The 57,888-nt window shown below is 35.8% G+C and overlaps 3 protein-coding genes across 4 annotated transcripts in view; 2 read left to right on the top strand and 1 right to left on the bottom strand.

Moving 5' to 3' along the window:
- Positions 1 to 328: 328 nt before the first annotated feature.
- On the bottom strand, positions 329 to 1,952 carry LOC112511461 (UDP-glycosyltransferase 89B2). Its single transcript, XM_025117085.1, has one exon. The coding sequence runs from the start codon at positions 1,783 to 1,785 to the stop codon at positions 382 to 384; it is 1,404 nt and encodes a 467-aa protein (XP_024972853.1). The 5' UTR covers positions 1,786 to 1,952; the 3' UTR covers positions 329 to 381.
- Positions 1,953 to 10,975: 9,023 nt separating this feature from the next.
- On the top strand, positions 10,976 to 40,212 carry LOC112511352 (vacuolar protein sorting-associated protein 52 A). Of its 2 annotated transcripts, none has more exons than XM_025116947.1 (22): positions 10,976 to 11,054; positions 11,287 to 11,387; positions 13,165 to 13,236; positions 13,363 to 13,457; positions 22,382 to 22,439; positions 23,463 to 23,558; positions 24,365 to 24,466; positions 24,636 to 24,719; positions 25,391 to 25,471; positions 28,281 to 28,424; positions 30,049 to 30,140; positions 30,477 to 30,558; positions 34,043 to 34,225; positions 34,372 to 34,487; positions 34,596 to 34,654; positions 35,012 to 35,112; positions 38,307 to 38,357; positions 38,445 to 38,624; positions 38,707 to 38,841; positions 39,011 to 39,085; positions 39,243 to 39,300; positions 39,506 to 40,212. In XM_025116947.1, the coding sequence occupies exons 3-22, from the start codon at positions 13,210 to 13,212 to the stop codon at positions 39,808 to 39,810; spliced, it is 2,124 nt and encodes a 707-aa protein (XP_024972715.1). In that variant the 5' UTR covers positions 10,976 to 11,054; positions 11,287 to 11,387; positions 13,165 to 13,209; the 3' UTR covers positions 39,811 to 40,212. The 2 variants fall into 2 exon arrangements, with proteins under 2 accessions (XP_024972715.1, XP_024972716.1); XM_025116948.1 differs by having other exon boundaries at positions 13,136 to 13,236.
- A 13,733-nt stretch (positions 40,213 to 53,945) lies between these two features.
- The window catches only part of LOC112511261 (transcription factor BIM1-like), a 7,113-nt gene continuing 3,170 nt past the window's right edge, over positions 53,946 to 57,888 (top strand). The window contains exons 1-6 of the mRNA XM_025116805.1: positions 53,946 to 54,101; positions 54,258 to 54,329; positions 55,993 to 56,367; positions 56,469 to 56,583; positions 56,671 to 56,804; positions 56,896 to 57,004. Of these exons, the coding sequence (XP_024972573.1) occupies positions 54,065 to 54,101; positions 54,258 to 54,329; positions 55,993 to 56,367; positions 56,469 to 56,583; positions 56,671 to 56,804; positions 56,896 to 57,004 (842 nt within the window). The 5' untranslated portion in view covers positions 53,946 to 54,064. The remainder of the gene's footprint in view (positions 54,102 to 54,257; positions 54,330 to 55,992; positions 56,368 to 56,468; positions 56,584 to 56,670; positions 56,805 to 56,895; positions 57,005 to 57,888) is intronic.

Genomic DNA, 57,888 nt, shown 5'->3' with positions numbered 1-57,888 from the left:
AGAACTCAATGATTATCCTAATTATATTTTAGATTTTTTATATTTAAAATGAGATGTTTATCCTGTATTTGATTGTGTTTATCTGCAGTTAGTTACATGAATTCAGATATGGGATGAAATCGGATAGGGATGAACGGATTTAAGAGTTTTTAAGAGTTTTAAGAGTTTTAGCCAAATGTATTATAAGATAGTATAGATATATATATATATATATATATATATATATGTATATATATATATATTTAATTTTAATACTAAGTATGTGATAAAAAATGTGTCACTCCTTACTTCAAATTTATATAATAACCTTTTTCTTATTATATTTTAAACACAACCAAACAAAATGCACAGAACTTTCTAGACTTTTGATAATTGGTCCTCTTATTCTTCCACAAGTGACAAATTGGCCACCAATCTATTCAATTCTTTCAGGGAACTCCCATTTTCTCCCATTGCTTCCTTCGCTGCCCTACCAAACTCCCTTGCTCGCTCTCTCTCAACTCGTGTCTCCTCACTCACTGATTTTCTGAACAACTCGGCCAACTCACCCGACTCAGGAACAGTCTCCGCTCCCTCGCATGCTTTCATTCCCACGTTTAACTCATGCAACAGCGTCGCATTCGAGTACTGGTCGGCGCTCATTGGCCACGTCAGCATCAGAACCTCGGCCACCACCGCTTCCATGATCGAGTTCCATCCACAGTGAGTCAAGAACGCACCCACCGACTCATGACTCAGTATAGCAACTTGCGGAGCCCACCCTCTAACCACAAGCCCCCTTCCAGCCACACGATCTTCGAACCCGGATGGGATCCTACCGTATTTTCCTGCCACGTGTCCCACGGTGGGTTCCTTCACTGACCAGACGAATTTGATTTGGCTTCTCTCTAACCCCAGTGCGACCATCTCCATCTGCTCGTTGGTCAACACAGCTTGACTCCCGAAACAGACATACACCACCGACTGAGGTGGACACGTGTCGAGCCATGGTAGGACCTCATTGGAACTGGGCCCACCTCTTTCGATGGTTTTATCACCGGGAGGGAGTAAAGGTCCGACGGCAAACACACGATCATGGCCGATTTCCTGTTTTAGGTGGTCGATGTAAACTCGTTCCAACTCAGTGAACGAGTTGATAACAACACCCCAACTCACCATATTGGCGAATAACCCATCTTTGATAAACTCCGTAGTTGGGTCTCCTTCTTTGTAGGTTCGATAAAGAGGAGACAATTGCCACCAAGGGTATTTTGGGGAATTCGGGATTTTAGGGAACGATATCTCCTCATTTTCGTTTTCTGGATCATTCCTTTTGGGTAGGTAGCGCCACAAGGAATATATGACGGAAAGAGCGAAAGCACCCGACGGCGAGAACATGTACCGGCGGATGCCGAGGTGGCAGGCAAGGTGATGGGTCCAGCCCAAAAACATATCGGAGATGATAGCGACCGGCGGAGTAGGGTGGTTGTTGAACCAATCTAGGAGGGGGTCGTGTAAATCGCCTAAGGCCTTCATCATGGCCTGAAAGCCATCGGCAGGGAGATCTTTGACATTCTCGACGCCGTGAGGGATGGAGGGGTGAGGTGGTAGAGGGAGGAGGAGAGCGGTGATGGTGGTTGGATGGGCGGAGAGGAGATTGGATATGGTGGGAAGGTTGTTGGGAGTGACGAGTATGGTGATGAATAGACCACGGATGGCTAGTTGGTGGGTGAGATCAAGAAGTGATAGCATGTGGCCCTGAGCAGGGTAAGGGAAGACGAGAATGTGTGAGCCGGCGATCGCCATTTTTGGTCGTCTCGGCGGTGGTATTTGTGTGGTTGTGGTTGAGGTTGAGGTATTTAATGGGACCTCGCGGAGGCGTTACATATGAGGTCTAAAATCATGCTTTTTGTACCCACTTCAATTTAAACTTCTTTGTCAAATAATTTAATTTAAGATTTGGTTTCCAGCGATATGAAATGGATTAAGGGAATCATTTCAATTTCAAGATTGATTTGTTGAATTGTTTAGATTTAAAATCTTTAGTTTTAGGGGTGTTTGGGATTGCTTATAAAAATAATTTATTGACTTATTCTGATATGGTATCGATAATAAGCACTCTTGAGTGTTTGGATAAACAACTTATACCGGTGTCTAACCGGTAATAAAAAGTTTTTAAAAAAAGTTAAACTATTCTAACTTATAACAAGTTGATAAACACTCTTGTAGATAAGCAATCCCAAACACCCCCTTTAATTGAAACTTCATAAATATATCATTTTAAAATCCTTAGGTTCCGTTTAGTTTGAAGGAATTGAATGAAATGGATTTGGGGATTTGCATTTCAAATTTATTTTAATCTCATGTTCAGTTTGCTGGATTGTCCGAATTTAAAATCTTTAGATTTAATGTAGGATTTTGAAATTCTTAGGAAGCGCTCGGAATTTCGTAGGATTATATGTAGTAAGGTTTTTAAAAATCTTAAAAACATTTGTTTTATAATAATTGATTAATAAAAATGTAATTCAATTGTTTTTATAAATATTTTAATTTTTTCTATAAAATTATTTATAAATAATGAAATCCAATTATATTTCTAATCCTACAAACCAAACACACCAATGATTTTAAATCATTCCAATTCAAATCCCTCCATGAAATCCAAGTGATTCAAAAACAATCTTATAAATCAAACAGACCCTTAAAAAATGCTTGAGATTTCACGAGATTTCGTAGAATTATATGAAATAAGGTTTTAGAAAATGTTAAAAACATTTGTTTGTTAATAATCAATTAATAAGAATATAAAAAAATTGTTTTTATAATTCTTTATATTTTTTTTTATAAAATAATAGAATCCAATTTCACTTCAAATCCTATAAACCAAACACATCAATGATTTCAAATACATTCCAATCCTAATCCATCTAAATCCAAATCCCTCCATGAAATCCAAATCTCTTCATGAACAATCCTACAAACCAAACGGACCCTTAAATTATAATCAAGATAAACTAGATTTTTGGTTCTGTAGTTTGTCAAAAATTACGATTTTGTCACGGTTTTTTGATTATTGATAAACTCGGTATTTTTCATACGGAACTCATCTCCAAAAACACTAATGTGAGTGCGTATTTTATGGCTCATGCACGGTTGAGGGTAGTGCCCGATAACGGAGTCGAACTTTACGCCAAAATAAAAACCTGGTACGAAAAAATATGACGAAAGAAAGAATACAATGGATTAGTTTCTTTGCAATATATAGACTTTTCCTTTTAGTCTAATATTCTTTCAGATTTGTAAATCAATGATGAGAGTTAGAAAAAGAAAGATGATATATAGTCTGTTGCCTCATTAAAACCTTACACCAAAGAACAAAACCAACGGGAAAAATAAAACCTTGGGTGAAGGAAAGAACACACCATACCAATATTACATATATAGTAGACTCCCATTTTTTCTACTACCCCCTGGTTCGTGCATAATCAAGAGAGTTTAGAAAGTCAATGCATAGCCATATTTTCTACATGTTTCCCAAATATGGTTTTAGGTAATGATTTGGTAAGCAAATATGTCATATTTTTCTGTCATCATACTTGATTCACTTGAATCTAGAGGATAGTTTGTTATTGTTGATTGTATATAAACTTAAACTAGAATATGCTTTGTGTTATCTCCTTTGATGTTTCTTATTTTCATTTCTTTGATATACGATGTATTATTTCCATATATGCAGGTAGGGTATTGGATGAACTCAAAACCCTAGTTCCTCTAATATGTGTAATGATAGTCCTTAACCATGTACATTATTGAATAGTCTCGTGTAGAGTAATATTCTTGGAATAGTACGAAGAGGCAACTACAAGGGTTTGTTTGGTTTACTTCCAAGAAATATGCATATTTCTCTATGGTAATTCCTTATCCAGTTTGGAAATGACCTTTGTATGAGTCAGGTAGATAGTTAGTATTAGCAAAGACATACCAAGACATTATTGGATTTTTTATATTAGGGTTGGTACTTTTGCCGTTCACTATCTAAGTAGGTAATTAAGTGTCATTATCAGTTCCAATTTTCTCTCTATAAGAAAGTATAAGCTCACGTCAATGGTTCCAAAAGATTAATTTGATATAATTCCAATGACGATGCGTTGGTGCTAAGCTAAATCTAGCTAACAAATTCATTGAGAGATACAATATACATTCAATTGTATTCTGCTAATTATAATAATGTGCATATTGTACTTAGATAGGGAATTGCAGCACTCAACACCTCTATGTCATAATCCTTTAGACGAAATGGATCTTTCCTTATATCCAACACTTTGACCGATCAAGGGAGTGCTAGCCGAATGCATTTTGTCCATATAAAATCACCTGATTATTTTCTGGACATATGTAGATCGATGGAATAATATTCCACAAACTCGTTGTCCTAACTTAAATAGCTAGGCAAAACCAAGTTTTTCCAAGATCTTTCATCTCATATTTAGATTTCAAATAGCTTGTGGTTTCTCTTATTTCATCAAGAGTGCCTATTATGTTCATACATCGACATATAGAGCTATGATTGAAAGTCTAGAACTCGTTTTCTTTATAAATACTCAAAGGCACAGTTCATCATTCTTATATCTCTTCCCAATCAAGTATTCACTTAGGCGGTTATACCACGTCCGCCTAGATTGCTTTGATCTATAAAGTGAACATTTCAATTTTACTGCAAACTCACTCCGTGGTTTAGAGTTACTTGATTTGATAATGTAATGCCATTAAGCACTTTTATATATCTCTGAATATAAATCCCCATAGATATATGTAATAACCACATCCGTGAGCTGCATTTCCAATCCTTTGGAAACTACTAAATTAATTAATTAGCAGAACATTAAAACGTCCATCACAAGAGAGTAAGTCTTCTCGTGGTCAATCTAGGGCTCTGTGAGAAACCTTGTGCCAAAGTGAAGCCTTATACATTATCACTTAATTATTCTTATTATGCTTTTTGACAAATGATTTATCTATGTCATACAAGCTTTATACTTTGTGGATTAACACTACCTGACCAAATACCTGTTCATTTGTCAAGTAGTATAATTTTTCCTGGATTGTTTCTTTTCATTTAGGCCATATTTGTTCTTTGTTGACATTTTTCAACTGAGCATGTGTCGATTTCATTGTGTTCATCATCTTATGAGCAACAGTATATACGATATATCATCAATGAGTATGTATGATTTGTCCATCGACTCATATGCACTCTCATAATTCATTTGAGAATTTTTGATCTTTGGAATCAACATTGACTTCGAAGCATCCTCCGGTAATGATTCATAAACATAGTTCTACTGACAGACAATCTTATGAGAGGTTTATGCATTAATGATAAATGGTTGTGTTTTACCCTTGTCTTCATATAGATAAGTACCTATTGAATCAAGTAGCTTCCCCATTTCCTTTTGGGAGCCACGACCTCAATTACACCTCCACCATGGGTGATTGTAACGCACTTTCTAGCTGTGTTGTGCCCTTATTTGGAGACTTTTAACCGTGAGGGTATATTTGCAGTTGGTATATGTGATCTTGTCACTCTTTGAATAACATTAAATGTATCAGGTATCGAGTCTGATTTGTTTGACTTCAACTTTACATTGTGAAGTTTGATGATCAAAATGAGACATAATGAGAGTATTTTATGACACTTCCTGCCGTTCCCATGGGAAATTTTTTTTTCCTATCTCCCCCTAACGACGAAAAGACTGTCTCATCAAAGTGACAATCGACAAATCTAGCGGTAAAGACACCACCCATCAAGGGTTCTAATTAGAGGATAATTGTCGTTTTACTCATGCCCAACTAATATATAATCGTCTTTAAGGACCCATTTTGGTGCGCTGTAGGGGTGCAATTGACACATATACTACACAAGCAGGCATACGTAAATGTAAAGTATCAGGACTATATCTAGTTACCAACTGATACGCATGAGATTGGTTGGTTATTAATGAGGCTGAACACGTATAAATAAGGCTGCATGCAATATTTTCATAACCCCATGTAGACGTAGGTAAATTGATGCGCATAACCAATGCCTTAGATACCATCTATATTCTTTTGATGATAACTTCTATGAAACCATTTTATATATGCATATGGGTATATGAAACTCTATATTGATCCCAATACATAAGCAATAATCATCAAATCATTATGATGTAAATTCTCCAGAATTCCAAGTCATGTAGATTTTGTGAGATAATAAGGGTGGTTAGCCCTTAAACGTATCGCTAGTGCTAGGAGTGCAACATTTCATGTGGATAATAATATGATATGCGTTTATCGTGTCGAAACCAGAACCATAAAATAATTTAATGGCTCGCATTCTTGATGATTATGTCCATAAATTTCACCTTATATTCATTGTAAGAATGAAATATTTTTGTATTATATCCTTAGCTTTTAGGATGGTCTCGTTATTGTCTTGGCTAAAGATCATGATTTACAAAAGTTGTATGTATTCGAGAGAGCATATTATGATGTTATATTGCTTCTTGTGTTGTAGAAGTCAACAGTTGAAATTTTGTTAATTATCTCATTTTACATTTCACACGAAAGAAAATGTGTCGATGTGTATTTTGCAACACATAGATCATTATGTCATCACCATGGTGTCCCACATCTCAATGGCAACGGGCCGGGTTCGGGCCGGTTTTTAGAGTCCCCGTCCCCGAAACCGATAACCATAACCATCCCCGTAACCRTCCCGATCCCCGTCGGGGATCTTATCGGGGATTCCCATCGGGTCCCCGCGGTTTCCCCGATCCCCGTTGGTAACCCGTTAAGAGCAAAAATAACCGTTACCCATTGGTTTTACCCGAACCCGAACCAGAACCCGAACCCGAATCTGGAAAAACACATATTATCAAACCAAAAATTGGAATAAAAATTAAAAACATCTCCAAACCGAGCAGAAAAACACACATATTGAGTACATGATCAACCAAAAAACGTCTTAAATTACAATCCCAAAGTAAACTAGAGTTTAGACATAATCCAACTAGATTACTATTTACCAACTTCAAACCGAGAACTCCCAAACGGCCAAACTCGTCAACCCAAGCTTTCACTTTCCTTAGAAATACGAAATACCTTCAATCGCAGCAGGAGAGAGCAAGAGAGCGCCGGCGATACAGCGCCGGCGGGAGGAGGGCGGTTGTCCGCTGTCGTGACTCGGCTGTGCGACGGTGCGGCGGTGAGGCGGTGACTGGTGTCGTGCGGGACAGCGGGATTCGGCTCAATCGGGACTCGGGAGGAGGGCGGAGGCGGACTGCGGTCTTGAGGAGGCTGGCTGCTGGAGTGAGGAGAGGAGTCAGGTTAGGCTGGCGTAAGGACTACTGGACTAAGGGGATTACAACTTAGAAGGAGTTAGGAGAAGTCTCAAGGGTTGTTGGGTGGTCCATTAATAAGTTGGGCCTAATTTTGGTTTGGACTTTTAACTTTGGACTATCATTTATCAAATATAATTTATAAATTATATATATATTATATATACTATCGGGCCGGTCCGGGTCGGTGAGTACCGTCCCCGTCCCCGTCCCCGTCCCCGATATAATCCCCGATATAATCCCCGATCCCCGTCCCATACCCGTTAAGAGGTCCCCGAACCCGACCCGAAATGTTCGGTTTTTGTTTTCACCGTCGGTTTCGGGTTTTTTTGCCATCCCTAGTCCCACATGGTCATAATGAAACATATATGTGTCATTGTCCAAAAGTTCTTTATTGACAACAAAATATGATTCAATGACCTAAATAATCCACTAGTTTAACACATTTATTTCTCTAATATATGTTCCTTCCATATCATTAGAGTTAATGTACATATACCCATTTCCATTTCCATTTTCATAATATTAATTTATAATTGATACGAATATCTTAACAAGGTTCCTATTAATATAGTGTTGTACTGACTATTAATCTTGTACTAACAAGAAAGAGACAATTCATCGTCTAAATATTTGGTTGGAAGATTTATAGATATTTTATTCAATGAATGATAGTTCATTTCTTAGAATTGTGTGGGAGGTCCCACAAAAAAACTCAAGTTCTCCTTGATACATTTCTATGCGGAACGGAGAATATTGACTTTTGTATTTATTTTGATGTACTTCTTTACACCTATAATGGTTATACATGTTTATATATGCAATTAAAACTATTTGATACTTGACATAATTTTAAGTAATCATACTCAATCGACTTTAAGAAAATGGTCTAATTTAACAAGATCTAATAAAAAGTTGGGAAAAAAATATAAGGGATGGTTTAAATAACTAAAATCCAATGGTCTCATATCAATATCAATGTTGTTTTCAACTTGTTCCCTTTCTAAAGGAGCGATAATTAATGTATTTTTTTTCATTGATTATCTAATATTAACTGGACAGTAGTTGCATCTCTGCTCCAATGATTGAAAAACCTTTTTAAACTATTGCCATGACCCTGACCCATTCCATGGTCTCGTCCACATGGTATATAGATGTCACGTTTAAAAAATTGTCTGTAACTCACTATCCTTTGGAGTTGTTTTCACCTTTAACACTTCATTATTGACCTTGAGAGTTTTTTTAGTCCTAACATGTTTAGCGTTGTTATTCGAATGAACCTTGTTATATCTCTCAACCATTTGCAGTAGATTGATGAGCTTGTCTAAAGGTTATATTCCAATTTATATTAGTTCATTAACATTTACTGATTTATGAAAGGTGAAAATAACGTTATACATCATGCCATCTTGTGAGTTACTTGTCACAGAGATTGAGATGCTTTTTGAGACAACATTTCTTTATTGAAAATCCGTTACTTTCTTGTAGTCGAGTAAGTGGGTTTCATTCCACCGCATAATTAGTTTGGAAAATACATGTTTATGAATGTTCTTGATTATCCCTTTCAGGACGCTCCACAATCTTGGGAGATTCTAGTTAATGATATTACATATGAAGGTTGTGACTGATGTGTAGTTTCAAAAATTTCAAGGTATTTACTTATACCTTAACAATTGATTTTTAGGGTCAATAGATTTTGATGGGTTTTAGGTATATCATTGTGCCTTCCCGACAAAAGTAGTATTTTCATTGGATATTCATCTATGGTACTCAAGTTCTTTTGAGTTTAGGACATCGAATCTCAGATGATTTGTTTCAACCATTTACATAAATAAGGGACAATATATGAACGTTTTTTGTTCGTATGAAGAAAAATTATGATGCACGTGAAATTTCATTATCATAACAATATCGTATTTTTGTATGTTTAAGTTTTATTGACAATACTTCATCAATATTTCAATTTGCTAAAGAAATTACTCAATCTCTTGGATTTCCAAGCAGTAGGAGAATCACAAGGATTTCTTAAGTCCCTACAAATCTTATGGCTATTTACACCCATTTGACAAAATCCTTTCGATATTTTGTGATTTATTTAATTTTGAAGATAACATTACTAATTATAGAGTTTTTAGCATGAGGTCGAAAAGAATAAGAGTTTGGCATATGAAACTAACTTTAATGTTTTAATACATTAATAATATATTAAGAGATTTTACCATCCGACAAATAAATACTAGTTTCGACATAAAGTTGAATTCAACCTTTTAACATCTTAATAGTATTTTTGGAGCTTTTGACAAGAGACCAAAATGTACGAGGGTTGGAAATGTAATTTCCAAAATTAATTAACAAATTAGAAATTATAATATAATAAACATCTGAATAAGATATGAGTAAATCAATTAAAAAACTAATCAATGATTAATTTAATAAAATAATCAGATACTCAGATAATCTCATTCAAATATGATTATCCATCCATAATTTTAAATCTACGTATCAAATACATTAGTGTAAACATAATAATAGATGTAATTTTGAAGAACAAGAAATCTTCATTAAAAATATACATATCTCTATCGTTACTAAGGTGCCGTTTACCAAACGCTTACCCGAGTAAGCACTTACCAAGTCACTTTACTTTATCGGATGAATATGACAATCACTAAGAAACTTACCCGGTAAGAGCGAAAGCAATAATCGAGAGTCTTACCCGGTAAGTGAGGATGATGACTCTTAACATGGTTAGAACTTACCGGGATAAATTGTTGCATACGATACGTTTTAGTGAATAAAATCTTACCCGGTAAGTAAGCGATAGCGTTGAATTTTATCGATAAGTGCTTATCGGGTACGTGTTTAGGTAAACGGCCCCTAAGAAAAAAAAATTACGTGCTGATAACATGTTATATAATAACTGAAAAAAAATATAAGTTTACGTGCTGATAACATATAAGTTTACGTGTTTAGGTAAACGGCCCCTTAAAATTACGTGTTTAGCTAAAAGGCTGGTGGCCAACTACAATCGAAACGATAACATATAAGTTTACGTGCTGATAACATGTTATATAATAACTGAAAAAAACAACAATAAAATAGAGAGAAAGAATATGTAATTCTCATAATCATAAGCCATTTTTATAGGGATGAGTTTCAAGTAAATAACTACAAGATATTTCACTTCTAATTTAACTCCTTCTCTTTATTATCATATTCTGTAAACAATGACATACTTATCCTACAACAGTTTTTAAAGTAGTTGTTTAGGGGGGTGTTTGGGATTGCTTATTTGAAACAACTTATGTTTTTCTATAAAAGTCCTTATCAGTTTATTATAAGTTAGAATGCTTTAACTTTTTCAAAAACTTCTTATTACCGGTTTGGTACCGATATAAGGTGTTTATCCAAACACTCAAAAATGCTTATTACCGATGAAATACCAAAATAAGTCAATAAGTTGTTTTTATAAGCAATCCCAAACACCCATTATTGTAATTTAAATATTCTAGATTTTAAAGTAAAAATATAAATTATTTTACTGTTAACGTGTTCATCATGTACTAGCTGCCTATTTACCAAATCACGGATGTAACCGAGATCTGACCGAGCCAGCACCAAATCCATGCTCTCGGCCATCTTCACGCCACCACGCCCTCCACTTCACGCAGTCACGCAAATCTCACGCTCGATAAGGTATGATAAGTTCTTGCGATCTCTGAATTGATTTCCAGTTTGCTTTTAAATCAACATAAGGGGTTTGTGGGTTGAAGGTATTCGTTTCTGAATTGATTTCTGGTTGTCTTTTAAATCAATTTTCTTTGTGGGTTCAAGGGTTTTCATTTTAAAGGGTTTTGATCAAAGTACCGAATGTGTTTGTCAATTTTCATTTTAAATCAATTTTCTTTGATTTATTAATCTGTGTTAGCAATTTGTGAGCGATCGAGAACCCTCTCCAGCCACCGCTCAATCCAGTTTTGTCCAAGTTCAATGGCTACACAACACTAATAAAAGACACTACCAAAAACGGTATGTTACCTCCTCTGACAATCTGTGAACTATGGTTGCTATTCCTTCATTCTATGAAAATTACCGTAGCTTAGTCAACAATAGTTTATGAATTTTGATGCTAATGTTAAAGGCGAACCCAAGTGATGCTCCTCCCATCTCATGAAAACTGTAGATCATTTTTCTTTCTGCAAAATTTGAAGCTAAAGTTATCTATTTGCCAGTCAACATCATTACAAAATAAATATTGTTAGCTTGTCATGGACTGATGTGTAGATCATTGATACTTTGTGTTGAATTCTTGCTGATCTTCATCCACAAGCACAACCATTTCATCATGCTTTGGCAGTTGAACATCACCAAATTTCTTGGGAAACCCCTGTTATATGTAGCCCAAATAAGACCTACCCATTGCTTAAAAAACGAATACATCTTGATCACAGAGAAATGAACTTACCCACCAAATGATGCAGTTTTATGCAATGCCACCATACACTCTGTGATCGTTAAGAAAAATAACACAATTCGCAGCGCCAATTGTCCTAGGATTTAGCTAGCAATCAATTGTTACAGCGATGAACACACGATCAGGAGATTCATCTAGAAATGTTAATTAAACCAACTTGTCATCTAGGTTTTCTCTTCCACCAAGCAATCAAAGGTAAATTGAAAAGAAGTTAACCACAAGGGTGGTGCCTGATTGGTTTGAGCTTGGCTCCAAAGGTCAAAAGTACCTGGAGGTCCCAGGTTCAAATCCAAGGAGGAATAAAAGTCCCCTTGTGGCCACGGAGGTTCAAATGCGGTGACTCCAGGCTATCTGTAAAGCAGGTGGTCGCCCTGGGATTAGTCGGTTCGCATAGCGGATTGGATATCCAGGTTAATAAAAAAATAAGAAGAAAAAAAGACGCCATAAATCGAAGAACCAAGAAGAGATGAAGAAATGAACCATATGAAGCAGTTGAGCAGCGATTAAGAACAATCTGTGAAGGAGGTGCTATAAAACATTGTTTAAACAAACTTACGAAACGTCTCCGTCCTTGTTTTACAGCACCTCCTTGGCTCTTTCATGGATCTGTTTTTCATTGCTGCTCAACTGCTTCATCTGGTTCATTTCTTCATCTCTTCTAGGTTCGTCAATTTATGGCATCTTTTTCTTCTTCTTCTTTTCAATTTACCTTTGATTGCTTGGTGGAAGCGAGTACCTAGATGACAAATTGATTTAACTAACATTTCTAGATGTATCTCCTGATCGTGTGTTCTGTGCTCTCACAATTGATTGCTAGCTAAATTTTAGGACAATTGACGCTGCAAATTGTGTTGTATTTTTTCTTAACGATCACAGAGTGCATGATGGCGTTGCTTAAAACTGCATCATTTGTGTGTTAGATCAGATTGAATAAGCTCTTGCTTAGATTGATTGAGATGTTCATGATTTTGCTTCCTAAGAAACAAGTTGACAGAACAAGAGCATAATGTTGAAGTTTGTAAACTAGTCAGAATCTAGATAGAACAAGAGCATAATGGGATTCTGGTGATTTAGAAGTGGAAACTTATTGATGCTGTTACAAAATAGTAATGTTAATTCAAATGCTGCTTTGTAAAAAATACCAAGTTGAGGGGGCAAACTTCTAGTTTATTCACATAGCAAGGTTTGTAAACTAGTCATAAGCTGTTAGCTTCTGAATTCACCCTTGCATTTCTTCTTTGCAATGATAACTTCACCATACCTTGTCTTTTGTGTTTACATTTGGTGGCTTATAATCATGTAGGTTAATCAACTTAGCTTTGCTTTGTTTAGTTACATACACAAGCTGGCTGGTAATTGCTGTATTGACCAAATAAAATGGCGGAGGTAGCATCAAACGAACAGGTAGAGTGTTACTCACCTCATTCATGTATAAAAAATTGGGAGTTGTTTTTTGGCTCAACCTTTTTGGTTCACCTATTCTCACTTGCTCTCTACATGTGACGTGTGTGGATTTGTTGCGGTTCACAGCGTAAAGCTGAAGGTGAAACCACAGATGCTGGTAAATCTGTGTTTAATTTGGGAGCTGTTGTTGGTGATTTAACTGTTGAAGAGGATGCGAGCAGGTGCACTTCTTTACCCTTGGCCCAAAGTTAAGATGATATAGTTGTGCTGTCTGATTCTAGTTTTTAGTTTTATGTTTATTGACTTCACACATTGTTCTTTTTGCAATTACATTCGGAACGGATTCCGGTATGCAAAACACGTATTCACCAATAGTCAAATACAGAGCTGTATGGCTGTACATATCTAGCATATAGTTATTTCTTGAGTATGGCCAATTGTTATTTACTGGGAAGGAGTTTATAATTAAGTTATGAATGCCTGACCCAAGCGTGGTTGAGCTGATATTTGGATTCTTAGCTACAAGCTTGAGCATAAATCAGATAAAACTGAGCTTTGAAAGTGATGTTAGAATTTGTAGTTCACAAGCCTGTTCAATAATGAGCTCATAAGTGATCTGAAAACAGATAGAACGAATATTTAATTCCTCTTGGCTTTTCTAATTGAATTTGTATATACATATATAGGCACACATAAATACATACATACATATACAAACAATATACATATACATGCATACATATGTGTATCTACATACACACCTATAAACCAAACCAAACCAAACCAAACAAACCCAGTGAATCCCGCATAGAGTACGGTATGGGGAAGGTAGGGTGTAATAGACCTTACTTCTATCCCGAGGAGTAGCGAGACTATTATCATGAAGATCCATGACTTGTGTTAAGGTGTAGAGAATTGGATTTTGCGAGAAAAATTTGGTTCCGAAAGTTTGAGAAGAAGTGTTAGAAATCTGGCTTTGAGTGCTGGCATATATCAATGAATAAAAAATTGGATAAAACCTTTGGATCGTGTGAAAAACACTTCCCAAAATTAGTGTTTTGACTCTATAATTGCCTGGGGTTACACTAAATCTACTACGAGATGGTCCAAAATCGCACTATAGTTTTTAGGCTAGAAAACAAGAGTAAAGATACATAGGCTATGTTATGTTCATATCTTAGAGTCGAGACCGAAAACCTCTTTTACAGGCATATGTTAACCGGCAGTTACCAGCTGTTACAAGGCAGTTACGGCAGGACTCACTGATTAGCATCAGTAAGAGCACTCATTGATCAACTCCAGTAAGTGTATCCACGGATCGCATTGGTGAGAACATGCACTAATCAGCTTCAGTGAGTGCATCCACTGATCAGCTTCAGTGAGTGCATCCACTGATCAGCTTCAGTGAGTGCATCCACTGATCAGCTTCAGTGAGAGCAGTAGATCGCTAATAAGCTTAAGTGACTGAAATAGACACTGATAATGTCAGCTTCTGATGTCCCTTGACTCCGCAAGGGCCGCTACCCCCTTGAACCCTGCATTTGTTGGTTCTCACTTTAAGTTAGCTTATACGCGTATGCACGCCACGCCTTCTAACCCATATTATAGCTTAACCAAAACCCGCCCAGTCTCTTCTAAATCTCAATTACATCAAATGGCTGATGACACTAAATCACCAACAAATGAAAGAGAGGAAAGGGATAAAAATGGATCAAAAAGGGTTAGGAAAGTCGAAGAAGAAGTAACAAGAAAGAGTAATAAAGAGCATAAAGGACAATGAAGGCATATGTGAAGGTACAAAACTACTAAACTAACTGATTACGAAGTAGTCCCTCCCTCAACCTACGACTCTGGTACCTAGTTGACCATCCTAGCACTCGGATACTTACCTTGCGAGACTCTAACCCTCCCCTAACCCACATCTATCTCTCCACCCCTCCCCTTGCCCCATTAACCACAATTCCTTGCACACAATCTGGCGCGTAATCCTGCATCTTCATGAACTCCTATTTGAGATCATGTTTTGCAAAATGTCTAAAGCTGCCATGTCCAATTAAGTTGCTCGTCTCATGTCTTTCTCGGCCTGCCCCTCCTTCCTACACCCTTGACCATGACGCTCTCCATCATCCTCATTGGTGAACGTGCCCTAACCACTGCAGTCTTCCCTCAATCACTTTATTCGTGATAGACACTACTGCCAATTCTGCTCAAAGACCTCGTTTGATATCACATCTAGCATGGCCTGACCACAGGTCTATTTGAGCATCCTCATTTCAGCCACCTCCATCTTTCTCTCATATTCCTTCTTTGTCGCCTTAAACTTCTTGTCATGCTAAATGTGTAGATGAATAGATGATTCATGCTATATATATACACTTACATACACGCACGCACACACACACACATATGGCCTGTACATATATCAAGATTCAAGGATGAAATTAAGAGAATGTAGATGAAGATCATGAAGAACCGGCCAGATTCTATTATTGGAAAGAGAAAATTACAAACTCTGAAATCACCTTAAACGACTCTCATTGAAATGATTAGAATGATCAACTTAGAATCTAAGCCCCATGTCACCTATTTATAGGAGACATTTACAAGTAAAGCCCATTACCCTTAGCCCAAATACAAAGATAATACAATACAATACAATGGTAATTGTCTTTATAAAACTTTCTAAAACTTAGGACTATTTTGGTCCTAACAATCTCCCCCAAAAGTTTTATAAAGCAAGCATCTCTTGAAACTTCAAGTCTTCTCCCCCTGCTTTCTTTAAGAAAACTTTGGTGTGCCTGACATTGATAAGATCTTCAAGCTCCCCACTGAAGATAGCTCTTATTCCTTAAGTTTCAACCTTGGTTTAAAAATGCGCGCATTATGCGCTCTGATGCGCTGGACAGAACGCATCAAAGAGGCTGATGCGATGCGATTCCATGATGCGAACGCATCACCTATGCATCACACGATGCGTGCATCACTTAGGCATCAGCGCATCATGTATGTTGCGTTTTGGGCTCCCTTTTTCAGTGTTTAGTTGGGCTTTTTAGTTGGGCTTTTTTTAGATGGGCTTCTTAGTTATGTAAAATAGAACCTGGGTGACTGTTAGCGATAGAACGTGGACTGACTGTTAGCGATTAGCGAGTAGCGAAGCGACCTAATCGATAGAACTTAGAAGCCGACAGCAGTACTGCAGTAGTCGATACTCGATAGTCAATACCAGCAGTTCTCGATAGTCATACCAGCAGCAACAACAGTATTCGATACTCGATAGTCATACCAGCAGCAGCAGCGATACTCGATAGTCATACCAGCAGCAGCAGCAGTAGTCGATAGTCATACCAGCAGCAGCAGCAGTAGTCGACCAGCTTACAGAATGTCGGAATCAGAACGTATTGCGAGTTCAAATTCAAACACTTCATCAGGTGACCCGGTAGAAAATATGGAACTCAAGATCCTAAATGTAGGAATAATTTCACTTGCCACTTTTGTGGTAAAGTAGTCAAGGGTGGTGTATATCGTTTAAAATGGCATTTTATTGGAGGTCTATCGGCTGTTACTAGTTGTCCAAATTGTCCAGAACATGTAAAAGAAGAAATAAAGTCTTATATGCAGAAAAAAGAAGTAGCGGAGGTGGAGAATATAATGAACTCAAGTTACTTGCATTCGGATGATTATGATCTGGTGAAGAGGACGATGACTGTATTGAAATAGAAGGTGGTAGTAGTAAGGTTCCCACACGGAAAAGACCGAGACAAAAAGGTCCCCTAGATAGGTTCTTCACTCCTAATCCTGAAGACGTGATCAAAGGTAAAAAAGATGGAAAAGGAGGGATACAACAAACCATAAATGCGGTGGTTCGAAAGGAGTTAAGGGATAAAGCTTGTACGCAAATAGCAAGGTGGTTTTATGATGCCGGCATTCCTTTTAATGCCACTACTTATGATAGCTTTAGTGTAATGATTGAAGCTATTGGCCAATTTGGGCCCGGAATGAAACCACCAAGCATGTATGAGCTAAGAGTCCCTTTACTCAACCAAGAAGTAAACACCGTTGAAGAAGAAGTAAAGGAACATAAAAAGGAATGGGCCCAAAAAGGTTGCTCTATTTTATCGGATGGATGGCGTGATTCGGTTGTCCAAAAAGACATAATTAACTTCATGGTGAACTCTCCAAGGGGTTCTGTATTTGTGAAGTCTATGGATGTTTCCGATGTCTCTAAAGATGCAAATTTGTTGTTTGGGATTCTTGATAAAATGGTGGATGATGTTGGAGAAGAAAATGTAGTCCAAGTGATCACCGATAATGCATCTGCGTACGTTAAAGCGGGTATGAGTTACTATTTTAGTCTATTCCTAATTATAATTTATATATTAATAATATTATATATGTAATAATAATACTATGTATTTTGTCACCTAATATTTTTATTTTAAACTTTAAACTTTAAACTTAAAGGGAAGATGCTAGAAGCTACGAGAAAGCATCTTTATTGGACTCCATGTGCTGCCCATTACATAGATCTTATGTTAGAGGATATCGGGAAACAAATTCCTCAGGTGAAAAGTTGTTTGAAGAAGGCAATGTTCGCCAATGGATACATATACAACTTTGTTGGTCTAGTGAACTTGATGCGGAAGTTCACGAATCAAAGGAACTTGCATAGGCCCACAATCACAAGACTTGCTACATCTTTTATCACTCTTCTTCAATTTCACAAACAGAAGAATAACTTGAGAAAGATGGTTATTTCTCAAGAATGGATGGATAGCAAATGGTCAAGTGAACCAAAGGGAAAGATGTTGCACTCCTACATCTTACAAGAGACGTTTTGGAGAAATATTGTGTATGCTCTCAAGTTGACGGGCCCTCTTGTTAGTGTTCTTAGGTTAGTTGACGGGGAAAGAAAGCCGGCCATGGGTTATATTTATGAAGCTATGGATAGGGCTAAGGAGGCTATTGCTAAAAGCTTTCCCAATCAAGAGGACCTTTACAAGAAAGCATTTGAAATAATTGATAATCGGTGGGAATGTCAACTCCATCGACCATTGCATGCCGCGGGCCATTACCTAAACCCGTCTACCTTTTATGACAATGCACAAAGGGTTGTAAGTTGTGAAGAAGTCATGGAAGGTTTACATTCTTGCATTGAAAGATTGGCTCCAAATCCTTAAATAGAAGACCTAATGTTAAGAGAATTAAGCAAGTATCAAAATGCAGAAGGACTATTTGGTAGAAATGCGGCTATTAGGCAAAGGAAGGCAATGGCACCAGGTAATCATCTTAAATTGAAAATATATTTTTATACTTAGTTACTTACACACTATGGATATTTTACTTTTTAAATATTTGTTCCTTATAGCGGAGTGGTGGACAACATTTGGATCTTCATCTCCCAACTTGCAAAAGTTTGCTATACGAGTTCTTAGTCTTACTTGTAGTGCTACAAGTTGCGAGAGAAATTGGGGTGTGTTTCAACATGTAAGTGTCGTACATGACATTATAAATTCGGTATCTGATTTTAAATATATCAACTAATATCCAATTAAACTTTTGACAGCTTCACACCAAGAAGCGGAATAGATTAGCACAAGAAAGATTGAATGACATGGTCTATGTGAAATTCAATCGTGCCTTGCAACGTAGATATAAGGAGGGAAGTAGTGATCCTATCATCCGAGAAGGCATAGATGAAAGTAATGAGTGGTTGATGGGGAGGATGGACAATGATGATGAAAATGATGATTTGGTATTTATTGATGATGATCTTACGTGGGATGACGTAGGTAGAGCTTCTGGGGCGTATGAGACTCCTCAGTTCACTAGAGCATCAAGAGGGAGCCGGAGAGTAAACGATGATGGGTCGGGTCCATCAAGAGCTAGAAGTGCTAGAGGAAAAGAACATTCTCTTCAGGATGAAGATGATGAAGTTGAGGTGGAAGCAGATATTGCAGGATTTGATAATGATGAGGGAGATGAACCCATGTTAGGGTTTGATGATGCTGATCTTGGGGAGTATTAGTTGGTCACTTGGTTGGTCATTTAGTTTAGGGATTAGGACTATTAGACATTTACTTGTGTAATTGTGTTCTTCATGGTAGTAGTTTGTGTGTTATGTACTTCTGTTATTCTGATTAACGAATTTTTTAAGATTCTAATGCCACTTTTTTAACTACTTTATGTTATAAATGAAGTATTTTGATAGGTAAGTATTTTTAAGGTAGAAATTGATATGTAGAATTAATTTATATAATATTTTTTGAATACCGGGCGCATCACGTGCGTGATGCGAGCGCATCAGCATCACGCATCGGCTTCCGGGACCCTTAACGCATCGGACCGCATCGCGCTTTTTAAAACCAAGGTTTCAACTCTAAGATAAAATTCAACGCGAGTTCTGCACCACCATTTGCACAAAGCAGTTAAAACTGCAGACGACTCAACACAACATTGACCGCAAAATCATCGCCAATCCGTTAGCTATAGATTCATCCAACTATGGATAGATAAATGTGCGAAACTCGTGACATTCCAGTGCAAACAGTCTTATGACAAAGAATCTTTCAATGAACCATGAGTTGAATAGACATTCAGCCCTTGACCTTGGTAAGCTCACAATGGGGTAGTCAACATTTGCTTGAAGTACCAAAGCAAACACCTTTGACTTTATAGAATTGGAGAGAAGAATCAACAATAAGCATGTAGTTTCAAGAACAACAAGTCAAACCAGATAGATAAGCCAATTTCATTAACCTTTTAGAAAACTGATTCACCAGAATCAGATCCAAAATTCCTAGGCAGAAGAATGATTATGAGCACTTAGAACTCTTAGATCAGAACCATAACATTAGAACAATGATTGTAGACTATCAAACCTCTAATTGATCAGGTTAGAGGAATGACTGAGAACACAATCTAATAATTTCCAGAACCTCCAAAACATTGATTGCAAACCTTCAAGACCTTTGATTGATCAGGTCAAAAGAAATGAGTGAAGGCCCTCAATGGTCTTGCCTCTTGTGGAAAAACTCCAAAGTAACGATTGCAGATACTCAAACTGTAGCTAGTCCAATCAAATACTGAAACCAATCAAACTGTTCTGAAATCTTTTCAAATCCGGCTTTAAAACTTTAAACTCAAATTGGTTGACCAAAAAGTCAAACTTTGACTTTAAAAGTCAATGTTGACCAAAATTGCTGTAAGATGCTCTTAAGGGCAGAATTGATAAAACATCACCGTAATCATTAAGCATAAGGAGAATAGGGCAAAGATATCCATTAAGCACACTGGTTAAGCACATAGAGTCAAAATGAAAACAAGTACTTATTTGATGAGCGATGAGCATAGGTAAGACTGCTCATCACCCATGCCTTAGGCGGAGAGGCACTAGAACCATCCTATCGCTCACTCCTTGAGCGATGAGTAATATTATAGCTCATACCTTGGGTGATGAACGAGAATATCGTTCATGACTTGAGTGGATACATCAACTTCCAAAAATCATATTTCAACTTCATCGCACAAAATAGGAGTCATCGCTTGAAGCCTTGAGCGATGAGAAGGCTCTCCGGACAACACTTCATCACACAAATGATAACAAGGGTGTGAGAAGGTCATCGCCCACCAAGACACTTCATCGCTTGGTGTTTTGGGCGATGAGGGCTCTTATCGCTCACCACATTGAGCGGATACTAACTATGAAGCTCATGACTTGGACGATGAGCTTGGTCTCCAGACAAGCTTTGAGCAATGAGCACACTTTATTGCTCAAAACTAGTAAAAATTTCATCCAAGTCCTTAGGTTATCGCTCAAAACCAAGTTACCAATAAACATAATCTGTCCCATGAAAGCTTTATCGCTCAATACTTCACATCTTTATTGGGCGATGAGCACCACTTCATCGCTCAATGAATATCGTCAACAGGCGATGAGGAAAGACTTTCACCAGATTAAGCACAATTCAACTATGGATCATCAAAAAACACCAAAATTGATGATTCAATAAGATTCGAATTCACCTAAATGCTATTCCTTTAGCATTAATATGATTAAAAACAATAAGAACAAGGTGAATTATGATCTGTTAATCTCAAAATGTCGAACAGGAAGAAGATGAAGGTTCTGAGTACTGTTCCATGCAAAAACAGAATCAAAACTCGAATTTGCTGCTGAATCGCATGATCATATAGAAAAAGTTGATTCGATTCTGCTCTGATACCAAATGTGAGTCCCAAATCAAACAGCAAATCAAGATTCAAGGATGAAATTAAGAGAATGTAGATGAAGATCATGAAGAACCGGCCAAATTCTATTATTGGAAAGTAGAAAATTACAAACTCTCAAATCACCTTATACGACTCTCATTGAAATGACTAGAAATTTAGAATGATCAACTTAGAATCTAAGCCCCATGTCACCTATTTATAGGAGACATTTACAAGTAAAGCCCATTGCTCTTAGCCCAAGTACAAAGATAATACAATACAATACAATGGCAATTGTCTTTATAAAACTTTCTAAAACTTATGACTATTTTGGTCCTAACAATATACATAGACAAACAAATATGGCTGTGTGTGGGTGTGTATATGTCCATGCATGCATGTGAGCATACTGATGCATATATCATATATTTTTGTTTTTGTAATTTTTTATACTAAATTAAATCCTAACCTATTTGAGCAACCGTAAAACTGAGTTCCGAACAAGCATCTCAGACCTTGGGGTGAGGGAGGAAGGGTTGATTGAGCAGAGCTCAGATTTCAATCCGAGCGAAAATATCTTGCTGTAGTTTGATTCAAGTAGATACTATGAATTTCGAGCTCGAGCATGAGCTGGCTGGTTAACATTGCAACCACAATTTTAAAATATACATGATAAATGGGCAAATGCACTAAACTTGTGCACTTATGTAGCTTTACATGGTTATAGTGAAGTGCACTTGCCTATGTGATAAGATCTGACTATGGCTATTATCTTGATGCATTTTCAAGTATATGCACATTTGATAAATTCACGGCGCTTCTAATTACCGAATGCAATTCTCTGTATATTGTCTTTGCATATTTGTACTACAAAATCGGATAAATGATACTTTCAGATCCCACTCTTCTTTCTGAATCAATGGTTGGTTTATTTCAGCAATGATATATCGTTGGAAGGACTACAACAAGAGCTTGAAGAATGCAAAACTGATGAGGTACCTATAATCATCTGGTTGCTTCTTCAAGTTGCTTGTTCGATAATTGTTTTACGTATATTTTTTCATGTACACTTGCGATCTTAGTCGTCATGGCTAGACCTGTATATTTGTGCAGTGGAGGTTATAACCGGCCCATGTATTTCTATTATATTGGTGTTTTGGACTTGTCATTTTCTGGGAACTTCTACTGCCGACGCTATAATCGTATATCTATGTAGTGCTGACTATGATGGCAACTGAAATGTGTATGAGCATGACATATATGAAATGAGAGTATATCTAGATACATGAAATAGAACAATAGAGAACAGTGAATGGTAGTGTGTTTTTGAAGTTGCTGATTGATGCATTGGACTAATATAGTAATATCTCCTTTTCTGGTTAGTACTTAATGCTGGAATTCTATTGGCTTAGAATCATGCAACAATACTATATAAAAGGAGATGAATATGCAATACTACAACAAAACGAGTCTTACTCAAGAGGGGGACAAATATTAAATGAAAAAAAATTGAGAAAAGCAACTAAAATGAACTAGGCAACAATAGAAAACCAATCTCTTGAGATCGCTCCTTAGAAAAACGTCGCACAATCGTGCTAACTCATACAATCCTCATGGTTCCTAAAAGTATCTTAGTTATTTTGAGCTATTGAACTTGGGTTTGTTGTTCACCATGCTCATGCTGACTCATTTCTTAGAAATATGATCAGACAATCTATTAGCAACAAAAGCAGCCTCAGGTTGCAAGCTTGCTGATAATAAATAAGATACTACTGAAAATTCAGGAGGCATGCATAAATTTCCATGGGCACTGGTTGCTGTTCTACAGTTACACAAATTATGAGCAACATCATTTTATTCGATAAGACATAATTCCCTATCCCCATCAGTCTTTTCCTTTATCCTATATATCAATGCATTACTGTCTGTATGATCTACAATTTCATTCTATTTGCTTGTTATGAAGACACTATGTGGACATATCCTTGCCTAACGTGGTTGTTACTTGTTTGCACTAGGTTGTTGCAAACATATTATCGAAAGGTGTGAAACTGCGGGAGTATACTAAGGGAGTTGAAAACAATTTACGGCAAGTGGAATTGGACTCTATTCAGGTAGGTGGCCGAGTTACATCTGTTTATTTAATTTTGTTCAATCTATATTCTTTAATTTTTGCGGTCTGCACCTCTTGTCGATTGACAATTTTAGCCACTTTCCTTTTTTCCCCTTTTAGTCCTTCTAGAATAAACTTGGAGTACTCTTGGGCTTGGCACATGCTGGGCTAAAATATTTGAATTCACATCATTTTCCTCCAATTTTTCCACAAAAGCTATAGAAACCAAAATTAAAAGCTGAAAAATCGGAAATTTGCAAAAGGCAGGATTCAAACCCACACCATTTCAAACAAGAAACTTTAATCCTGGAACTTAGACCAACTCAGCCACACAAGTTTCTGTCATAAGTTTAGTTTTAAGAAATATAGTGGCACACAATGAAATATTACGGTGGGACCCTTGAGAAAGGTAATTTATTTTTCATTATGACAGAACCATGAAGCGGTGGCATGGGCCACCATATGCTCCCACATAGGTCTGCACCTGGTTCTTCCCATTGACTTCATTTTGAGATTTCTTCTAAGATTTTCTTCTCCTGGAAATAATTGATTATATTTTTCTCAAAAAGTAAACATTTGGCTTTTTAATGGTGTTTGTATCAAAATATGTTAGATACTTATCTTGTTTGTTGACATGATGTGACTCTTTCATTTTTTTATGGATTTTTTCTGCTATTTATTTGGAGGACAACTAGAGATTTCCCCCCTTTCCTATTGAAATCCAACTGTATGTTTTGTTGTGCATTTATGGTGCCATATATGCATAACGATATTCATCAACATAACTCCTCAAATTCATATCAACAGGAGTACATAACAGAGAGTGATAATCTAGTGTCACTGCATGATCAAATTCGTGATTGTGATGTCATTCTTTCACAAATGGAAACTCTACTCGGTGGATTTCAGGTAGTCGATCATATCAAATTAGTGTATTGTTTTTTTCATTGCATTAATATCTCAAGACAACAATAGACCCAAGGGGTGCCAATTTCTTAAGCTAGGCTCATCGAAATTATCATTGACGTTCTGTATTACATTCTTTAAACTATTTACATTATTATATATATTGTTGTAGGTTGAGATTGGTTCTATTAGTTCAGACATAAAAATTCTTCAGGAGAAGTCTTTGGATATGGGGCTGAAGCTGAAGAATCGCAAGGTATTGTCCTTATGATGTTGTACACTTATGTTACAAAGGTATAATGTTTGCTAAGTTACAAAGTTGCCTTGTCTTTTTTGAAACCTCACTTAATAGGATCAAATTGTTACCAAATTCCAACTCCTCTGCCAATAAGACTTGATTGTTTGGCATCATGAGCCTCGAAGATGGCTTCGAGCTGATAATTACCGAGTGTGGGCCTCCAGCCAGCGTCCTTGTTCCAAAGAGGATTGTGATTGGTTGTTGCTGTAACTCCAAAATGTTTGTTTCAATAGTGGTTGGATCTTGTGTCCTTTTGTGTCTGTGGATTCCCCTCAAATCTTCATTGTTATTTCTTAGTTATCCACTTCCCTTAGTTTTGGCTGGTTATTATTTTGTTCTCTTCATTGCCTCTACCCCAGAAGCAGTATATTATTCTTTGCTCTTTTGCCAATGGAAATGTTGCAAGTGGAGGTGGTCTTAAGTTAGATACTGTTGCACTATTATCTATCTATCTATCTATATGTATATGTGTGTGTATTGACTTCCTTTCTTCCCTTTTGCTTATCTACTTGTCATAAGTGCAGAATAGGTATCCTATCTTTTAGAGCATATCTCTCAAATGCAACTTTCGATCTATATCAATTTGAAGATACTCTCAGCTGATTTACACTTTGTGGCATTTCTCACAGGTTGCAGAATCAAAATTAGCAAAGTTTGTTGAAGACATAATTGTACCGCCGAGAATGATAGACGTAATTGTTGATGGAGAGGTAGTTAGTTTTGGGCTTCTACTCATTAGCATTGCTGCGTTTTTTTAATCTTATCTTTACTGTCTCCCTTTTTCTTACTAAATATTTCAAGATTTTTTATTGTTTGTTCTAACAGTAGGATAGGACAAAAAGAAACAGATGTAGGCTACTTGCTTAGTTGAACATGTGAAAAACCTAGCAATTGCCTATGGTGGATAAAGAATACTTAGCATTTTGGCATTTTTGATGGGTAAAAACATGGACTATAGCTGTCCTTTGGACGTATATTATGTTGGAAAGTCTTGCAAATGTTGGAAATCCAGGGCATCAATATTGTCCGGGAATGAAGATTTTCCAGAAATGATGTTTTCAATGCTTTTTATCTATTTCTTGTATCTATGATTGACCTGTAGAGCAAAGATTATCTGGCTTAAGAAATTTTGGCAAAGCATTTATGTATGAATTAGTGGCAGAATCTGGTAATGTATAGATGTCAGTGGAGCTGAATCATCTTAATGATACCTCAATATGTAAATTTTAACCTTAACTAGGGCTGTGTAGTGGGACAAGACCGTACAGCAACGGCAAAACCGCACCGCAACGGCAAAATTGCACCATATTCTACCGGTTCGTACTGGTTCAGAACTGGTTGAGTCCCAAACGGGATCGTCAACCACACTTGAATTTTGTGGTTTAGTGATTCAAGCCCAGTTTGTTACCTAAACGATTTTGTTTTATTAGAGTAGAAACAAAATTACATTGGACCTGTCCAGACCGGTCCAATACCAAACAGGACGTGTACCAAACCAAACATGACTGAGATCCAGTTTTTTGCCATAATTAGAACCTAGTATCGGACTAAGTATACCAGTTCCAGCTCAATATTAGTTGTACTGTTTAGTACCAAGTTCTGCTCACTCTTAAAACCTTGGTAAGAAGTTATTAGGAGAAGCTCAAGATTAAGAATGACAATCAATATGACCTGGATGCTACAATCTTCCCTGCTCAAATTTCTTATGTTCTTATTGAGCCAGACAAGAGTCACAAAAACAAACCTTTGTAACCTCCGAGAACCATCATTACAATGAGGAGTCTGGATGCAAGGACCTACTGGACTGATCCAGTCGGAATCCCCCCCCCCCCCAAATCTTTATTTTGCTAATTATGACACCCTTCTTTGTTTCTTAACCAGTGCATTCGTTCAAGAAGGAAAAAACTCCAAAAACAGGAAGAACTACCAAAGAAATAAACATAAAGAGAGCATATAAAGGACTGACCTTAGTCAATATACCATACAAACCTACGGATTGCCCAAAAGAAGGCTGGAACCACAACTACCTGTACTTCCCTAATTGTAACCATAATTACTTCAATAAACAACTAGGCTGATTCTTTCACTTGAAAGACTCTTGACCTGCTCAAAACCATGTCTCAGTGTATACACTCGGTGGAAAAAGTGGAAGTGAACAAGTAGCAATGAGAAACCAGCATCAATGCATGAAGTGAAATATACAGCTATGGACTGAAAAACAAGATTTATTGCACGGAAATGTCTGCGCTTTAGCAAGCCAACAATCACAAAAAGCAATAGTTATTGTACATCATGTGTACAAGTCTCACTCGTCTTCGTAAAGCCTTGCCTTACTTGGCCAACGCCTCTACATGATTACTGTTATGTTCCTCTTTAGTTCAATCTCAAGGTTTTGGTGGATAATGATTACTTCGTTGTTTAGCAATGCCACAATCTTTCGTCCTCTATGTATGCATCTATATGTGTATCTGTCTATCTATTTATGAATAAAAGACCGTCTTTGTAATTATGAGGATTATATAGCAAGATGCTAGCCTAAGGACACCTGTAATTATGAGGATTATATACCTCACTCCTAATATTGGATAATGCAATGCTGAGTTGCTACATCAACCATTTTTCAACCACCACACTGACCACAAGAGTCCCAGGCACATGGTTGTATAATATGTATATATACAAACTTTGAGCCACACATGTTTTGGCCAAAAAGATGCCATTGGCAATCTGTTTAGATCATAGCATCATGGAGAGAAAGATGTCAGTGTATGCATGCAGGTTGTTGTAGAATCCTCTGACTTGCTAACCCAACACCAAGATTCTTCTGTCATCCACCTTAGGTGATTCCATCTTAGAGAAATGGGAGCGTGAATATGTTGTGTACGTGTATCTGCTTTCGCGTGTGTGGCGCTGAGAGATAGATGACAAGTGGTGCTATTGTGTATTGATCGTGGGCTAAAGATTTTAGTTGGTTAGATGTGAATTGTTTTATGGTTTGGTTTGAGATGTTTTTCTATTGATGCCTGAAAAATGTTCTTTTAAAGATTTATTGGTTTTACACTTCTGATCGAGCTGGAAGTGCGTTCTGATAATGTCATTAGGATGACCAGAAGCGTTTGTTAGTTAACGAACATTCTTCTTGTCAAATTGTCTAATGAAATTGACCTTTCCAATCAGCTGTTGAGTTTTCATTAAATAAATGAGAAATTTAATCTAGTTCGATGTTTTGAGATTGTCGGTGACATAGGGTTCATATATTTGTTGGAAACATATTAATTGTGTTTTGTGGTGCTCTAGCGTTACACATCAGAATGACAATATATCAATGTTTTGTGAAAAACTCATTTCTTTTTTAGGAAATTAATAATACCAAATAGTTCTTGTATGTGTTTCATTTGCACCAGCTCTTCCGATGTAGATTATTTTGTTAATTATGCATTTTCTGCGGATATTATATCATTTACTATACTTCTTATACATCCTGCCTGCTATTCATATTGCTTTCAAATATTCTCTTAGGTAAATGATGAATACATGAGGACTCTTGAAATCCTGAGTAAGAAGCTGAAGTTTGTTGAAGTAGATTCCATGGTTAAAACATCAAATGCTCTAAAAGATGTTCAACCTGAGTTAGAAAAACTTAGACAGAAAGCAACTTCAAAGGTAAGTAGACTGATTTGTCCATTCCTTTTTGTTGGTTGTGCTGCTGCAAATTCAGTTGGTTCATTCTCCTGGTTTATAGTTGACCACTATAAAACATCAAGGCTTTGTAGCATTTTGATTTTATCTTTGGGTTACTACAATGTAGAATCTTATTGCTGAATATGTGGAACCCCTTGATTCTCTCTAAAAGAACCCTTGTAGAGAGGAGAAATTCTCTCTATACATATACAGGTGGGTTTGGTTCATGGCTAGCCAATGTGGACTCCAACATGCCCCCTCAAACACAGGGTAGGCTAGATTGTGTGCCGAGTATGTCGAGTCCCCAGAGGTGCTAGATGCGGCTCTGATACCATCTTATAGTATGTGGAATCCCTTGATTCTTTCTCAAAAAGAGCGCTATAGAGAGTGGGAGAATCGTACATATATACTTGTGGGTTACACCTTGACTGCCATTTCCTTAGAGAAAAGATTCACTCTGGAGTCGTAAGAACTTCCTTTGTCAACTCTAAAGATCAACTTGCTGATATCTTTATTGAATCTCTATGGGCTCCTTGGATGACTTACATATGATGTATATGCTCCAACTTGAGGGGGAGTGTGGAGATTATGTAAATCCCATGGATCAAGGGATCAATTTACTTAAATCCAGATTATTGCTTCTTGTAATATATGCATTGAATGCCTATTGACTTTAGAGCCTTATGCATAATGAATGATTAAGGGAAATACTTTCAGTTTCATAAAATGTAGTTCATTACTTGTTTTGATTATGACTGCTGTGGGTGATCAGTGAAAAATAAGCATGCGTGACATAAGTGGTTGCTGTCGAATGAATCTACTATAGTTTCTAGCAATATACTAAGTAAACGAAAATCGTAAACAGAGTAGAAGAAAGAGTTGCTTGATTTAGGATATCTGCTATCTTAATTGTGTTTGGGTTTCTTTCATTTATTCTAGGATATTATCAACTAAATTTGATTCATCAAAATGTCGAAGAGAAAGACTATGGTTCAGGGAAAAATAACATATTCCTAAGGAAAGATGTGTGCTGGAATTAATTATTGATGAACTCTAGTTATTCATAGCTTCACCAAGGAGCATGAGGATTTTATGCATAGTAATGTGATTCCTAGTTTACGAATCTGGTCCTCACCGTCAGTTAGATGCGAGTTTATTATTTTCCATGGCCATGCTATCTAGCAAGCTTGATTTTGCCCTCGGATTTCTTGGATTGATTTGCAATGGACTCTGTTTTCAGAGAAACATTGCATCATTGTTTTTTTCCTAGCAGAAGTGATAATTTCTTATCTCATAAGAATACTATAGGTTTCATTAAGCATGGTGATGAATATGTAATTCTTGCTGTATACTGCAGATTCAGAGTTGATTTACAGTAAAGTGTGGGTAGATAATTGGATTACTAGCTTCTTCAGTAAATCGACAATGCCCAATTATGATAAACCCTTTTGCTGTTGATTTTATGAAACAAGACATGTCTGAAGTGCCACCTAACTAATGTTGAATGTACATCTGGTTTTCTTTACCATTATTCCTTTTTTTGTGTATTTCCTGAACTCACTTTTGTTTCCTGTATATTTGTTTTCAAATTCTTTCCACTATGTAGGTATTTGAATTCATGATTCAGAAGCTTTATGCATTGAGGAAACCTAAAACAAATATCCAGATTCTTCAGCAGAGCATCTTGTTAAAATATAAGTGAGTTTCCTGTTAAAATATAAATGTGTTTAGTATGGTATGTCCGGTAATAATGGAACCTTAAAATGAATATCAATGCCTTCTGTACTATTTCACTGAGACTGGAAAGTTGGAATGAAATGACAGATTATTCACCTGTAGCAACTATTATATCAATAAGTATGCTTACTTGAGAACATCAAGAAATTTCTTTGACTGAAGTATCATAGGCAGCCATCTTGATGCTTCATATTGAGCTGGCTTTTTTATTTTTCCATTTTTACTTAAGTTAGCTCTCATCTGATCAATTTTTTTTAGCATTAGCTCATACGTTATTAAATGATCATGCTCATGCAGGTATGTTATTTCCTTTCTCAAGGAGCATGGGAAGGAGATTTATACTGAAGTTCGGGCAGCATATACTGATACGATGAACAAGGTAGACAAATATAACTCATTCTAATTCAGCAGACATCGGTTATTATGTTGTTTTAACTTTAGTCAAGTTTTACACCTTGTTCTAAGGGTTTAGAGGGAAATGAGATGACTCAAAAACACATTGATTTTCTAGCAATTTACAACCATGTCTCTAGAGTAGTGTGTGATGTGTTTTAGGGGGAAGGAGGTCGTGTGCCAAATGGCCATATGCAGAAATAAGACATTCTAGTGCATCATTATATCAATCTGCTGGGTGATCACTAAGGTATGCTTTTTCATGAAGTGATCTTGGAATCCTTCCTGCTGTAATTGTTCTTATAATGACAGTTTTCATATATAAAAGTTCTTTCTATTGCTTCGGTTAAGCTGTCTACCTCTAGCTAGTACTGATGTACTACGTTCACCAGGAATTCCTCAAATGTAATTTAAAATAACGAGATACGTCTCAATGTACTAGAACTGAATTCGTACATAGTGTGCTTGCTCTTGAAGATCTCGCCGAATCCAATAACTCTTGAAAGTATTTGAAGTAATACTGTACCATTGAAGTTGATCTTCATTCATACTTCATGCTTGATATGACAACATGGTTATCTTACAAGTGTTGCATGTGCTCTAGATTTTGTAAAACTCTGTTTGTGTATGCCTACATATGTGTGGCATATAGTGGTGTCTAGTGGCATGTTCAAGTTTGTATCAGGAACTTACCCATCTTTTGTTTTTTCTGTGGACTCTTATTTTTATAGAATATTAATGCATACCCCTTAGATCAGAAATCAATTTATATGAATGCTATGTTTACAAAAATTATGATATGCTTTACTCCCAAATTGTCATTAACCTCGAATTAATTGTAGAAACTAGAAAATCAAAACCTTGGAAACAGCCTCCCTACCCCTAAGGGTAGAGGAAAGGTCTGTGTTTCTCCTACCCCCAGACCCTACCTTTGCCTGGGATTTACTGGGCGTTGGTTTGATTTAGAAAATCAGAACTCAAATTTAAAATTTGTAAGCACTGGATTTGAGAACAATAATCATATTTGAAATAATATTTTTGTTAGAGGTCGAATCCAAATTTAAATTTAGCACTTATATTCGACCTTCACTCTTTAAACTACTTGACTGAACTTGCCAGACCAAATTGACCTAGTAAGAATATAATGGGTTGTTGCGAGTTTTAGATCTTTTTTTTTATTACTGAGTGAGCCTAAAAGCGCTTATTCAACCAACCAATTGTGCTTGTGCTGGGAAAACTAATGTGTGTTTAAGAGAAATACTTGAGATGTCCAGGGAGACCACCAGGGAGATGGTTGCAAGGCCAGAATCTCAAGTGTTTGGGAGAGTTGGAGTAAGCTAGCGATATAAGCAAAGCAGAGGCGAAAAGAGTTGTGTATGAAGTAGACTAGTTATTTGATGGACTTTTTCTATTAAGAGTTAGTAATGAGTATAGATGGACAGGTACATCATCGTATTTCATCATAAAAGAGAATGGACCCCAGTCTACATGTCACATCATCAAACAGAATTGACAAAAGATCTGTTACCTCCATAAGAGGCATCATGTCTAGATTCCACGAAACACAGTGGTGTACTGCTTTTTTTGTTAGTTTTAACCAAGAACTCTAGGGTTTCTCTTTCCCATAGATGAAACTCTCTGTAAGCTCCAGCTGTACCTTTGACCTCACAATAGTTCACAATTGCAACTATTTTGCTCTCTTTTTCCTTAGATGTCCAACTTGAGGATGCTAAATTTTCAGAAGCCAAGGTAGGTGCAAATCAATCATATCATATTATCACCATGGAGAAGATAAATAACACATGCCACTATTGTATCTCTGAAGTTATCCACTATCAGAGCTTTGCTCGATCTTTTCCTAGGCATGTTTCCTAGCTGAGATATGATGTTAATCGAGTTGTACGAATGCCTTGTCCCTTGTTGAAGAAGTTATACACTGCCAGCTTTTTCCATTAGTTGCCTTCCCAAGCTATGCTACACTTCTGACAATTTGTATGGCAGCTTGCCTGAAAGTCATGGTCAGAATAATCTATCAACACAATGTCTGTTTCAGGAAATGAAATTACAACTAGAAATAAGAACATTTCAAATATTTGAAGTAAAGTTTAAAATTTGAAGTCAATTTTTGCATTGTGAAGATGCGAAAGATGGGCGCATACTAATGTTGGATCAAGAGTCAAAAGCAATTAAATAAAAAGCGAACCACCACTAAAAATATATTTTTATAACATTAAATTCTCGGGTTTTGCATGTATCCTTTGGTCTACTAGCTCGACCTGTAGGTTATTATTGGTACTTCAAAATTCCTCCAGGTTCCCATGATTTTTGGGTACAGCTATGAGTACCTGCGGGTAGGAGGTAACATGTACCTTTTGCGAGGTCCAGTTTTGAACAACCATATCAGAATGGCAGACCTTAGGGTTTAAGATGAGCAGCACATGAACATGTTCATGAATAGGCTAATCTGATCAGATCTATCAACAGGTGTACGACAACACAAGCAAATAGGTGCATGAGCAGCTAAGATTCGTGAATATGCACACGAACAGACACGTGACCTGGAGATTATTCTACAATTTCACTTAAGAATAAGTCAATTGGAATGTTTTCCTAGTGAAATTTGACTTGTTTAGGCATTTCGATGATTTCATTCGCTAAAACCTAGATGGTATTCAACAATGCACGACTTTTCTTGGCATGCATCCTTAGGATCATTCTTATCAAAATATGTCTCAAACATTTGCAAAGAAAAAAATTATAGAAAATAGTAACTAAATGGACCCAGATGCACAAAAGATAACACATCACTAGTTTTGGACAAGTGATTAACATGCATGTAAACTTGTTACAGGTGGTACAGTACTGATTCAAAAAACAAATTTCTGGGGGTTACTCCACACGTCCACTTATTGAATGACACCTGCTTCTACCCTTGAAACCATCATCTTTGTGGTCATTCCAGAACCTAGCATCTCTACTATATATACAAATTCATGCAACAGTGCATAGGCTCTTTCTTCTGTCTTGCAATCTTCCATTATCTCTTTTTCCTCTCACATACCCACTTTCACAATCTCCAAAATTATCTTGCATTACAAGCCCACAAATTCTGTTATTGTTCACATGTCTCAAGTGATTTGAGTACTAGGTAATCTGTAAATTTGTGCTGTGGGGCGACTCATTTCCTCACTTTTGTTTTTCTATTTTTTGAATGGCTCTCTCTCTCTCTCTCTCTCTCTCTCGTGTATCTTTTGCCTTGGCCACTATTATCATACTTTATCTTGAAAGGGGGAGGTTTTGTATTATGTGTTTTTCAGCATGCAGGGAGTTTGTGATTTGTATTTAAAAGGTATATGGACGCTCAGTTTCTTAATATCTTAAATTGTCTTGAGTAGTTCTACCATATCCAGTGTAAAATGAGGTCATTATGTGGCTTCTTTTGACTTGAAAGCAATATTTTATGCTGGCAGGTCTTAAGTGCTCATTTCCGTGCTTATATCCAAGCTTTGGAGAAATTACAACTAGATATAGCGGGTCCAACTGATCTGATTGGTGTTGACACCAGAAGCACAAGCCTTTTTTCAAGAGGAAGGGAACCTTTGAAAAACCGGTCTGCTATCTTTGCTCTCGGGGAGAGGATAAACATTCTCAAGGTCTTATATTGCTACCTAAGAAATAGTATATCTGCAGCATATTAAATATTTGAGGGAGCATTTCCTTTGTCCAAGTAATTTCAAGTTATTGTTGTCTGTTTTCCTACCTCCTTGCATTTAAATCATGTTACTTCCTATTGGTTTAGGAAATTGACGAGCCTTCATTAATCCCACATATTGCTGAAGCAAGCTCAAAAAAATATCCTTATGAAGTCCTCTTCAGGAGCTTGCACAAGTTGCTTATGGATACTGCTACTTCAGAGTACTGTATATTTGTTTTCAACTCTCTCTCTCTCTCATGCACACACACACACAAATACAGTAATGTCTTTTGCACCCTGAACATGTCTATTAACTTTATGTTGTACAGATATGTCTTCTGTGGTGATTTCTTTGGAGAAGAATCTGTATTTTATGAAATATTTTCAGGTATAATGCTCATGCTTTAGCTCTCAATTCTGTTCAAACCTAGTCGAACGTAACTGAAATTTTAACACGTGTTCACATCAGCTGGCCTGGGTGAAGCTCAATCTGTAGGATATAGTGCTATGTGCGTAGCAGCAACCAATTTGCTGGTTTTTAGCCTGACATGATCTCTTGTACAAGGATCCAATTGTTTCTTTGATATTGAACCTCTAAAATGTATTGACTATCTTTTCTGTTTGGTGAAAAACAAGATATTTGACTATCTTGATATTGTGTTTTTAAATATATAATCATCAGTAACTGTATATCGTGGATGCTTACTCAATTTCGTATATTTTTTATATATTAAATTTTTGTCAGGGCCATTTGCTGTGATGGATGAGCACTTCAGTACGGTTCTCCCAAATTCCTTTGATGCAATTGGTATAATGCTTATGATCCGCATCACACACCAGCACCAGGTAATGGCTACGTTTATAACGATAATCCTCTTCGTTTGAGTTATAATAACTTCTTCCCAGATATTTTTCCCGTCATATAATGAATACATTTCATTGAAAGTTATTAAGTCCCACTGTTTGTTTTGCCTTTCAACTGGCAGTGTGTTCCAAGGGGGCATGGGTATTAATTTGTATCTTAGATAAATAGACAAAATAAACTATTGAAACTTGAGATACTTATTTTGAAACCCGTATGACCATAGGTTGGGATAGAATATCTTTTTATGCTAGAAGCATAATAACTTGGAATCAACTCAAAAGTGCATTTTATATGCATTTCATCTATAAAACACATTTCTTACGCTTACTCTTACTACATTCTTCATAATGATAGCAGAATTTTCATACTCTTACATGTAGAAAGCGATGATTTACATTTCTGTTCTTGGTATTTGGATTTGAAGATAGTAAAGCAATTAGGAAAATTTTCCAAGAGCACCTGAAATCTTTTAATATCTATATTTATGCCTGCTGTATAGAAAACAACCATGTATGGGAGGTGTAGTGAACCTAGTGCTGGTCCAAACCACATTCTACATGGAGACCACATACTTTTAAATGTCTCTGAATATTTAACTACGTATTATTGATGCAGCCAAGATGCCTACAATGCATTTAATGAGTTTGATTGGGCAATAGAATTAAGAAATTTGTTCTTGATAGTTCTACACTGGTAAATTTGAGATTTAACTAGAGAACTATGTAAGCTGATCTCTACCAAAAAGTCGTCGGACAGGCATCTTACATAGAGATTGGAAGCCAGACTCCATGTATGTAGTTTTGTATACCGTTAGGATATATCTTCATTGGGCGTTATTACTGTTTATTTTGCTATCAATGATTTAATATCATATATATTACTGGGATGCGTTATAGTACTACTTTTATCCAATAATAGTTGCAACACTAACTTGTGATGTATATTAAGAAAGTAAAGGACTTGTTTAGTATATCCCACACTGCCATTAATTTAAAGCATTGTCTAATTACTAGCAGGAAAGAGTGACAAGTTTGATGCCGTAACTTTGATGACAAATATATATGGTAGAGGTAGACTGTGCAAGAATGTGAAGTACAATAAATGTAACAATTACAAAATCACGAACTTTACCTTAGGTCAATCTCTGCAAAAGAACAATTTGTTATTCTTACTAAAGATTTAAGCAAGAAAACATAGTTGGTATATTGATGAATTAATTAGTTACAAAAATTGAAGCCAAAGGGAAAAAAGTTCTTATTTTTATGATAAGAGGAATTACTGTCTTCGAACTATCTCTTTACAAATCTCTCTTTTCGCCCATTAGTTATAACTTGCATGATTGGGCTACAACCACACACTCTATTAAAAACTGAAAGTATGTTATTTTACCCATACTCCATGAGGTTATCAACTTTTGTCATAGCACCCAAGTATTATGCTTTACATCATTAGTTGGGACAATGAAGAGAGCATCTTGGAGATAAAACTGAACAGAAAGAAAATCACTATTTGACTATAATCATAATTATCTTGAACCCTGTTGTCATGGTTGAAGTAAAAAATATTGGTCAATGGCAAAGTATCACCCCGAAGGGGTCTGTGAAACGGATATGATACTCAACCTTACCAAAGGAGATTCGTTGGTGTGTGATTAGGAAAATATTTTGGTGATTTTTTGTTACACTTACTAAACTGAACTTAAAATAAAAACCACAAAAAGATGATTGTCAAATAAACGGGGAAAATAAGTGCCGAATCCTCAGGTTGGAGATGGGGAACTAAAATGTCTAGGATCAAGAGGATTTCATGTTTCCATTGATCCTGAAGGCCAAATGATGCAAACTATTGATGCAATAAGCTCCTAGTTACGTTGTATTGATTCATTGGAGGAATCCTATTATGAGTGAGGATCAAATCAAAGAGTGATTAAAAAAATTCAATTGGGAAGCAAATCCATGAGAATTTAATGTTATTTTCGATTTAGGAAAAAGAACAAGTCTGTCCTAGTTGAAATCGAGAAAGCATCTCATCGAAAACCAGCTACTTATGAGATCTTTTACAATTGTGGTAACCCTTGAATTACTTCAAATCTCATTTAAGTTCATATAGTCCTGAAATGCACCAAACGACCAAATAAAAATAACAAATGCAACATAATAAACAACTAGTAAGATCCAACTTAGGGTCTTTTTGTAAGCAGCTTAATGAGCTTAATGGGACTTACAACTTATTCGGTGAGCTAAACATGACTGCTTGGTAGTGGTTTAATGATATAGAAAGACGAAAGTGGCTTATTCGGTAAAGCTTATAGCAGGAGCTTTATAAGTTTTTTCTAAACCTGCCCCTCCTAATCAAAAACACGCAGCTTCCATCTATGAAAAACCCTTTCAAATAAAAATCTTCCCCGTCTATACGAACAGATTAATCCACACAAACAACTTTATCCATACAGGACTTGATGGAAAACCAACCAAACAGCCCCTTCGTAGACTAATCAACCATTCCTGTGCATCCACATCAAACGAAAGGAGTACAAGGATTAATATGTTTAGTAAATTTGAAGAATTCATAGAAGAGAGAAAACCTACACTTAGTACAGGACATGCTGGAATAAGTTTTACTTATTCTTGGGCGGAGGGAGTATAAACTATTTGGTAGTGTAATAGTCTTTCTATGTACAATGCTCCTCTTACATTGTCTACTGGATAATAGTTGTAGTTTGTCTTGGGCCTTGAAGAAAGAGCATGTTGCTAGGGAAGTAACTTCACTTGGTTCTATTCCTTCACTCTTCATACACATTGCACATGAAACCAAGCTTGTGTTAATTATATGATCATACCTTTTGAAGACAGTAGAGTTTGGTATACTGATTAGGAATTGCAAAAAAGCTGTGTCAAGCATGACAGTTGAGCAACTGAGCTTGTTCTTGCAGGCAATAAAAGATTGCAATGTAACTACATGCCATTCCGAAACTGTTTATTTGTCTAGAAGCACTTGATGGAATACAACCTCAATTTCATAAACTAATTTTCTGACTAATAATCAGCATGTCTCTTTCATAAAAGATTGTGCTTGTATATATACATTGATACCAGATTTCTGCTACATCTATCTTTCTTTGATGATAAATTACTTATATCCTATATAATGGAGCTGTTTTCCGAACTCTTTTCAGCTCATAATGTCTAGGCGTCGGATTCCATGTCTTGATTCTTATTTAGACAAGGTATGTGTATACGTTGTTGGTTGGGGGTAACGTGGTTCCTTCTGCTATATATGTTTATGCTGAATTAGTATATATGATTCTTGTTAGGTGAATATTTCATTGTGGCCACGTTTCAAGATGATCTTTGACATGCACATCCACAGTCTGCGGAATGCCAATGTGAAGTCATTGTGGGAGGATGATGTGCACCCACACTATGTCATGAGGCGCTATGCTGAGTTTACAGCTTCACTTATTCAACTTAATGTTGACTATGGAGATGGCCAGGTTTGACTTATAAGAAGCTTTTGCATTTCACAAACGAATATTATGTAAGCAGACATGCATTAATTAATGTTTTCTCCTCCAGCTTGACCTGAATATGGAAAGACTGAAAATGGCTGTTGATGACTTGCTTATTAAGCTCGCCAAAACATTCACAAGACCGAAACTGCAGACAGTATTTCTTATTAATAACTACGACATGATAATTGCAGTTTTGAAGGTATGGTCCTTGTCGTAAAATTTTCTTACTTAATGTTCTTGGGGTGGGTTTAAAATGTTGGGGGAGGGGGTTTATAGAATCGCTGCTAATTTACTCAATAATCCAATTTCACATACTCAAAAATTATACAATTATTAATGTATTAGCTATGATGTCAATGGCTTTCCAGGAAGCAGGTCCTGAAGGAGGGAAAATTCAGCTCCATTTTGAAGAATTTCTGAAGAATAATACAGCTGTTTATGTGGTGAGTGATTAACTATATAATACCCTTCAATGCAATCAATGATGTGATCGTTCTTATGAGTAATTTGGCAATGGAAGTTATTAGAGCATCTCCATACACCAAATTTAACACCAAATGTATGAAGACACTAAAGATAATCATTTCCTACTTGTCACAGGAAGAATTGCTGTTGGAACATTTTGGCAATCTGATCAAGTTTGTCAAAACCAGAGCCTGTGAGTGTCTGAATCTTTCTTTGACATCTTGGGTTTGAGATTATGTTGAATTTTTTGATCTGTTTATCCTTTTTTTTCTCGCACAAGCCAGGGTCTTCACGGAAACAGACACTCTACTCTTTGGGGTAGAGGTCAAGTCTGCCAGGTGGGATATACTGGGTTTGGTCAAAATAGGTGAACTAAGCTTCGAATGTTTTGAATGCAGCTGAGGACCTGAGTTCTGGGTCCGAGAAACCAATTACGGTAGCTGAAGTTGAACCGCTTGTGAAGGACTTTGCAAGTAGATGGAAAGCAGCAATCGAGCTAATGCACGGTGATGTTATGACTTCATTTAGTAACTTCCTTTGTGGAATGGAGATATTAAGAGCAGCCTTAACCCAACTTCTACTTTACTACACAAGACTCTCCGATTGCATGAAAAGAATTGCTGGTGGATCTGCTCTCAACAAGGACCTTGTTTCCATATCATCAATAATGTACGAAATCAGGAAATACTCGAGAACATTCTAGAAGATGATGAAAATGGTGATGGCGAAGGATTCTTTGGCAGCATGGCTTTTGGTCAGCCTTCTATTTCTTGATTAAATGATATTATGGATCTTATGTGATATGATCATTCCAGTTCTTGATCAAGTATCACGTATCAGTTTTGTCGAAGAATTCTGGTTTATTCTCGATCCATGTGATTTAGATCTATAAAATAAGGTTGGCAACGGTTATCTTCTGTTTGTTTGTGTGTTTTGTATGTATGATTCCCATGTCTGGTGTAATATTACCATGGGATAGGACGATATTGAGTGAGACAAAAATGTATCCTTTCTTTGTCCCATAAAAAACCACGGGAAATGAGACAAGATTGATAATCGGTTACAGTTGGGGCAGTTATGATGTAACCGGTCGGTTAAGATGAAATTCGCTTGAAAATACTCTGCTTTTGAGTTTCTTAATTTGAAGAAGATGAGCAATACAGAACACAAACATGTAGATGAGGTTGAGTGATTGTAACATCATCTTGACATGACATTTGAAATACAATTGTTATATGATATTATTTAACATCTTCAATTAAAGTTTTACAACAATTATAATTTTCAACATTTACAAGTGAATAAAATACATTGGCATGTGATCAAGTTGAGTTGATTCAATTAAAGTTTTACAACAATTATAATTTTACACCATAGAAGAATTTGTTTTGCATAATGCATGTTCACATGTGAATACTTTTCATAGTTGCATGTGATGATACATGTATTAATGAGTTGATTTATTACTAAGAATAAAGGGTATGGTTATTTTCACATGTAAATATGTTATAAACAAATTCCAAAATGTATAAAGGGTTACCATTAAGGAAGGCAATCATCTGCAACACTAATACAGTTAGAAAGGAGTTGGGCAAAACATCAAAGTGGATAGCTAGCTAGAAGTTGATCTACGAAAGAAGGAACCAGGTTGGTCTTTCGTGTTGAAAGAAAGCTTAATCGGGTTTTTTTAAGTCCAGTTTTAACCGGCCTTAGAAAAAAGTTGGCTTGTTCAGGCCTAGGCCCAGGCTTCTTCAAGCTAGGCCAGCACCAGGCTTCAGGCATGGGATTTTTTGTGCATATCCAAAGTACAACCACAACACCTAATCAAATTGGATAAATTCTTACCGTCTAAGTAAGGGTTTTGATACTTCGAAAATCATGTTTCGATATGAGTAAATGCTAACCAAGTGAGCTCTTGATGCTTACCAGGACGACATCTCCATTATGGGTTAGAAGACACGGGTAAACAATATTACCATATGTCTCTCAATGAGCAGGGAGATGATTGCGTCTAACCGTGTGTTTACCCATTAAGAACCATCATGCATTTACTAAACAAACCCTTAAACTTGATTGGAAATGAAATCCTATGAGACTACCTGTTGAATCTAACGAGTTTCTCTACTCTTGTAACAAGCCAAATGGATCTAAATCATACTGAAGATGAAATAGTAGCTCCACATCAACTCTGATTTCAACTTGAATTTGGATCATGAAATGGAAGCAATTTCATAGGAATTTCATCCAATCAGCCACCCAAAACTGTAAATATTTAACTACAACATCATCCACTGCTCCCGCCAGCAACCTCCACAGCACGGCTGCCTCATCATCTGCATAACAGCCGCCCTCCGCCGTTCTCGAATGTTCCCGAAGGTCTCTGGATGAAGCAAATCATTAAGATAAAAATAGCTACTGCAAATGCAATTCTTTCCCTTCCTTTTTCACTCTTTTAACTTTTCAGTTCATGTTTATTTTACCAAATATTCATAATGAATATTCAAGATAAAAATACCTGCAGTGTGGGAGAGTGTCTTTACATGCTCTAGCATGAAGTTTAAGGAGATGCCACATTTTCTTGCAAAGAACCACCACAACGCATTCCATGTCGGAGAAGTCCCTTCACTTTACGACAATTAGGATACTGGCATAGCTGCACTTTTCATTATGACGGAACCATGAAGTAGTGGCATGTGCCACCATATGCTCCCACACTGGTTCTTCCAGTTTTCAGTCGACATTTCCTTTGCCTCTTGATTTTTGAAAAAGCTAGACCAGTAGACCTTATTGCAAGGTTTGAATGTTGAAAATGTTATATCTGAATGTTGCATATGTATCCAAATTTCTGCTTATGGAGATTGACACATGAGTGATGAGGCTTGGGTCAAGATGTTCGTGTATATACATGCATGCTTATTGTGAACTTACTTTTTAAACTATTATATAAATACTGTTTTATTTTTATGTTTCTAAAAGAGCTGTATACGCAGTGTTTTTATGGAAAAGCATTATTTATATGAGTTGATTCTCATTTTGTGAAAAAAAGTATTGACGTGTTTAAAACCAAAAAAATAAATCTAAGTATTTACCATCTTAATACAATTTGTTTTATTAAGACCGGAAGGATACTCATACAATGCAGCGGGATACATCTTGATTTTATTGTTTCGCTTTATATTTTGGGTCTATCGATGTTACAATACGATTTTATATGGTTTTGAAAAAAATAAAATATAAATTTGAAGATATTATAAAAAAATTTAAAAAATAATCAATATTATTATCAAATTAACTATTTAAAAGTTATCGTTTTTGTGTAATTTCTTTAATTTAATTTTGTTATTGTAATTTAATTGAAGTTTAATAACGAACTAATTTATTTTTTGTTTAAAAAAAATTATTTTTTAAGATGATAATTAAGTATTCTGTTAGAACTCAATTATTATCTTAATTATATTTTAGATTTTTTATATTTAAAATGAGATGTTTATTCTCTATTTGATTAAGTTTATCTACAGTTAATTACACGAATTTAAACATGTAACTTTAATAAGTTGTATTTACGCATAATTTATTTGTAATCTTAAATTTTAAATAACATTCATCAATAAATAGTACTTTATACATAAAAAATGGTTTATAAGAGTTTTTATAAAATGTTCTATAATATAGTATAGATATTACTTGTAGGTTTTGTTTTTTAAATGGCGATGGAGAAGGGACAGGTGTCAGAAGGTGTGTGGGGCCACGTAAATCTGAAGAAAACCAGCAAAAAAGGAAGCACGTGAAAGACAGCACGTGAGGATGCCACGTAGACTAAAAAAAGAAGGTTTACCCATGAGAGACAGGTCACTTCAGCAACGAGAGTACATGCCCCCACCAACCTCTTCTGTTGCCTTTGCTTTTTCACCCTTTTTTTATTTATTATTATTAAATAATATTATCATTTAAATAAATTTCTAATTTAAAATTAGAGTAAATTACGGATTTGGTCCTTATGGTTTATGAAAAATTATAATTAGCATCCCTAAACTCGAAATTATGGATTGGTCTCTATAGTTGTCGGTTTTTTATGACTATGATCCCTCTCAAAAAAAATATAAAAGGACTCAAATGTCACTAAGTTAACAGAGTCACCGTTAACAACGTTAGTGATAGGGATCGTAATCGTAACAAAATAATAACCACAGGGATCAAATTCATAATTTTATAAATCATATAATTGTTAATCATTTAAAATATTTAACCTTATTTAATAGCTCTTTAAATAATCGATCATTTATAAAACCATTCGTAATCTTGATGACTTGATGGGGCCACGATTCCTCCATCTTGACCTAATTTGATCGTCCACCAAAAAAAAACTTGATTTTTATTTATGTTTTTTTTATATTTTAAATTATATTATGATTTTTGTATAATAATAAAATTAAGGTTAAAGTTTAGACTTTTTCATTTTAAATGATTAATTTTTTACAAAAATAGCTTTTTATTTTAACTGATTAGGTTGGTAGACAATTTTTTTAAATAAATAAACTACTGAATTTTTAGAAATTTGTCATCTAAATTTTTTTTAACCTAAAAAGGCTAAATGTAACTGAAAAATATGGTTTAAATTTAAAGTAAACAAACGTAATTAGTTTTATAGTTCTCAAAGTTTATGTCATTCAAACTTTCCGCACTAAACGCTATCGACCCCCCCTGCCATCCCATTATCGTTTGCTATCTATCATCGCTCATCACCATCGTTGACCCCTGCTACCGATCACCATCTTTTTTTATCCTTTTTTTGGTTTTCTATTCGCCATCTTTTTTGATATGTCTATATGTATTCCATTAAATTATTGTTAAGGGAAGAATTGAAAAACAAAAAAACAAATCACAAAGAGGGAGAACGGTGTAGAGGCAACCGAAACACCAGGGTCCGGTTCGAAAAGAATGGATGTTGGGATCTCCTCCATGGACTCAAGAAGTAGGAATTGAGGCGGATTACAACGGTGTCCCAGGTGATACTTTTCAGAGCAACGAAAGCAGAGGCCTTGGGAGTGGCCGACTCAGAACTCTTCCAATGTCAATGGACGAAAGGAAGAGCGATTGGTAGTTGTGGTGGTGTGGGGAGGATCGTTGGGGTGGTCGATGGGGACGGTGGTAGAGGCGACGGGGGTGAGAATGTAGCGATGTGAGATCTGATGCAGTTGTGGGAGAAATGTTGGCTAATTTATTGAAGATAAATTTGGACGATCTGTAAGCCTGGTGTATGGAGGAGGGATTGTGGAGTGATAACTATTGTTGGATGTCGATGTGAAGGCCGACAATAAAGCAGTTGAGAAGGGCTTCTAGAGAAAGACGATGACGCTATTGCTAACACGTTCAACTTCGGTTTGATAGTGGGAAACTGATCCAGTTTGGCAAAGCTTGAATAAGGTGGCTTGATGGTTTTCGAAGAATGATGTACCAATCAGAGCTCCAAAGCTCGAGGAAAGGTTGGCGAGTCAGCGAGTAAACAATTGTTGTGAAGATATTTTGTAATACCCTCAAATCTGGAAAGAACGATTAATTTAAATTTTTGATTAATACAACAAATAAAAGGGTAAATCCATTTTATATTAATCAATACTTGAATTAACTCGAATATCAAATCTAAAATCATCATCAACATAAGATAGACAAAGTCTTACATAAAGACTAAGTTTAGGTTGGGTGTTACTATAACCCAATAACTGTCGCTATCTCTAAATGCGGAAGACATGATTAATTTAAAAAACACATCGGGACGGATCGTTTTCTAATTAAAACCATACCATTTATATTTCTAAAATATTCCATAACACAACGATATATATTTTCCAAACCAAATACATTGAAAATGCATTTAGCACAAACTACTCTCCATTTATAAAATAAATCATTAAAAGAACCCACACTTTTGATTTATTTACCCAAATATGAGCACTTCCATGATTTATAAAACAAAATATACCAGATATGAAATACTCATCAAATAACCCACACCTTTGATAAATAGCAAGTAAAACATGTTAATACTTCAAAATGGACATTTTTGGCATGTACGTAGTTTCACAAAGCACCTTGAACTCATCTTGCTAGATTTTGACTTGATCTAGGTTTTACTCCAACCTTGAGCTTCCTTTGGTGGAGACTTTAGATCCACAAATATCCATCACTAGAAACTTCATCTAGTTCACAACAAACCTAAAATACACCAAGATTAACTCCCAAAATCAGATACATACAAACCTTAGTCAAAATCTTAAATCACCCAAAACACCCAAAATATTGAAGATACATCAAAATGAATGTTTTAGAAGGTTAAAATGAAAGGTTTTAACAATAATAAAGGTTTATAAGAGTTAGGTTGAACTTACAAATGAGATTCTAATTAAGAAAACACCAAAATGAGGTCAACAATGCTGAGAAGATGAAGATGATCTTGAGCTTTGCAATTCATATGCAGTAAAACAGTTCATGTATTTCAAAACATGGGTTGCATGCTTGTGTATGCCAAAACATTCTCTTGAAATTTGTAAATGACATGTACGAATAATTTGACAAACATGAAATGATTCATGCGATTTATAAAAAAATATCATGCATGGATTTGGTCAAGATTCAAGGCCTCAGAACCATGCTCAATAAGTCCATTAGTCATATTACTGACACTGATATACATATATATTTTAAGGCGATAATCCACAATCCTACTGATCAACCTTACTGTTTCTCCAAATCACTAGTGATTCCATAAGCCCAGGTCTCAAACTTAACCAATTTTCTTGACTCACAATGGTCAGTTTTAAATGATCAATATACTTAATTGTCACACAAGGAGAGAACGCTTACAAAACGACGATGGTTCATTTAAAAAAAACTGGTGGTCATGCTCGACGAAATGCGGTGGCTGATAGGTGGTGAAGAAGAACTCGGTGGCAAAACAAAACGACGAGTCACGATCGTGGAAATGATAATCATAACAGAGGGATCGACGACATAAAAAGAAAGGAGAGGGATGACATGATAATCTGGAAAATGTCGATGTCTTATGTAAATAATAGAGAAAGTTTTAGAAACTCGTACACTCAGTTTTCTTAATTAAAAAAAATATAAAATAACTAAAATATTCGTCAACTAACAAAAGGCAAATGAGATTAAAACGTAAATAACAGAGACGATTTGCAATATATTGAAACACAAGGGTAGTTTTCATATATTCCATGTAACTACAAGGACCAAAAATGTAGTTTTGAACAAGATAAAGCGTAAAAGCGGGTGTGTAGAGTGGCAAATTGCAATGGGATGGTAAAAACTGTTTAGATGGTGGAGCCCAGGAACTCACGTCAGCCACGTGACAACGTCACGAGAAAGGGAGAACGACGCACCGCCTAGGAGTCTTGACGCACGTGCTCTCTCACTGGCCCATTCCCTTCTGGTGGGTCCCAGGAAAACTATGGTGTTTTTCAACCCCCATGCTATTGCTTTTCACTTTGGAGTTTGGTCCAATCAGATCAATCACCCCCTCACCCTTCATTTTTTTACATCCCATTCATTTTTTTTTTGGAAATTGTTATTAAAAAACCAATTCTCTCTTTTAAATCGTCTTCTCAGTCCTTTATTTTAGGAGCTATTTTGACAATTACTGAATGGTTTGATGCAGAATGATTAAGTGGTCGTAATAATTAAGAGGTTCTCATGATATAGTGCAAAATAAAATATAATTGTTTAGTAATTGTGTACAATGAAATTAGGGCTCTTAATGGTTAAGGGAGATCCGTGATATAAAATCATTCAGAGGGTTTTAGAACCATTAAAAGGTAGATTTTTTTTTTGCTAAAGAAGATTCACCTCTTAACGATTCAAATGTTGTCTCTTAATGAAACTATTAAGAGGTAAACAAACAACCATTTACTTAAATGTCATTATCTACATAAGTTTTCACCTTCTTTACTTGTGGACGTAGTTAAAAGACAAAAAAATCAGATTCAATCCAAATATGTAATTGTGACGGCCAGATCTGCAATTGCGACAATAAAACTTGCAACCTAGGTTGAATTTGATTTTTTTTTTGTCTTTTAGCTAGGTCCACAAGTGAAAGACATGAGACTTGTGAAAGTTGTGACATTTGGGTAAATCAAGGTGATGAATGATTAAGAGACCAATTTTTGTGAAAGAAATAACTATTTTGGCTGGCCTTAATTTTTACTTCAACCCTTTTTTAGCATGTAAAGACTATTCGCTCACTGATTAAAATAGTCACTTTGACCATATGATTTCACCTTTTCCGTCATATCTCTTTCAAAGTTGCGAAAATAACAATAGATCCGCAATTGACAGGTCGTAATTTGTAAAGAGGTCAAACCGTATAAAAAAATGAAGTTTCTGAATCAGGTCTGCAATTGCAAGGACCAAATATGTAAATTTAGAAAATAGACATATTTTTACGAACCTATTAACTTATTTACATATTTGGTCTTGGTTCAGAAACTTCATTTTTTTTACACTTTGACACCTTCGTAAATTGCAGAACTGTCAATTGGGGACTTATGGCTATTGTCATAATTTTGGGAAATGATTGACTAAGGGGTTGTTTGTTTACCTCTTAATAGTTCTATTAATAGGCAACATCTGAATCGTTAAGAGGTGAATCTTGTTTGCTAATTTTTTTTTGCCTCTTAATGGTTCTAAAACCCTCTGAATGATTTTGTATCCTGAATCTTTTTTAACCATTAAGAGCCCTAATTTCATTGTACACAATTACCAAACAATTATATTTTATTTTGTACTATATTATGAGAGCTTTTTAATCATTCTAACAACTTAATCATTCTGTACCAAACAATTCAACAATTACCAAACAACCCTAACAGATGAAACCCAACAGTCAAAATGATTATTTTAATTAATTTCCTTTCGGACACTATCAATACAAAACAATAAAAACTTATAATTCAAGTACAAAATTGAATTTGTGACCATGACCATGACCATGGTCCTCAAAAGAATGTCTTAATGTTGGTATGCATATCTTGTCAATAAAGATGATGGCAGAATTTTGATTGAAAACTGATAAGACATATAAAATAAATGTATCAGTGTAACATTTGGTCCATTGAATGAAGTTAATGTACACGAAAGGAAAATAACTGAATTTAAAATAAAATCCATCGAATCTGAAAACAATTAAAGTTAAAGATGCTTAGAATGGAAATATATGCAAAAACATCGTATGTTTTCGATGTTGTTGTGTCACGAGGGTTTGCGTAACATCTTGTTATTCGGTTTGATGAACCAAAGCTTTTATTTATATTACGATTTTAATAAATGCATTGTTACATTCTGTTTCTGAATGTGACACGGGCATTGATGTAGAGTTGAAAACAAATCACACCCTCATGAAGTCAATGAAAACCATAAATGTTATTTTGATTATTTTTGTTAATAATTTATTTGATACTTTTTGATGTCAATTAAATATTGTTATTAAATTATAAATCATGTAAGATGTAAATTCTACAAATCGATCTCTAATGGTTTGAACGTTTCCAATAAAAAAACATACGCTTTAAAAATATGTAAGTATTACATTTTTTTTTAATTTATTAAGGGGTTGTTTGACGATTGCTGAATGGTTTGGTGCATAATGATTAAGTGGTCAGAATGATTAAGAGACTCTCATGATATAATACAAAATGAAATATAATTGTTTTGATAATTGTGTACAATGAAATTAGGGCTCTTAATGGTTAAGTAAGATCTATGATACAAAATCATTCGGAGGGTTTTAGAACTATTAAAAGACAGATTTTTTTTTTGTTAAACAAGATTCAATTTTTAAGGGAACTATTAATAGATAAACAAACGATCCCTGAATGATAATTTTATCATTATTTAATAAATAAAAAATTAGACTAAAACAAGAAAATGGAAATTTAATCTTAAAAACCCTTCACCCACCTTGTAGCAATCATGATGAGACCATTTCAACATTAGACATTTGAGGTATGCGTGTCAACAAGGCATTGGATAACGTCCCTCCGTTAACACATGGATGTTGGAGCGTACAAAAGTACCACAAACGCCGTTTCTCACATCCAAACGACCGTTAAGACAGACGGAGAGTGGGGCCGACCGCACGCGAGGAGTTGGCAGATGAAAAACTGCAGGGGATGGACGCACGTGACCGCCTGTCCTCATCCCTCCCTCACGTGCCTAACTTACTCTTCATTTATTTTACATTCAGACCCCTCTGTTTTACAGTCCCATGCAAAAAGAAGATACGACTTGTACGGCATGCATTGCCGTTTGTACCACATGATTATTACATCATATTTTAACTTAAAAATATATTTAAAAAAAATGAATGGGCAAAAATGTAATTTGGATACGGAATAATACAGCAGCGGTCACCGGCCAAGGTAACAGAAACGGATTAGAAGATCTGCGATTGAATGAAAAATGTCAAATAAAATAAAAAAAAATAAAAAAGAAAAAAAAAAATGTAGAGGGACAACGACAAGCACATCGCGGGGTGAGTTGGCCACGTGATGGTTGGGACTGTTTCATCTTCGTAGTGGTAGGCAGACATTTTTCAATTCACGTGACTCTCCCCGTAATTAAAGGTCCAACCGACACGTGTCATGAATAAAATGTTAATTAAATAAAAAAGCTAGAACTCCACTTTAATTAATTATAATTAATTAACTAATAATTAGTTCCAGATCATAAACCATGGAAAATAATTGTTAACTGATCCCTAAGAGGATACCATAAGAATTAGAATGTCCATGTTACAGAGTTTCTTTTTTTTATTTTAATTTATTAATTTAATCGAATATTTTATTAAAAACTATATAATAAATCCATAAAAAAAATGTGGTGATCGATTTTGTTGGATGAAAGGAAGCTAGGGATAATTGGAAAATAATATTTAATTAATTAAATAATGGATATTTGCATGTTACATAATAATTGGGTTTGGATTAAAAAAGGGAAGAGAAGGAGGAGTCGATGAACCTAAATTTGCTGGCTATTCCATAATCTAATCATACAAGTCATTGTTTTAAGCTTACAAGTTATGCACATTTTTATTTAATTATTAGCCTCAATCATTAATTTCACTCCCTTCTCTTACACTCAAAAATCTTTTTTATTTTATTTTTGTATTTAAATACGAATAAATAAGTGCATGACGTTGGATTCAATTCGACTTCATAAATCTTGTAATTTGTTTTGATGTAATTGATGCGAACGTATGACGGTGCCATCGAGCTAAGTTTGGCGAATGGAAACGGAAGACTTGGGAAAGAGATTGATTCTATGCTTTAATAAGATATGAGTTAATTAAAGTCGGGGATTATAGCAATTAATTAATTAGTGGGGGTGGAGGATCACATGGAGGGAGTACAAGGAGCCCTCTAATTTTCCATTTAATCTTTGCTTTCTTAATTCAATGTTAAATCCTTTAATTGCTTTATCTTGTTTCCAACATATATATATATATATATATATATATATATATATATATATAGGGGCTTAATCAAATGAGAACTAATTAGTTTGTGGTAACCGTGAGGTCCAATCTCAACCACAAATCAATAAATAAATTAGGAAATTTATAATTTTGGTAATTTTTAATTAAAATTTTAATGCAAGGGTATTTTAGGTATTTTCTCTTCTCTCTCCTATCTCCTCTCTTCTCTCTCCGTCCCCCGACCTCCGACTACCATCCTCCGGCCACCGTCCTCCGGTGATACCACAGTGGTATCACAATGCATCATATATGTGATTGGATATCACACTGTGGTCGTTTGTGTGGTCGATCGGATATGTAACACAGTGGTATCACAATGCATCTTATATGTGATTGGGTATCACACTGAGGTCGTTTGTGTGGTCGATCGGATATGTAACACAGTGGTATCACAATGCATCTTATATGCGCTTGAGTATCACACTGTGGTATCACTGGAGGATGGTGGCCGGAGGCCGGTGGCCGGAAGACGGGGACGGAGAGAGAAGAGAGGAGAGATGAGAGAAAATACTTAAAATGTCCTTGCATTAAAACTTTAATTAAAAATTACCAAAATTAAAAATTTCCTAATTTATCTATTGATTTGTGGCTGAGATTGGATCTCACGGTTACCACAAACTAACCAGTTCTCCCTTGAATGAGCCCATATATATATATATATATATATATATATATATATAGAGAGAGAGAGAGAGAGAAAGAGAGACAAACGAGAACAATACATATTTAATATACGACTTTTTTCTTTTGATTTGGAAGATGGGCATTGCGTTTGGTTCTCATTGAACAAAAGACAATCGCCTTTTGACGGCAAGCTAGCCTCCATTGACATTGATCGACGAAGTAGACTTGCTTCTTTCACTGAACAGGGTCGAGAGCTATGAAAGGAGAGAGTTTTCTACTTCTTTATCATTAGAGTAATTAGGTAGGGGAAGACTGTGTACTTTCTCTTCTTTCTTCCCATTGGTTTGATCCTCTGTCTCTGAAATCTTCCTTAATTAAGTGATGAAAATATGAATTACAGTTTATGCTTTTAAACAAATGATCGGTAAGGGTAAGTTGTCGAAATTGATAGGGTCGTTATTCCTGACAAGGACTAGAGTAAGGCCTTTGGATTCTTTCTCTCCCGAGTTGAGTTAAGATTCATTCAATGACCCTGCGATCGCTCTTTGAACGTTCGGAATAAGTATTGCATGACTGAATAATTCAAGGAAGGGCGTTGTTCCTGCTACATTTCGCTGGGGAGGAGTCGGTAGTTGGGCACTGGATCCCTTCGGACCTGGCTATTTGCTTGCGATAAAGAAAGAGTGAATTGATCCGAGCCAATTGCAAGACTTGATTCACAACAAACATCATGTTGGGCCGAGTCACCAAACCCTACAACTGATGAAAAGGCCCTATGGTATGGAGTAAAGGGAAGCGTTTAAGTTAGACTGAAATCAAGGAAAATACAAGGAAATATGCCCCCAATAGAAGGCGGAATTTAGCGAACAAGTTATAGCACTCGCCTGAGAATTAAGAGAAGGGATGTAAGCCTCTTTGCCCCTCCCGGTTCGGCAACAGAAGCATGAGATTCTATCTCTTACTTGAGAAATTGTGGGAGTTGGCGCCTACATAAACTGCATCCATGAATCCGGACTTGAAGAACTTGAGGCATAGGGTTCAATCAATCTTGTCTTGTATTGAGTGGCAGAAGGCTAATTGGCCCGTCAGGGTGCTTCTAACACCTTATCGCGTCAATTGAAGTCCACCTTATTGTTGATGAGGCCATTAACACCACGTACAAAATCATATGTGATTCATGCAACTTTTCCCAACAACCTGAAGCTACGACCAAAGTCATTTGCACAACTTTTATCCTCGTTAATGTTAAATGACATGATTTTGCATATCATTTGGTCGTTTTCGTATCCTCTTAAATAATTAACATTCTCGTTTGTTTTTTCTTTTATATATATATATATGTATATATATCCATGCTTATTATTAGGGATAACGAAAAGTTATGTGAGGACAGGAGTTGGATGATGGTTACAGGAAGAAGGCCGGTTATAATATCAAGTGTTTTTTTTAATTGAAATAATTAAAGTATATATATTTAAGTTATGTCTAAAATAAATGGTATTAAAATATATTTAATAAGGATGAGAGGAATGAGATAAGATGAGCAACGAATGGTGTTGATGAAAAAGCTTAATCATAATAATGATTTAATTATTTATTGAATAAATAAATATGAATATTTATTATTAAAAAATATAATTAGAAATTACCCGGTTGAGAAGACTGTTGCAGGGTCAACGTGAAAGGACTTGCGGCGGAGGCTAACGGAAGTTAACTAAAACGGCGTTATAACTTTTTTCATCCAACACGAAACGGAGAGCATATAAAAAACACACACACACACACACACACACAAACACTTGTTTATCAAATCAAAATCACACACACTCGAAGAAACTTTATTTCAGCGAGAGATCTGGACTGACAATCCTATCTTTCATGACAGCACAGGTTCTGTAGCTTTACATCCTCATCGTCACCTTCATCGCCATCACATATATACATAATTCTCTACAGTTTCATCATAGAACATCTCCAGAAGAGGAAGAGGAAGAGGAAGAGGAGGTTCAGTGTATATAGTTAATTTTGTGATTGAAGATTGGTGGATGAATTCGAAGGAGCATTCCTGTTGATGACTACTGCTTTTCTCCATTCTCCTTTGAAATCATCTTCAAAGTTGGTTTAATAACTGAATTTCACAAAATAATACGAGTTCAGATCGATTGAAGGTATGCATCCGTCGATCGTGTCAATTGTACTTTTCTATCTTTTTCGATCGGGATTCCTGACATCTACGCTTCTTCTTGCTCTTTGTTTTTTTGGGGAGTTAATTGTACTTTTAGTCTCTTCGTGCGTATACGATTATAGTTTTCTAAAGCTGAATTGTGAAGAATTAATCTGGTCGTTCATGTATTGTTTAACATTACGTTAAATTACTTACAGACAAAAAAGGAGTAGTTTAGATTAGGTAATTTTGTCGATTCGCAATCGTGTTTTTAAGATTTTGTTAAGAGAATTATCAAAGGAGCAGGACTGTACTTGAATTTCATCTCAAACAATCAAAGAGAATTTTGGTAATTAATGAATATTGATTTGTGAAGGTGGTGGAATCTATCTAATCTAACCAGGATTACGTGGTGAATGCGCCTCCGAGTTTCAAGAAGAGGAGGCGCAACCGCGGTCACGTCATCTACATGGGCGCTGCTAGATCTGGGCATCCGTGACGCTTCACCATCGTTCCCAGCTCCGTAATTTTCCAACAGAAAACAATTCAAAAAATCAAGGAACGATTGTCAATTTTGCCCTAATCAATTGTCCAAACCAGGAGAAGCAAAGTCTGTACATCCAGATGGAGCTTCCTCAACCCCGTCCCTTTGGAACCCAAGGTACCACCATTTTTACATCTCTTTCACACGCGCACGTGCGCGTACGTTAGGCCTGAGGAGGTGGGGGTGCACGTCAAAGTAACAGAAGGGGGAATTTTTGTTATGAGAATTAGCAATGGTGTGTGTGTGTGACGTTTGATTTTGTTGAATTTACAGGTAGGAAATCAACGCATGACTTTCTTTCACTTTATTCACCTGCACAGCAAGATCCATCCCCTAATCCCCCAGGTAAACAAATTTATTCCCATTCTTTTTTCATAACTACATAATTCACTATTACATTCTGGATTAGTCATCCACTTGGATTTTTTATTTTAGGAATCTTACAACTTTCTTTCATCGTTAATGGTTAGACTATATATAAAATATACGGGGTTTTATGCTCGGATCCGATATTTAAAAAAGAAGACTGATGGTCTTGCTATAAGATCCAACGATTTTACCATACCCTACTATGGTACCGTTAGAACAATCGTCAAATGCTTAAGTTATATTGTATCATAAAATGTTTAAAACACCATTTGAAGATAAAATTAAGAGATTGTTTATGGATCTAAAACAAAATTAAAGTAGCATGTTATAATGATGAGACAAATAAATAATATTAATTTATTTATTTGGTTAGAAATTAAAATCATAAACCTTGATATAGGACATTTTAAAATTATATTTGTTTGTATATTTTTAACAAAATTTTTTTTAACCGAAATCAAGATGTGTAAGTATTTATCATATTAAAAAACATTAGTGGTATATCTTCTTAAACTTCCTTTTAATAAATATAAACAACAATATATATATATATATATATATATATATTTAAAAAAGTTATTTGTCATCTACTGTCAATAATACATTAATATTCTAACAGGATATGACATTGTTCATTACGGAAAAACCATAAATAAAAATAAGAGGGTCGAAAAAGTAATGAAAATAAAAGGAAGACTGAAGAGACAAAAGAAGATAGAGAAAGGACGACAAAAACGATAGTAGAAATGTCTTTGTTGGGATCGGTGTTAAAATTATCATTGCATTTTAGTGTAGTAGTGGATTCATGTTGGCGATCACGTGGTGCATCCCGACACCTAACCCTTCTCCGGTCTTAACTTCATTATTTTCTTTAACCTTACTGCAAAATATAGAATCAATTGTAGTATTTGAAAAAGATTCTAAGCCAGTTTATATCTGCATTTGTTTCTTCTACAACAGAATTTGAATGAATAAAAAGAAATTGATTTTTTGTCATCCATGCTCTCAGCTCAGTCTTTCGTTTGTAAACTTTATAATACAGATATAAGTACGATTTTGTTACTTGGAATCCAAGATATCAAATCCCATCAGAAGAATGTGGATGGATGGGGACATAATGTTTTGGGGTTTGGTGACAGTCACTTCATTTTCTTTATTTTTCTGGTAAATTTAAGCTCCCACACACGATCTGATACCATTTCTCTGCTCAACGGTTTTCTTCTTTTACTTTTCACATCATGTTTCAGAACATCAATTGTTTCTAAAGCTTGGATGGTATTTCAAAACCTATTCAGTTTTTTCAAGCACATATGTTATTTTGGACCAGCTTATTTGCAACGAGTTGCTTGTATCAAAAGTTCACATATAACATTATTTTCTTTTCTAAAAGCCTTTTTATGTTGCCAATTGTACGTAATGTCAGTGTGTTATGAATCCAAGAACTTCCATCATGCCATTAGTTTGTTGGAAAAATGACCATGAGGCCCTATACTTAAAAAACAAAAACTTATAGTTATGAGCTAGGCCGTGTTAGTTTGGGGTTAAGATTATCATACGTATTGATTCCATTACCTTGTTGAGATGCCGGACTTCATGCGTGGTTGCTTTCCTTATATCTAATCTACATGACTGGCAATAGGTGGCTACCTTGAAACTCATGACTTTTTGCAACCACTGGAACGGGTAGGGAACAATGTAGCCAGAGAAGGAAATAAAGCCGAAGAACCACAAAGTAGGAAGTCCCTCCCACCAACTCCCCCGACTACAGTGGAGCACATTCTTCCTGGTGGGATCGGGACTTACAGCATTAGTCACATTTCTTGCCTCAATCAAAGCCAAAGAATACCAAAGCCTGAGGAGGTGGCTGCACAGTCTAGTGGTAGTGATAAAAATGATGAAAATTCGAACTGCAGTTCTTACACAGGGAGTGGTTTCTCACTGTGGGAAGAATCTGCAGTAAAGAAGGGAAAGACAGGGAAGGAGAATATTGCAGGAAATAGGCATGTCATAAGAGGTATATTAGTCGTGCCTTAGCTTTGTACTTATTTTCAAATTGAACTAATCAAGCTTGTATCTTTTTGCAAAATAATAATACTTCCCTAATGTTCTTAACAGAGGGGGGCATGAAGATCGGGGGAGTTCCATGGATGACATCCATGGAGCGGCCATCACAGTCTTCATCTGCCCATAACCATCCAAGTGCAACCATCAGTTCTCTGTCATCTTCTCGGTCTGTTTGGTTTTCTTTCCTCTTCTGTATCTAATTCATTAATCTTGTTTGTATGCTTATTTAACAGTCTTCTGGTGATTCGTGCAGTCCATCATCAGCCCAGAAGAATCCTAGTTTTGTTGATATGTTAAATTCTGCTAAGAGTACTCAAGAAGATGAGGATGAAGAAGAAGAAGAAGAAGAGTTTGTTATCAAGAAAGAGCCAACCTTGCATTATAACGGTATCTCTCTTAGCCGCCTCAGTATCTCGCTGTTGAACAAATGATGTCATATATATTCTGAGAATGTACAAATTCATCTCTAAAATGATAGGTGTTTTGTCGGTTAAAGTGGACACAGCACACCATGATCAAAAGCCCAACACTCCACGTTCTAAGCATTCTGCTACGGAGCAGCGTAGAAGAAGCAAAATCAATGACAGGTATCTTTATGTAGCACCACTTCTGAGCTTGTATATATATAACTTGGGTTTGAGTATTAAGATATGAAGAACAACGTTGACCTAGTGCACCTAGTTCTTCAGGTTATGTTGTTTAATAAGTTATTAGAGTCCCACGTTAGTTAGATTTGGACAATTTCTCTTTAATATATGTTGGATCACCTTTTCTCTCCTCGATAACTCTTTTGAATAGTAATCCGATGGGTTACACATATTCTTGCATGGTATCAAAATCAAGGTTTATCGTCTGGGAGGACTTGACACACTGGGACATCTTTGCCAAAGTCATTGCCTTGTGCAACTTTACCTATTACCATGTATTATCTGATAACCATAACTTATAAGTCATGGTGTAGTCCTTTAGGCTTCAGGGATAAAGAGTTGTCAACTATTGACCAGTTCCTTCACACACCTTAATCTTGTTATTGTCTTGCATTTCTCAAATATAAAAGAAGTGGATGCTAGATCTTTGGGTAGGTTTCGATTTTATTCTACGCCATTGTAGATGGCATATAATCAAACAGATTGAGCTGCTATCATTCCATATCTGTCTGCTTGCCACTTCAAGTACCAATAAGATCTTTCATATATATATATATATATACATATATATATATATATATAGGGTATATTTCTTTTACAACCTTGTGCATTTGTAVAACCTTTGCAACCCAATTAATTGAGATATTTATAGAAATGATTGGAGTTCATTTATTATGATTTGAATATTTATGGAATATGAATAGAGTTTATTAATTATGATTAATACTTTATATTAGGAAACAATTAATTGATTAAAAATTGAATGGTTGAGATGACGGTTGTATAGGGTGTAGGAATGGCAAATGGTGTAGAATAACATCCCT

The sequence above is a fragment of the Cynara cardunculus genome (assembly GCF_001531365.2).
Source record: "Cynara cardunculus var. scolymus isolate 2C chromosome LG 4, CcrdV1, whole genome shotgun sequence".
Lineage (NCBI taxonomy): Eukaryota > Viridiplantae > Streptophyta > Magnoliopsida > Asterales > Asteraceae > Cynara > Cynara cardunculus.
Note: the sequence above shows the minus strand (reverse complement) of the source record. Positions and strands in the feature narration are given on the sequence as shown.

Bases quoted from the DNA above. Each gene is read 5' to 3' on its own strand.
- LOC112511461 (XM_025117085.1), bottom strand. From the start codon at position 1,785: ATGGCGATCGCCGGCTCACACATTCTCGTCTTCCCTTACCCTGCTCAG.
- LOC112511352 (XM_025116947.1), top strand. From the start codon at position 13,210: ATGGCGGAGGTAGCATCAAACGAACAG. The intron at 23,559-24,364 runs GTAGGTGGCCGA...TCATATCAACAG, and splicing joins TGGAATTGGACTCTATTCAG to GAGTACATAACAGAGAGTGA. The intron at 38,842-39,010 runs GTATGGTCCTTG...ATGGCTTTCCAG, and splicing joins TGATAATTGCAGTTTTGAAG to GAAGCAGGTCCTGAAGGAGG.